Consider the following 70897-nt stretch of genomic DNA (forward strand, 5'->3'; position numbering starts at 1 on the left):
CAATGCTGTGGTTGCTAAGTTAGCAGCATGCTCACTTTTACCTCAACCTTCCTTCTGTGGTCTTCTAACTTGCAGCGTAGATATAGATTTCTATTAGCGCAAAACCATTCTGAAATTGGCACCTTTCTTTCTTTTCCTATCATGTATCATTGTGCTTGAGGCCAGAAATTTGGGGTTTTTTTATTTAAGAAACAAGGGCTGGAAGATACTTAACTCGTAGATAATGCAACTGTGGAGTGATCTAGTTCAGTGCCACAGCATCCCAGTTGTCCTCTGGTGGTTGATCGGGATGAGAACTCGGGATTTACCTCCTCAAGAAGGTCTCTGGCCTGCCCAAAGGTCTGTTGTGTCCATCCAGCACATAACCTACTCTTGCCGCTCCAGGAAGAAGCTGTCGTGAAAATGTGGCAAGGTGATGCCACGGGGAACAAGCAGCCACACCGACCTGAAAGCAAAGCAACTTTGGAGACAAATAATGATGGTTGTGTATCTTCTGGCCTTCAGCGTTCCTTGACCTGTTGACTTAGAGGTCAGTGGCCACCACACAGCTCTAGGAAAGTCTCTCCTAAAAGGCCACTTCTGGAATTAGGCTTGTTTGCCACCCATTGAAACAGATTCAAACTTTCCACTTCAGAGGGTGGACTTGTCTGGGATACATATTTCTCAGTTCCTGGACACAGAGGCTCTTTGCACCAGAGTGACTGAACACCAGGAAAAACTGAATTGCAATAGAGGAAAAATAGGGAAAATTGTTGTAGGTTAGGAAGTTCTCTGTGTGGCTGTAAGGGACTCTTCAAAGATGCTGCAGCAGAACTGCTCTACTTGCTGAGAAAAAGTTGCAGGACAGGAGGCAAAGCCCACACGTGTCCTTGTGTTCGTGCTTTAGCCTTGGTGTGACCAGGAGCCTCACGCCTCCTTCACCCTGGGTATGGATGGTGATACACAGCTACCTCAACCCCTTTAGAACAAAACATGGTGTCGGTGCCGTAAAAGTTGAGGCAGCTTTGAAAAGCATGAAAGATGTCAGCTTCAAAATCCTGACCTGATATGTTTATGGCAGTCTTGCCTGCTATCAGGCGTCATGCAGCCCCTTGTGGTGCGTAGTATTCCGGTATTCTTTGCATTTCTGAAAGAGGAAATGCACGACCATGTAGCAAAACAGAAGGGTGAGACTTCTGACTGCGGTTAGTTGCGACAAGTTGGTGACAGAGAGATCAAGGAAAATTCCACTTGCAGACAGACTTCTCACTTGTAGGTGCTAATAGGGCTTTTTTAATCTTCTTTTTAATCCTATCCGTTGTCGTGGAAAATCGTCATTCATGAGAATCTTTTCTACAAATTCCTAAAAGCTTTTAAGGGTAGAGCAGCCAGATGTGCTTTCTTGAGACGTAGTTCCTAATACCCGGTGACTGCAAAGCCAAAGTCTCATCATCCTCCTGTAATTATCTGTATCGCTCAAGTGAGGCTGCTGATGAATGACAACGATGGATAAAACCACAGGAACCAAGAGAACTGCAAAGGTATGTCTGTTTTATTGAGTACAGCACATGAACAGTTAAGAAAATGGGTCCTAGAGAAGGGTTTGATGTTTGAATTCAGCATGGCACTTGGCCATGTTGGAGATGTTTGGTGTTCTATCCAAGGTGGGTGGAAGGTTCTTTATGATGCTTATGTACCTCATGTCTCCCTGCCCTTTTCGTTGTGTCAGAATTACGAACTGCAAGAATGTCGTGTTGGGAAAGACTGTGAATAAAGCAGCATTCCCAAATAGCAAATAGTTGTCAATATATAACTTCAAGGTTTTCACTGCTGTCCTGTAGTAACACCAGAGGCACAGTTATATTGTCAGCGACTTTCAGTGACAGTCCAGGTGAGCTCTTGCATGACAGATAATTTCCTTATGTAACACACAAAACAGAAGAAATTTTGAAGTACTATATTTATTTCTTTTGAAAGACTGGAACTTGTTTATAAGGGGGGGTTTTACATTTATTTGTGTATTCATATTGCATCTAGTATTATTTTACATATATAGATAGATAAAATACCCTGGTGCAGCTGTAAGAGTTAGAAAATGTCTCAATTCAAAGTCAGTACCTTGATTGTCTTACTGTCTGCAAGTCTAACAAGCAGTGTAATGGAATTATTATTGTCATCCTGGATTATGATCTCAGTGTTTACTGTAAATAAACTGCCTCCTGGAAATTTGATACAAGATATAGTAGAGGGGAAAAAAGCTTAGTACTAGTTCAATAAGTCATCTTTTTGCGCTCAAAATTTTCCATCGAGGCATGTAAAGATAAGAGGACTATTTTTCATATTCAGTCATCAGAAATTGGTGCAGAACATTTTCCATTTCTATACAGAGAAGAGAGTTGCTATTTCTAGGTGTGATATTTTCAGTTTTCTTAAATGGATTGCTAATGGTCAAATAAATGTAATGGTAGGAGGCTGATTTCCTGCTCTGCTGTGAGATCTTTAGACGCAGCCATAACACACGCAGTCAAATTCAACTGAGTAACAACTGGAGAAGTCAAATTTATTTCTGCTATATAATTCATGAACTAAGGTTCCTGGTACCTTAGTAGTAGTGTTTATTATAATATTTGAATGGTATGTTTAATACAAAAATACTAAGGACGTGCTTTTTCTACTCTCTGGACTTCTTGAAGCACCACGTGCCAACCATCAGTAGCTTTAATTGTGGTGGGTAACGCTTGCAGTTCCCCCTGTGCCCCAACTATTCCACCTTCGCAAGGAGAACAGTTTCTGAAAATGAACTCGGTTGATGAGCACAGCCAGAGAAATGCTGTCACTTCTTTCTAGTTGCGTAGGCACCTGCTCCACAGCCCGCACGGGAAACGCTGCAGCTCTTGCTGCAACACCCAGCGCAGCTCCCTGTGCTCGGGCAATCCTCATGCTGTCCCACAACACCGTGCTGCTGCCCAGGGGAAAATAAGAGCACTTTTTAAATGTGCACCGTTGATCTGAAGTTCGTCTCTCCTTCCAAAACACCCAGTTGACATGTTCCCATCTTGTCCACAAGCAAGTGCATGAAGAACAACGCAAGGTTGTTTCTGGGAGCTTGAGGGTTCCTGCTGTCACCCGTCTGCAGCTCAGACACCCGGGAGCCCTCAGAACAGGAGGGGAGACCTTATCGCTGTCTGCAACTCCCTGAAAGGAGGTTGGAGCATGGAAGGTGTTGGTCTCTTCTCCCAAGCGGCAAGTGATAGGACAAGAGGAAATGGCCTTAAGTTGTGCCAAAGAGATTTAGATTGGATATCAGGAAAAAAATTCTTCCTGGAGAGGATTGTCAGGCACTGGAACAGGCTGCTCAGGGCAGTGGAGTCACCATCCCTGGAGGGGTTTAAAAGGCATATAGACCAGGTTCTTAGAGACATGGTTATGAGGTTATGGTTGGACTCGATCCTGAGGGTCTCTTCCAACTGAAGTGATTCTATGATTCTAAATATGTGTTTCAAAATAGGATTTGCGGAAGGGAAGGGAAGGGAAGGGAAGAGAAGGGAAGGGAAGGGAAGGGAAGGGAAGGGAAGGGAAGGGAAGGGAAGGGAAGGGAAGGGAAGGGAAGGGAAGGGAAGGGAAGGGAAGGGAAGGGAAGGGAAGGGAAGGGAAGGGAAGGGAAGGGAAGGGAAGGGAAGGGAAGGGAAGTCCAAAGGCATTCAAATGAGCTGCTTTGTGCCATGAATTCTTTGCCATTTGCACAACTGCCTTAGCTGCTTGTCTGCTCCTACTCCCAACCCCGAGGAGCAGATTTTGTTGAGAAAGCATTTTCAATTCAGCATTTTCTCTCCAAGATCCACGGCTTTTCTTGTTACGTGATTGTGGGTTTGGGAGTGAGCGTCTAATTTCATGTTGAAGCTACCGTGGAAAGAGGAAGGAAAAGACTTTTGCCAGAGAAAAGGCAGCTTGTACCAACACAAAACCAGTCAGAGTTTGCAAACCCCAAGATATTCACAAGTACAAAGCAGTAAAACCTGTGCATTTGCATGAGCATAACCTGAGCAGAGCTGTTGCTGAGCACACAGCAACTATGAATAATTATAAATAATGCTATTCTTTAATAATATTAAATTATTTTTTTTAATAATCAGATAAACAAAAACCCTTCAACTGCAGTTAATATCAAGCTTTCCACCTCAGGTTTTCTGCCTCTGAAGGGTGAGATTATTTTGCAGGGATTTCTGTAACTACAAGGAAGATTTGTTCAGTTTTCTGAGAGCTAAACATGAAAATTTCATCTGTTCAGTTTTCTGAGAGCTAAATATGAACATTTCAAAGCACATCAAACCACTTCTAAGAGAAAAAAAAAAAAGAGAGAGAGACAGTAAAAGGTGCAAAACCACTTCACAAATCCAACCCTCAGTGTCTGGTCCATCCCCACTGGGATGTGGTTGCCCAGAACAGGCGTTTCCCGGGGGCTCTGCAGAGGGACATCTGGACATCTGTCAGTCCCGTCCTAGGTCCTCATTAGCATCAGCAGCTGTGGCCAATTGCACTCTGCAGATAATTTTGCTACGTAATTAGCTCCCTTCATTCCCAATAGCTGCTGTGGGGCTCCCAGCAAAAGCAGCAGGAGGTGGAGCTGGGGGACGTGGGGCATTTGTTCTCAGGCTTCCAGGCAGAGCCCCCAGAGCTCCTGCCTGATCCATGGGAGAGAAAGGGCCAGGGAGACCCCGTCCTGCTCCCTGTGTGATGGAGTAACGGGGAAACACAAGACAACAAAATGAAGGTCAATGTAAGTACCAGGTTATTTTACTTCTGTTGCAATTCATTTTATGGCTTTGCTCATTTCATTAGTGCTGGCAGTGTGTACAGTGTAAAATCCGCATCTGTCAGGGCTGCATTTAAAACATGCTGTTGATCTTATTTCCACATTACTAACAGAGCGCGTGGTCTTATTTCTTAAAATACAATCCAAGTTAAGCTGAAAACACACTTTATCAAGAACAGCAGTGTGGTTAAGAAGGGTAAGGTTTTGTACCATGAATAGTAGGCAATAACATTCTTTATTAAAATCTTACCCGGCTGACCATAAGGATACTCCCTGTTTTCCATATTTTCATGGAAGCAATGAGCTTAAATGACTAACACTTGAGTTATACATTTTTTAAATTATTTTTTAATGATTACTAGAAATCGGGTAGTGGAAATGTTTTAATAACTTGAATCATTCAATTTTCGCTATGAGTTCTGTGAGCCTGGGCAGCTCTGTGCACTCCAGGATAATGATTGACCAAGTCCTGCAGCGCTCTCTGCAAAGAGAACTGAAGCTCAAAAGAGGAAAGGAGCAGCGATCAGGTTCATTTTTAGGAAATTCCGCTCTGGGAGGAGGGGGGAAGAAGTGGAGGGATCGAATCCATTTTACAATCCTGTGGTCTTGTTTTTGCCCGCACTTCCAGCACGGCACACGCACACACACCCAGCATTACCTTGCTTTGTGCTAATATATTTATCTGTGAAATGAACTGAATCCTTCAGCCCGACGTTGCAGCTGTGACTCAGGGCAGGGTCACCGTGTCCCCCGTGTTAGTGACAGGGGATGGAAAACGGGCGGCTGCCCCGGGGGAGCGGTGACACACGCCAGCGGTGGGCGCGGGTGAGAAACCATCCGCTGCTCTTCCCAGAGAAATGTTAACGTTGCAGATAAATGCAACTTTGTCCAAAATTGGTTTGGGGCAGATAAGTGCAGCGGGGGAGCTGCAGGAAGCGGCAGCTTGTGGGAGTTGTGGGGTTGCTGCTGATTCATGATGAATCAGAGAACACTCAGCGCTGAGCCTCTGTCTCTTGGGTGGCTGTCCCTGCCATCCCCGCTGTCCCCACTGTCCCCGCTGCCATGTCCAGCATCAGCAGAAACCCCACCGCAGGTCAGATGGATGCAGGAACAGAGAGAGGAATGAGAGTGAGGACCCTGCTCTAACTGGCCACCGTGGAGCATCTATTGCCCAGGAGGCAGGAGAAATCTCCTGCTCATCAGAGCTCTCTGTATCTTTAAATCCGTGTTTGGAGAGGCACGTTGTAGTAAAACGGAATATGCTAAAAGGTTTAGAAAAGTCAAAGAAGTAACGTGGTGCGTATGGGCAAAAACCTTTGAATAGTAGGAGGAACCAAACCCAGAAACACCTATATATTCATTTTTTAAATACCAGGAAATAGCGGCATATTTTTGCTTGAATTTGGGCATAAGAGCACAAATGCAAAAATAATATGAATGGGAATGAAATACTGATTGAACTGAAAATGGGGAGGTTTCTGTTGGTTTTAATACAGCTGGAGTTTGATTAACTACATCTGTGGAGAAAAGAGTGTTTGGGGAACATCATCAGAACTGGCTTGTAATTCCCCCCGCTGACTAATGTGAAGCTGAACAATTTCCGTCTAAGTGGTTCTACCTGAAGTTTAAAAATTTGACCATTCAGAATTTAAAACCTAATGATTAGCACCCAGCTCCACCCTTCAAAAATCAATCAATTGATCAGCCCTTTGAATAGGCAACAAAAGCAAGACCTGCCATTAATTCCTTGCTGAAGCTCACAGAAAAAAGATCTGAAACTTTGTATAACAAGAACACATTTTCCGAAACACACAAACGAAACAAAAAATAAAGTAGAAGCACCTTCTGCGAGTCACAGCAAATGTTGCACAGTGAGTGGGACATGCAGAGCCCACGGCCAGAAGGGACATGGGGGTAGAGAAAGATCTGAGCACTTAAGGTAAATTCTTTTGCCTTATGTTGCCCATGTGAACTCTCTCTGTAATTAACTGCATTGGGCAAAATATAAATTGACTCAACTTGGTCCACCATTTAAAATAACTTCTCTGGGAAGCGTGTTCCCAGCCAACGGGGCAATGGAGGATGTTTATTTCTTCACCTTTGTTCAGAGGCGAAGAGATTAACTGGAAATGGTTCTGTAAACATGTCAGGGGATGTCACTGATGCATGAACCAAACTGTTTAGCAAACAGCTCGCTGCTTTTAGTTGTATCTTTTCCTTCTCATCAAATATTTTAAGTTCCATTTTCCTGCAGTAAAAGTGCTTACAGATTTTATTTTTTAATGTGCAAAATGCAGCCAAAAAATATTTATCCTTATCTGTGAAAGAAACTCCTGTAATTAAAGCTATTTTTTTTTTAGGTTATTTCAACAGTTTTTTTAAAAAGGCAATTTTAAGACAATAGAAGAAAACCATTTATTTTAAATTTGAAATGCTGTGCAGTACTACAGTACCTATGTATCATGTGCAGCAGTACATAGTAGTGAATTGGAGTTCCAGTGGGAAGGGGGGTACAGAAATTATTTTGGCAGAGTTGCAGGTAAGATGCTCAAATTATCGTTTGATATTCATGAAGGATTTTTCTAGCAACATTTGAATGTATTTTATGAGGGTGGGGTTTTCCTGTTGCTGTACTGTCGGCTGTGGGTAGGGATTGGGATAGGAGAGGGATCAGGAGATCTTGGTAATAGTGGGGTCTTTTTGCCTTAGCACAGGTATTTATTGTGTATATAGAGCATAGATGTCAGTATATATACTTCCATACAGTCTATATACTTCCGTTTTGAGATTATAGAATTTTCTCTCATAGAATTATACAATTTTGTACAACTATCAGCTTGACTGACTCTCCATTAAAAATTTTCCCTCTCTTCATTAATAAACATGAGTGAACAGCTTTCATTCTGAGGACTCCCAAGGGCCATCAGGTTTTGTAGTGAGAGCATTGCTGGATAAAGATATACAACAAAGATGTAAAAATTCCCCTCTGTAGGGAGACTTATTATATCTTAACATCTAATCTACAATCTAGTAAAAGGAGACAGACTTCCAGCTACACAAGAACTTTTCTTCGCACCTAAGTTGACTGAACCTGTGTTACCGGAGCTCTTACACTGTAAATCCATTCAGTGTGGTTGGCTTGATACGTGTGAGTAATTTGCATTACTCTAACGAGGTCGTGGACTCTTTGTGGGGAGAACAAAGTCTCAGGAAGAGGTCGCAGAGGATGTTTTCTAGGTCTGTGCTCTGTCATCGTCTCATTAAAATCCACTCGGTGAGAGAAGAGTAACAGCGCTGTGTGCCGAGGTGCTTTCTCATGGGCGATGAACCGGCGTTTAAGATGTTCTTTGTCTTGGGAGGTTTTTTTCAGGGCTGCTGACAGGGAAGAAGCAACAAACGTCAAAGGAGGAAAAACACTTTGATCTCATCTGTGTTGCTTTAGTACTTAGTACATGCTGGTTATTGTAAGGACACATTAACGAGATCACATAAAATAACGAAGAAGTCCACACAGCTGGCCCTGGGTGGCACTGGGTGGATGATAGCGTTAGACAGCCGGTTTCCGCTCCTCTGGTAATAAAGAAAAAATGCAGATCCCAGTGGCCCCAAAGCGCAGCTTTTTCCTAACGAAGCATCCCGTAAGGTCTCTGCGATCCTGGGAATGTGGTACTTGTTTATAGTCAATGGCAGGTCAGAGATGCTTCTGCTTACATGATAGAGAGGAGCTGCCAGAATGATCCTTTACATACGTCCCAGACAGACGAAAGTGTAGATGGGGTCAGATTTCTGACAAATAACCCCACATTAGATGAGCTGGAGCCTGTATGATAGGTAATCTCACTCCATGCAACTGGAGATAGACTTGGTGGACCTCAGCTATTGGTGCTGTTGGATCAAGCTCTCACCTGCCATAAACCTCCTGTAACTTTTGTCTGTAAAATTGCACCCGCTGTTACTGGGAGCCTGGCTGTAGATCTGTAATTGGAAGAACTTTTGCTTTTCTTTCTCCCCTTTCCAACTTCCCCCTCTGATTTGAGAGCTCTGGCCTGTAAAGCTCTGACAATCTTCCAATTAATCCATGTTCTATATTCTGGAGGTTGGGGCCTGTCTCCGTCACTTCTCTATTTAACATCTTAAGTTTTTAATTTCCAGCCCTATGGATGGAATGTGTGATGATCTATGGACAGATTTCTTGTTCTAGCTGGGTCAGGTTTCCCCAAAGTGTCCTATGATTTCCTTGAACCCTCTGCTTGGCTTGCAATTGAGATGATTTCGAAGGTTCCTGGGTATGCATGTTGCCTGCTGATGTGAGCCCGTGTGCCTTAATTTGAGCTCCATGAATCTGAGACCACCTTGAAAAATCTGAATCGCTGCGTTCTGCTTTGAACTGGGGTCTCGCTGCACGCTGCTCGCCCTTGGATGTTCGGAAAGCTTTATCAGCAAACCCAAAAGAACGTCTGCTGCAAGTGAGGAGATTCCCCTGTTGAGGAACTTTGTGACTTTCATGGTGCCAATTCAAAACTTAAGTTTTCAGTGTGGGTGCCCCTGAATATATTCATCTCACTTTGCCAAATGAAAAGTTGCCTGACTGAGTTTTGACAAGGTTTCTGTAGAACAGCTCGGCTGTTGAATGGAGCTTGGACCTCCCTGGTGTTTCCACTGACCTGGCTGTTTTCTGCTTCACTTGTTTTGCAGCAAAGCAGATCCAGCAGTTTCTAGGAAAAGAGATGAGAGAATAGCTGGAATAATTTATCCTTCTGATTCCTGCTGCAGTCACGTTTGAATGTTGCTGAATGGGAAGAATATCTCCTCACCCTGTCTAACTTGGGTTGTTGTCTGCATTTACTGTTTGCAGAAATTCTCACTGATGTGTACAGGCCAAATTCTGAACTAGTGAAAACCAGCGTATTTATGCTAAAGCAAATGAGGCTTGAAAATGGACTTGTGCAATTTCATACATTGTTGGACTTAATCAACCCACGTGTTTAGCAAGCTATTTCCACAAGAAAGACTTAGCAGGGGAAATGTCGACACTTAGATGCCTTTTAAAGCCACAATGTGAACCCAACTTTCCCCTTGTTTGTGCTGGTGCAACTAGGAAGGACCGTCTTGTTCTCTGATGCACTAGACAGGGCTCAGCTCCCGAGTTCAGGCTTCCTGGCTCCGCCACCCGTTTCCTACTTGTGCCCGGATAAGGCTCCTCCAGTTCAACTGCATGTTTGCAAAAAGGGGAGAGTTCCTCTGCCCATCCTCATCCTCTTTGGGTCTGAAGAAGAGGGTCTCTAGGGTGTCTGTACAGCATCCAACAAGGGATCAAATTTTAAGCCTGATCTAGAAGTGTTGCTGATGAATAACAGGATAAGTTGGCTAGTGGGTTTGTTTGGTTGGTTTGTTTGGGTTTGTGGTTTTTTGGGTTTTTTTAATGATTGTAGCAATGCGTGAAGCCCAAGCGCCCCCGGCTACACTCTGTGGTGGGATTCCTGGAGGCTCAACTTCAACACAGGTGGTTCAGAGCATTTGGCATTGTCCAAACAGAAAACGTGCTCCCATGCTCAAGGCAAGATGACTGTTTTAACCAGGCTGGGACAGAAGGTAAATGGGACTGTTGTCCATCTCTGGCAGCTGCTGATGGATCATAAAAAGGCCATTGTTCATGGCCACCCTGATGAAGGAACGCGTGATGCTAGCAACAGGCTACTTCCATCAGCTGAGTGGACAAATTGGTTTTCTTCTGCTGCAGCTTCAAGCCAGCTGTTGCTTTACAGCAAATGCTCTGGACAAAAATACAAGGCATCATGTTTCCTGTTTGTGTACTATCTCTTTGGACATTACTTGCACTTTCTGATTAGAAACTAATGCTGAAACACAGGCAGTGTCCCACTGGCTGGGAAGCGGTCAGTCTCATTTTAAAGCTGAAAGCAAATGGTCTGTTGTACTGAAAAACACGACATCCACAGCTCTACCCTTTGCACAAATGCCTCAGGTGAATAAAGCTGGCTGCTGCTACTACTTTTCGTTCTTTTAACTGTCATCTTGTAATGAGTAAGCAAAATGCTAAAAATAAAACGTGGTGATCTACACACTCACGATTGCCAGAAATTTATGGGCTTCAGCGGAGACAGAAGAGCTGCCCTGTGATCAAGAAGCTGGGAAATAAGAATATTTACTATCTCACAGATTTGCTGTAATCTTAGAAAGGTCGCTTACTCTATTCTTCCTTGTTTTCCTGTTCAAAAAAATAATACAGCAAGAGCATTATGAAGATGCTACAAGATATACTGTGTGATGGAGACAAACACTGACCTGCTGTGAAGACTTAGCAGCCAGCAGAGCTTTGTTGGGTGTCACTGTGAGCATAATTAGATTTTTCCCTGAGCTAATGTGTCATGTAAATCATTAGCCTGGGATGCTCTGAACTGTGGGACCCAACTGTCCAGTTTGGGGTGGGCATGGACACAACAAGCTGGAATCTGGGTCTTCCCAAGTACCGAGACCCTTCAGCAGGATTTTTGGGACTGGTGTTATCGGTGGTAGCGTTGACATTGAGAGGTCTGTCTTCAGAAGGCTCTGAGAAAATAAAAGGTTTAAATGAAAATAAGTAAGGTTGGGCATGGTTGTGGTTTGGGGTTTTTCATTTGCGGTTTTGTTTGGTTGGTTTTAGGTAAAAAATAATTAACCTTTTTCATGTGCAGTTGCAGTCCTTGGATAAACTGGGTAACAGTCAGAGCGACATGAGTTTTATTTTTGGATGGTTGATGTATTTTCTCTGTAGCTTCTTACAAAGAATTCACAGAATGCCAATGTGAAAAAAGCCTGGTTTTTTTATGTAGGGATGTTCATAAGTAATAAGTTGAAATCCTGAATGTTAGCAGTGCTCTTGAAGAGCCTCGGAGGACAAGGTGATGAAGAAGTATATTGACGTATTATTATCTATTTCTTCACTGAACGTAGCAGACACAGGCTGCAAACCTTTAACTCTCTGAAACCAATGTTCTGAGAAATGTTATTTAGTGTGAAAACAGGTGGGCTTGAATAATTAAGGCAGAGATAAACACCAAGCCAGAAACCAATGAAGGCTTTAGTTGGTGTAACGGTGCAAAGCCGGTGTTTCTTCTCTCTCCAGAACGCCTTGGCGAAGGCGCTATACGACAACAAGGCCGAGTGCTCGGACGAGCTGGCCTTCCGCAAAGGCGACATCCTGACGGTTCTGGACCAAAACGTCATCGGCAGCGAGGGCTGGTGGAAATGCTCCCTGCACGGCCGGCAGGGCCTGGCCCCCGCCAACCGCCTCCAGCTCCTCGCCGCCTCCCCGGCCCTCCCGCCGCCTCCTTCCACCCGCAGCAGCTCTGCAGAGTCGCCATCAGGCCAACAAAACATCTACCAGGTTCCCTCCGTCCCCAAACCCACCACATTGTCGTCTACCTACGAGAAGATGGAGGGGTGGGTTAAATCTCCGGCGAGGGTCCCCGCCCAAGGAATGTATCGGGTACCAGCCCTGGCTGCGCAGCTGCTCAGTGAAAGGACCCAAAGCTCAACAAGCCAGGTAAGAATATAAACAAATGTTGTTATTAAAACTGCCATTGGGAGAGGGAAAATAATAAAGGCCTGAGTGTTTCAGTGGAATGTGCAGCAAAGCCACTCAAATAGATGGTGTTTAGGAAACTCCCATCAATTTTACTAAAGTTTATAGCATCATGTGAGAAACACTGCTCTGGGCAACATAAGAAAGTCTCTATATTCTGTAGCCTCTTGCTTTTTTGACAGTTTAAAGCAGCTGCATAATAGAGCAGGAAGTAAAGAATACCATAACTGCCACCTCAACCTGAGTCAAAGCTACAAAAAACCCTTTTGCACTTGCTGTGATCTGATTTCTCCACATTCTTAACCCTAAAGAAGGTATGTGCAAATTGAATGTGAGATTGATATAAATTTTCCATTTCCAAATCAAGCTGCAAACATCATCTAGTATTCTTTATCTGGATGGGTGGGCTGACTGAACTGCTCTGTGGCCATTCCTGTCTCCGTCATTTTGTGAGTTTATGCACCTAAGCGTTGTTTGCTCTAACAGAGAAAGAAAAAAGGGTGGAAAAATGTTTTCCTATCCTGCTTTTATGATTTAGAAGTCGATATTTGCTGCCTCCCGCACACGAGGCGGCAGCTGTCGCTGCACCAGCTGCCCCGCGGTGGCACTGACCCCGCACAGACGCTGGGGCTGAGCAGCCTCTGCCAGCGCAGGAGGAGCCGCAGCGCTCGGGCCGCCCCGAGTCCATCCCCTGGACAACTGGCAAAGTTCCTGGCGTGCTCAGCTGCCCCCCAAGCAGCTGGTAAAGCCGCTGCGAGTTTCAGAGGGAGCTGATGGAAGGCAATAAGCCACACCAAAATCCGTCAAAACCTGTGTGCTTTCACCCTGCAGGAAAGCATTGTCGCTTCTTGATCAGTTGTCTGATACACACGCACCTTCTTGCTTTACAGTGACTGAAAGTACTTTAAAATACTTTTTTCTTAAAGTCATAGTAAATTATGATACTCAGTGAGCTTCCTTTTTTGCTGTATACTAAGATCTGTCCATCTGAAAACAGACCTGGCTAAGGGTGGCTTTCTTGATACCATTTATCTTTTACCCTTTCTGCTCAGGAAAGTCTTTTTTCTACTTCCATTTGCAAGGAAGATGGGTCGTATCACACAGGACTGAGGGGATTTGTGTCCACTCATCATTCGCTTTCTTCAGATGAGAGCTAAGAGCCTTCACAAAGACAAAGCAAGCAGTTGCAAAGCTGCAGTCTTGTTCCTCTTCCATATTTCTCCTAAATTTAGTAGCTACAACACTCACTCACATGATGGAGGACACTACCTCCAATTTTAAATCATTTCTTCTATCACAGTGGTGTTTCTGTGGGTCAGTAGTTTTCAATGTTCCATCTATAAACCAGCTGCAGAGAGCCAGACTAAACCCATGATGAATGAACAGAACTCCATGTTTTTGGGGTTGATTTAAATAAATAAATAAAGTCCTTTCCCAGCTTTCATATTTTGGCATCGTGACTTATTGTCCCACAGATCTAGTCATAGCTCTTAAAATGATGTTTTAAACAAACAGGAGAATTAGTTTGTAATTGACCTAAATAACGTCATTCCCATATTGGTCTTCTCTGCTCATGGAGCTGGACAGGACATCAAGGCCACTGTGTTGGCTCTTTCCAAACGAGTCAGACTTTCTTAACTGCGGAATAACGCACTTCAGTTGTCCCTTTTTGCTGCTCCTACTCCCGCTAAACATGGCTTGACCTGATGGCTCTGGGAGACTGGAGAAGTAGAAATTCCCCCGCTTTCTTTTTTTAGTGGTTCTGCTTTTGGGTAGTCTACAGATTTAAGTGATAACCAAAGCTGGGTTTTCTCCAAGTCTTTTCCCTCACTTGGTTAGTAAGTCAGATTGTCTTTCATTTGTACGTGTCAGTTCTAATCTTCTCCGAAATAAAGCAGAAATGCTAGAAAAGGAGAATTATGGGGAAAAATTACCCTGCCTGCTTGTAAGTTGAGTTCCTGTCTATCACCATTGATGGAAAGCTGAAAGGCTATTAATCACTTAAGAGTGATTCTCTAAGGGTGGCCTGTTAAACTAATTGAGTTGTCAAAGATGTCCTGAGCTTACTGTTCACTGCAGCTTGCTTTATTTTTATTTTTATGTGTTTTTTCTCCCATCCAAGCACCTGTTTACTCTCCCAAGAGCATGCCGGGCTTCAGTGCCAAATATCAGGAGTGAGGTGTACGATGTTCCATCCGCACAGCGCCAGGAGCCCTCGCTCACACAGGTCAGTCCTGCCATCGTTCCCCCCAGCAAACCTGAGAATATCAATAGCTTTTAAAGTAAATTATAGTGGTTTTCTGATTGCTTTTTATAAAATCTGGCAGAAAATAATTTGTTTTTAGGGATGTTCAAAACATAAAGCAGTTCTCCTTTGAATCTGTCAGACATTTAGAGAAATGTGTCTTAAATCTGGTATGTTTCTAATAAACACTTTTGGTTTCACCGAGTTCCAGGACACAGATGAATTCTCAGTATCAGTGTCAGCCTCTGCTTTGGTTTATCCTTTAGGAAATGTGCTTTGTCTCTGTGTCATTTGATCAGGAAGATTTCAAGGTGTTTACAGGAGAATCACTAGTGCACGTACAAAAAGAACCCAAATGTCACCCACACCACCGCCTTCTGGGCAACAAAATGCAAGGGATTAGGTCATGTAACCGTGACATGTTAAGGGTAAGGGCAACACATCAGTTGCATCTACAGCTGAAATGTCCTGTTACATGATCTTGCTCCCCTGGGGAGAGCGAATGTCACCATGTTTCCTCTACATCTCACTGTAGCCCAAACTTGGAGCTACGCAGTGTATGGCCTGGGAGCCTTTGATTCCACCCAAGTCTTCACTGAGGATTATAAAAGAATTGAAGCCAAGATGTTTTTTTTCCCCTTTGCGCAGAGCGGTGCCACTCCGCCCAGCACACGAAAGCGCTCGGTGCTGGTCAGACCCACCGAGTGTTTCCAGGAGGAGCAGAAGCAGCTTTACAACGTCCCACCCAGCCCAGAAAAGGCAGGAGCTGTTATCCAGAAAGACTCAACAGCAGGCAATGTAAGTAAGACTCGTTGGACACAAGAGAATAATCTCTCCTTGCTGTGATGTTGGGCACAGGTGCTCAACCTCCCTCAGGCTGTGTTCGCAGGTGGGGATTGCGAGGACAAGACCAGCATATCCTCGGTGCAAAACTTTGTCCTTCATGTAGAATCACAGAATTGTTTCGGTTGGAAGAGACCCTCAGGGTCATCAAGTCCAACCATAACCTCAGTCTAGCACTAAACCATGTCCCTAAGAACCTCGCCTAAATGCCTTTTAAACCCTTCCAGGGATGGTGACTCCACCACTGCCCTGGGCAGCCTCTTCCAATGCCCGACAACCCTTTCCATGAAGATTTTTTTCCGAATATCCAATGTAAACCTCCCCTGGCACAACCTGAGGCCATTTCCTCTTGTCCTATCACTTGCTACCCGTGAGAAGAAAGGGACAAGTGATACCTGGCCCCTGGAGAGGCAGGGCATCTATCAGGACAAGGACTGGCACTCCATTTGTGTTTGCTTATTAGACTGCAGGCAACAAGATCTCTTGCAGTTTCTCTTTATGACAGTGTGGAAAGCAAATTAAATACCCTACACTTTTGACTGCCTGATCATTTGTAATATTTAAGCAGATAGAACATTTAAGCAGATAAAAACTGTTCCCATTCCATGCAGCACTCTCCTGTCACCTTTTTGGGACTAGAGCACACCTGGCTTTGGGGGCAGCCTTGAGGGGGATCAGGCTTCCCTTCTCCTCCCTACTGTGTGTCACATACCATCCTTGAAGAAAGGGCTGATTTGAAATGTCACAACTTAAAAAAACACCTCAATGGAAACTCTTCATGAGTTGAGTGCCAAATATTTCAGGTTTCTTACCCAAGAACAGAGCATTTTCCAGCTTTGTGATTTCAGCTGTGCACACACATTTTTAAGGCATTGGGTGAGATCTGTATCCCGCTTAGCAAGTTTATATCAAATAAATATTTAAAGTTGCTGCAGTTGTTTGGGAATGATCAGTTGTATCTGTTGGTGATTTATTGTTCTGTCAGGGTATACATATGACTGTGGGTGAGGATACTGGACAATCAAGTGTTTTCTTACACAGAGGCTGATAGAATCTTACCTCCTTCATTCTGTACAACTCAGTGTTTGATGTTACCTATAAATAAATTGACATTTCAGTTTTCTTGTAGCCATTCCAGAAAACTATGAAAGTTTCCCACCCCAAAAGAGACAGGGAAGACCCCACAGATTTCACTGGCTGGGGACACTGCTGTACAATTTCATCACCTGTGCTCAAAGTATTTTAACCTTCAGATGTGCAGCTTGTGCATTTTTTGGAAAGAAAATAAAAATTATGGGCTAGTCTTTCCATAGTGCAGTTCCACTGACGTTAGTGGCATTGCATACATTTACATGCTCTGAGAATTTGGTTTTGTTTCTTAGTCCTTGTTTAAAAACACTGTTTATAAATCCTGTGTGCTCTGTTGCAGTTGTATGATGTCCCTCCCAAGAGAGAAACTGATGTTTCGGAAAATGAATCTCAGAAAAAGCTCTGGGGCCATTACAATACTCTGCCAAATCCTCGGAAGTCAGAATGGATTTATGATATTCCAGTATCACCTGAAAAAACAGGGTTGAAACAAAACCATTCTAGCCATTCCTCAGAGAAGCAGGTGCTGTACGATGTACCACCAGCCAGGTACAAGGCGCTAACAGCAAACACTGAAGCCAAAGTAGTAAATCCACAACTATACGATATTCCACCAACACAACGGAAACTAACACTTCCAGATATCCGTCTCTATGATGTTCCACCCTCACGGGACATCCTCCTTTTGCCACAAAATAGCAGCTGTGAAATACCGTCGGGTCTCCTGGCTCCAAAGGCTGAGAATCTGATTTCTGAAGAGAACGTTTATGATATTCCAAAAGGTTTGCCCACCACTGTGCAGTCCAAAAAAGAGATGGAAAAAACCAGCGATAGTTCTGGAGACCCAGCGTACAGTGCTCCTTCACAGCTCTCAAGAGATGCCAAATTGGAACAAGACAGATTATCCGTGTCTAGTGTGGACAGCAGGAGCAGCACGCTCTCTACATCATCAGACTCTTCTGCTGAGTCTTTTTCTACATCATTATCAGAAGAGCCTGTCAAAGAGATTAAACTGGACCTTGGGGTAGCCATAGAGACGCTGACTAGATTACAGCACAGTGTATCCAGCTCAGTCGCGAGTTTAATGATCTTTGTGAGTAGTAAATGGAGATTACAAGAGCACCTAGAGAAAAGCATTGAAGAAATTCATAGAGCAGTCGATCACGTAAAAGTTTCCCTGGGAGAATTCTTGGCCTTTGCTCAAGTCGTAAAGGTAAATACCTATTACCTCACTGATAACAAACTTCAGACCAGAATTAAAAAACAGCTGGAAATCCTTATTAACTCATTCAAAATCTTAACAGAAACGAGAGAAGCTCTAAACAGCTGCAACTGGTCACTAGAGGCTTTGGTCCTCAGGAAACCTCAGAGCAACCCAGATGATCTCGATCGTTTTGTTATGGTGGCCCGCACGGTTCCAGATGACATCAAGAGGTTTGTATCCATCATCATCGCCAACGGAAGGCTCCTCTTCAGAAAGAATGAGAAGGAACAAGAAGTGAAGCAATCCAAAGTGAACCCGGAATACAAAATGGCAAAACAAATCACGGTGCCGAGAAGAATAGAAATAGATTCACTTCAAAGAAATACCGCCGATAAACCCAACCTAAGTCAGGTCTCTTCTGAGAAACCGAAAGAAAACGCCCCTGAGGACTGTGACTATGTTCAGTTACAGGTTTGTATCACTGGATTTTACTGTGTATTCCTGATTGTTTGCAGGTACTGAGCTATTAGAACTATTTTTATCTCTGCATTGGTGCCAAATTCAGTTTGCGCTACTTCTTATTTTCCAGACTTCATGTGAATTCAGAGTGCAAGATGACACATATAATAATCCATAATTATAAGTAACAAAGGGAACTGGCTTTTGATAATTTACCCAGTCAGCACTGAGAAAAAAAATTTAGCTTTCCTGTTTAAATCCATTTGAGAAACAGGTTTTACCTGGGGGTTAGCCATTGGTTTCTTCTCCTTTGACTAAAGTTCTTCTCTTGCAAGTGCACTTTCCTTGACTCTGAGTCCACTATTAAAGAATTGTTTATTTTCTAACTTCAGGTATATTGGAAAGCATGCTTTTGTAAAAATTTTTGGTTTATCAAATTAAACCCTTGCTGTGAATTATCCAATTTGCTTGTGAGAATAATTCTTCTTAGATCTACTCAAATGTCTACTACTCTCAGTTTCACAGAGAAATGCTGGCTTGTCCCTAGAATTTAGGAAATGTTATGCTTTGTGGATGTTGGTTTCAGTCTTAGATCTTGCAGGATAAGACACTAAATTGTTAGTAGGAAAAAAACCTACAGTGGCTTCTAATAAATGTACCGTTGTTGTCCATAACAGGAAGGCTGTATGGCAAGTAGCTGTTTCCACCCAAATAAGAGAAATACACATTTATATTTAAATATTTTTGTGTAAACCATTTCAACTTTGCTTTAATTTTGATTTGTAATAGACACAGAAAATCATTTCAGGTACAGAAGTAGCAAAGAAGAGTAAACATTCAAAACCAAAGGTATTTCTGTTTTTAAAAACTTTTACTTATGAGGACTTTCAGTCCCTGATTTCTGTGCTTGCTAAAATTCAAAATAATTTGCATTTGGACACACATATCTATACATAGAGATCTACTTGTTTTCTCATAGTTCATCCTCTTGATATCGTACAGTTTTAATAACTCATAACCCCCATGAAGTCGGCACCTTTAAAGATCAAGCCTAAATGTTTTGTACTATGTGAAAGCTCGAAGTGCAGCCCGTAGGAAGGATGGATGTTCAGCTATAGCACTTTGTCTGCTATCCATTCTTAAAATTGTGTTCACTGACATTTGTTTATGGAAACAAGGCAATCATGAGAAAACACCACTTTGAAGTCCAGTACTTTATGAAAAAATAAATTATTGTAAAAGACCTCTGAGCTGGGGGAATTTGGAGACCATTAACTAACAAAACTCCCTGTAAGTGAAGAAACGTGAAGAATACTGGGTAGAGCAAATAAAGAAACATTCAAGCTGAGTCTCTTTTTTTTCTTTAACTCTTTTCCAGGTTTTGCCATCTGCAAAAAAGACTGTAATCCAAAGCAAGCAGGAGTCTGCAAAGAAAATTGCTCTCCCAGAGCAGTGTAAGCTGTGTTTCGGTGCCCTGCACAAGGCGATTGCCGTATTTACTAATAGTCTGAGCAACAACCAGCCACCCGAAGTCTTCATATCCCACAGCAAACTGATCATTATGGTGGGGCAGAAGTTAGTGGATTCTCTCTGCCAGGAAACTCAAGAAAGAGACACTCGGAATGACATTCTCCACGGCAGCAGCCGGTTTTGCGGCCTCTTGAAGAACCTGGCTCTCGCCACCAAAAACGCTGCGATACAATATCCAAACGCAGGCGCCATGAGGGAACTGCAGGATCAAACTGAGGAGCTGTCGAAGTACACACAGCAGTTCAGAGCGATGATGGAGTGAAAGATGCTTGGCTGTTTTCACACGTTCTCCATCTTTGCTCCTTTGGCATATGGCAGCCAGTTGGGGCAGATGCAGCTTGGTGACACCAACTCTGTCACCTCTAAGAGCTGCTGTGGGGCAGTTCCCGGGGTGCTGGTGCCCTTTTAGCAGGTGAAGATCCACACAGCAGCAGGTGCAGAAGAGAGCTGTAGAATTACATCTGTACGGTCTTTTCCATTGTTCAGATCCTGCCTGGAAATATCATCTTGGTGGCTGGGAAGGAAAGTTCACTGTGTATCAGAGCAAAATTATTTTATTGTCTGGCTGATTTCTTATTTTTAAATATCTTTGTAGGTCAGATAAATATATATTTTTTTTATTTTCTTTTTTTTCTATGCAGGTATATTTAGTCTCTCTTTAAATTTTGCTGCACAATGTTCTGTAACTTATGATATTCCCACCATCAATTTTATCTTGAGGACATTACTAAAAATGTATAGTATTTTTTTTTTTTTAAACAGCTGCAAAGCTAATGTTTGTTTTTAATGTAGAAGCGCAATTAATGTATTACAGGACAAAATCTGGCAGGCACTGCCCATAGCCTAGAAGTTAATGGGAAATGTTCCAGAAGGAAAACTGACTTGGAGGAGTCCTGGCTCCCGATAAATCTCTGGGGAGGGCACCTCGCTGTCCTCTGTCGCAGCTCAGAGCTGTTTGGAGCACTGAAATGGAATTTACTTTAGCCACTAAACACACACGGGACTGGGACAAGCTCTTCCTACAGACTGGACAGGTGACATTGTTCCTTGTTGGGATCCTAGTGCACCGCCCGAGCTGCCCTGGGCTTCCCATCCTGGCCCCTCATCGACTTTATCCCCAGATGTGCCGGATCCAGAATCCAGCAACGATCAAGCCCTTATAACCACCCAGAGAGTTTGTCTGCACGCCTGTGTTGTTTGTATTTCTCCTAATTAATTGATTTTAATGTTTTTATCTAGAATTTCAAAGCTTGACCTTTCTGGGTGACGTTGTACCTGTGTCTTTGCCCTCAAAAAATGCACAGTGAGGTGTGTGAGCACTGAGATTAATTCGTGCTGTGCCAGCGCACGGGCCAGGTGTCTGTAGAAAAACCCCCCTTATCTTCCTCAGATTTATTTGTACTTGCAGCCACCATGCTTTATACTGTTTTTTAAACATTGTCATTAGTAAATATTACTGTTTGCACAGTGAAACGCAGTAACGTTGGCTTTGTACATTTTGTATTAAACTCTCTCCTGGAGTGCCCGAGTCTTTGTCACCGATCACAGCGCCGGGATCTGGGGGGCTCAGGACACGAAGGGCAAGAGGCGCCTCCTCAGCGGGGGGCAGCCCGGAAACAGGTGGTTTGGCCTAAATCCCCCAAAGTCGGTGTCCTGGGGGTGGTTTCCTCACAACAAAAAGCGTGAATCCTGCTCTGGATCTGAGCAAGGGGAGGGGGGGACACACGGGCAAGTGTAGAGTCCTGCATCTGGGGAGGAACAACTCCAGGTTCCAGTATAAGTTGGGGAATGACCTATTAGAGAGCAGTGTAGGGGAAAGGGACCTGGGAGTCCTGGTGGACAGCAGGGTGACCATGAGCCAGCACTGTGCCCTTGTGGCCAGGAAGGCCAATGGCATCCTGGGGTGGATTAGAAAGGGTGTGGTTAGTAGGTCAGAGGGAACTGCTGGAGAGAGTCCAGCGCAGCCACCAAGATGCTGGAGGGAGTGGAGCATCTCCCGTGTGAGGAAAGGCTGAGGGAGCTGGGGCTCTGGAGCTGGACAAGAGGACACTTAGGGGGGACTCATTCCTGGGGATCAATATGGAAAGGGGGAGTGTCAGGAGGATGGAGCCAGGCTCTTCTCGGTGACAACCAGTGACAGGACAAGGGGCAGTGGGTGCAAACTGGAACACAGGAGGTTCCACTTAAATTTGAGAAGAAACTTCTTCCCGGTGAGGGTGTCAGAGCCTGGCCCAGGCTGCCCAGGGGGTTGTGGAGTCTCCTTCTGTGCAGACATTCAAACCCGCCTGGACACCTTCCTGTGTAACCTCATCTGGGTGTTCCTGCTCCATGGGGGGATTGCACTGGATGAGCTTTCCAGGTCCCTTCCAACCCCTGTCATTCTGTCATTCTATGACTGTGCGGGTGGGGGCGCTGCGGCTCTCCCTCCCGCGGGTGCAGTTGTAGCCCCGCCTCCAGGGTTGCTATGGAAACGGCGATGACGCTTTCAAATAACGCCGGAAGTTCCCTCTCCCGGAAGTGTGGGGGGGGGGGGAGGAAGCGGACCGGAAGTGCAGGGCTGCGGGGACAAGATGGGGTGCGATGGCGGCACGATCCCCAAGCGGCACGAGCTGGTCAAGGGGCCCCGCAAAGTCGAGAAGGTCGGACGGGGCGGCTTGAGGGGGCGGAGAGCGCGGCCGTGGCTGTGGGCGCGGCTCGGTGGGCCTGGGCCCTGCCCGGCGGGGAGGCCCCGCGGAGGCCTGGCCCGGCCTGCCCGTCCCGCAGCGCTGCCAGCCGGGCCTGGCGCTCCGGGCACCGCTGTGGCTGTGGCGTTGGCAGCTACAGTGTCTTCTGGAGAGCTTTTTGGACACTGGTCATTCTATTGAATGTCTGGGGTTTAGGGGCCTCCTTCTCTTAGGGCAACAGTGGCTGCTGGTAACGCTTTTGATATGTTGTTTAATAGTGTGGCCGGACTGTTGGTGATGTCAAATGCGGCCATTCTATCTTCTTGCGTTCTGATTGTCGCTTGGGCTCACCTGTTAGGATGTTTTAGGTGAATCAATATACAGTGGCATCACCTGTGTGGATAAAGACAAGGAAAAATCTCCCAGAGAGTGGCAGGAAGCTGAGGCAAATTATACTTGTTGATGAAAAAAAAGTAAATGAAATCCATCTTCTACCCACACCCAACTGTCAGAGTAGCTGTGAACATCAGCCTTTCTTTTATGGCCTAATGTGTCATCAAATTCATGTTTTTGTGCTGTAACTTCACCTAGCGTCCCAACATCCCCAGTTTGTTTGTCTTGTTATCTTGTTCTTTTCAGGAAATGGAACTGCTGGTTGAGCAAAACAGGAATGAGATGCATAACTAGAGAGAAGAGGGTAGTGGAGATCACGTGAAGGGCAAAGAACAGTAAAGAGGGAGGGGGACAGGTGGAAGTGACAAAAAAATAAGAAAACTGAATTAGAGTTAGGAAGATAGATCCCAAGTCCTAGGATGCAGAAACATGTTCAACAGATAGAGGTAGACCCTCAAAGCTGGCCATGAATTTTGCTAAAAGGTTTTGCTGAAGTTACTTTACAGAATAACTTTGAATGCAGAAAGCAGATTTGGTAAGATAACTGGGGATGCAGTTAGTGCTTCAAGTACTACTTGATTTTATCTTTAAATAGTTTGGAAGTATAAAAGCTGTTTTAAAATTACGAGTATTTTTTTTTTCTTCAGGTTGACAAAAATGCTGAGTTGGTGGCACGATGGTACTACTGCGCTCTGAGCCAAGAGAAGTTGTGCCGGCCAATTGTAGCCTGTGAGCTGGGCAGGTATAGATGTTTCCATATAGATTGCTATATTAAAGAGTACTAGTTTAAGTTATGACAAATATGACTACTAAAAATTTTATGTTACAGGTTGTATAATAAAGATGCCGTCATTGAATTTTTGTTGGACAAGTCACCTGATAAAACTCCTATGGAAGCTGCGTCACACATCAAGAGCATTAAGGTAAACAGGTTGTATCTGGTGTTAAAGGATGCCAGAAAAGTTAAAACATGCTACAAAACCTCAATTTGCTCGTGTTCTCACTATATACAAAAAGGGCTAAAATTAATAAACCACAATGAAAAAAATCTTAAGAAATATTATCATAGCTCAAAAATCATTAGTAAATAGCTTATGGTTTGCATTTTTGTTTTGCAGAATGTAACAGAATTAAACCTTGCAGATAATCCAGCTTGGAGTGGTGATAAAGAGAGTATAAAAGGTGACAAATACGATGATATCCAGTCTGCACGCTTCATATGCCCTGTGGTGGGATTGGAAATGAATGGAAGACACAGGTCAGTAAGTTTCTGGATTCAGTTTTTAGAAGTGCGTACTGTGCTAACCTCAATATAGAGCAGGTAAAAGGGTTTGAATCGATAATGTTTCAACTTATGTACTCCCTGCAAGAATCTTCCATGTGAAGAGGAGGGAGGTGGGAGCAGCTTGTGACAGTTTTGGATCAGAGTCAGTGGAACAAAGAAACTTGGTGGAAGGTGGAACCATTCAAATAATTTAACTTCTTAGTAAAACAGCCTGTGGTGATAATTCCGAAGAAACATGTCAACCTATAGCAGATATACAAAAACAGCTCAAGAGCATCTGTTTTGCTACGATCGCCTTGAGAGATTGTCATAAACGTTTGCTGAATTATACCGAGAATGAAATAACAAAACATGTTGTGGTTTAATATACCAAATATATTTCATTTTATTCATTTCATTGTCTAAATGAATACGTAGCTACTTACAGGTGCTGATACTAAGATTAGCTGCGAGGGTTTGTAAAGAGAAGGTTGGCTGTGTCCTGCTCACCCACTGCAGTGTTGTTTCAGTGTTAAATCAGCACTGCACATATATCTTTTAGACACAGGGTTTCTTAAAAACAATTGTACACCTTGTCTTCTTTTCTTTGAAGGTTTTGCTTCTTGAGAAACTGTGGCTGTGTGTTCTCTGAACGTGCTCTCAAGGAAATTAAATCGGAAGTTTGTCACAAGGTGAGTTTTTCTTCAGTTTTAGTAGCAGTGGGGTCACATATGACCTCCACAAATATATATATATATACATATGTGGGTATATATATATATACAATTGCATTCATATCCACTGCTGTAAAATCTATTTTTTAATCTGAATATGCAAATTGAAATAGAACTTGTAAAAGTTCTGTAATGTTCTGAATGGCCTTTTTAATTGAAATGTGTTGTTAAGTGGTGATAAAAATGAATATTTTTGTTCTCAGTTTGATTTTGCAATAACTACTTCAGAAGCTTAATTTTTTCAAATGTTTGGTTATATTTTCAGCTTAACAAAGGGCAGTTGTTTTTGGTTAGGGGTATTGGTTATTTTGGTTTTTATTTGTTTTCCCTGAATGCACGTGGTTTGTGTTTGTCAGTGTCCACTTTATGTATTTAAACTGATTACATTTTCAGGTTATGTTTTGATCCCTGTGTTTTTGAAGGACATTTACTGTTGTCTTTGTGAGGGGGGGAGGGCAACTCTTTGTAGAATTTTCAGTAATTACATTAATTACTCTAGAAAATACTGACTGCACTTTATTTTACAGCGCTGGGTTGATCTCATGATGTAGGTTCTTTTGTAGCTAGGAGCAATGATAAAAGTTGCAGACACTCTCTTTTTTTCCTGTCACTATTTTTATTATCAGTGAGATTTGTGGTAATAGTTGCTGTATTTAGGCAGAGTTATTTTTCAGCAAATGCTCTCATATTGGATAAATCATTCAGTATATTTGTATTAAACAAGACCTGTAAAGGGAAACCTTTCTTGGTAAATTGTTGCCGGTGATGTGGAATATCATTAGGTTTAGCCTCATATTGCTGCATTCTGTGCTAGTTTTGTTCTGTGGAATGCCAGTTTAGTCCTGATGGGTTTGCTTTGCTGTTGGCAGATACTAATTTATTTTTAATGAGGTTTTTTTTTGTCTGTGTCTTTTTGTTGATAGATGGATGTAACTTGATCAGTAAATGCAAGAATTAGATGTTTTGCCCATGGTTTGGCCAGTTTGATAATCTTATAAAAACTAAATTAATCCCATGTTTTCAGAAATTTTTAATAATCAGTATTTAGTGTAGCCTCATATTTGCATGGGACTGTTCTCACATGCACATGAATTCTTCACAATATTCAGAAGGCTGCTTCTAGAGCTAATGAAGTGGGTATAATATAATCCAGTCTGTCATCTTTTCCTTATTTGCTTTTGATGCACAAAGACAACGGTAACGAGCTGGAAGAATGTTTTAGTTCACATTTCCTTTGATTAGTGTCAAAGAGTGATTTGGTGGATTTTTGGATATGTACTAATGATGTTCTCGTTCTGAATCAAGAAGGTGACCAGAACTTCTCTAAATTGGATCACGGGGACCTGGTCGCCCTGGGTTCTGGTAGCTAACAGCTTGTTTGTAACCAAAGCACTAATTAGCAGCATTCCCCCAGCACTTTCTATCTTTGTGCACCAATGGAGCCTATAGTAAAATGAACTAGAACTAATGAAGAAGAAAAATAAATGAAGTGTTGTTGTGTATAGTGCATGTGCTAGGATTACAAATTCTTTATTGATAAATAGAATCCTCTTCTGATACGTGCTCTTTCAAAACAAAAAAACTTTTTGAAGTACAGAATGTTTGAATGTTGTGGGTTGCGATATGAGTGTTTCTACTGGTGCTAATTGGTGTATTTTAAGAATTACAATACATTTTTTGAACCGAAATCCAACCTATGGAATCCATGTGGGTCACAGCATATTTGTTTTTATTATTGCCCCCCCTTCTGTCTGCCAGTATGTGCCCAGGTGCTGATCCCTGTGTGTCCCTGACACATCTGTGTGTGTGCAGGGATTGTTATGTGGCTTCAGAGAGTGACATTATGAGAGTAGTTCAAGAATAATCCTGTACTTGCTTGTTTACGCTGTGTCTTGGGTGCCTCAGCCAGCAGAATCTGTGTTTTCGCTTCATCTCGGGGTGAGATTTTTGGATACGTGGATGTAAACTAGAGACACATCAATCTAGGAGCTGTGTGGCAGTCCTTTACCTCGCTACTGTGAAATTCAAGAAAGCTCTTTCAAAACAAGCTATTCTTGTGTATTAATGTTGCCTGTGAGCCTACAGAGCAGTCTTGACAGTCTGCTAAATTGTAAACAGCAACAGTTTCCCGAAGGACTTTATCAAACAGATGCTGTAATGACATAGTGAAAATATTCACCAGAGAATACAGATATCCAGCAGCCCAAACAACAGTTCTGCAATCCTCCTCTTTATGCTCATATACTTTAAACTAGATCATCTGAACTAGAGACTGAATGTGTATTTATGGGCTATATGATGCATATCACAAAACGTTGTGCTTCACGAAACTGTAGGAAGTGACTTTCCTGTCTTTTCCAGACCTTCTGCCTTGGCTCCTGGGAGTGCGTACCACTTGGTGGGAAGTCCCACAGACTCTTGTCTCATTGCTCAGTTTTCTTCTCAGTTTTCTTTGAGGCAGCTCATACAAAACACAGAGCAATCTGTTTACCCAGTGATATGCAGCTCACGAAATAATTATTAGAAAAACATTGAATGCAGATGCAGATTTTGTCTTAAGTCAAGGAAATTGAAAACCCCAAGATGAAGAATTTGTCTTTCCTTGGTTTATCTTGACAGTGTTTGCTGTAGCACTAGATTTGAAAGGCTTTATGAAGTCTACAGGGGAGGATCAAGTGATCTTTCTATCAGAATTCCCTTTCCAAAAAACATATTTTGCCTCAATATAAACTTTACATGAAGAGCTGACACATATTTATGTGCTTTTACTAGAATTGTTAAAAGACTGGATTGGTGCTAGCGAAAGGCACAAGAGTGTGAGAGGAAACTCATGGATGGAGGACTTTTAGTAAGGCAAAAGTACTTAATGTGTGAGGACTTCTTCTGAGTGACTTACATCTCTTGGAAGTAAACTGTTCTCGTTTCACATCTGAAGTAGCAGTATACTGGATTCAAGTTAAAAAATAACGTTAACATGTGAAAACTCTGAGGCAAACAGACACTGTAGCAGCGTTGGGAGAGATTGTCTCTTATTGCCTGAGTAGTAAATGTGTTGAACTGTGTTGCTAAAAGATAAAACTCATCGGCCAAAGATTTTTTGGAAGAGCAATGAGAACTTTTTAGGGGTGGTTTATGTTGGAGAACAAGCTTGTTAGATGAAGTGCTAGGGACAGATTTTGAAGCTTCTAACTATTTAGACTGAAAAGGGCTGAAAAGGGTTCTGACTAGGATGTTCTCACCTATTGTGTTAATTCTCCGACGGACTACTAAAATGAAAAGAACAAGCAAAACTGTTTCAACTCACTCTTCTTGTATTCAATGGGATCTTGAAGACTGTAAGTCAGTGCTAATCTAGTCTGTAGATTGTGGAGGGGCCCAAAGTGATCAAATGATTTGGAACTTCTGTTCCAACTGGTTTCCTGATCCTTGCATGGGCAATCTTCCGTGCCTGCTTGTTTGGAAGTCTGCTATTTGAGAAAAAATATGCTTTTAGCAATAATTGGATAAAGAAATTACCTAGCATTGTATAGCATCTATTTAACCTCGCTTTTGGGGTTGAAAAAGGCACCGTTACCAATTTTTTATGTTGACTCTCCTGTCTAAGAAGTTACTGTTGGTGTAATAGAATACTAGCTTGGGGACTGGATAGAGGTTAGTGGATCTGTGGTGGAAATCCTTCTCAGAGTTCTTGTAGTCACTCTGGAAGTTAAAGACAAGATTACATTTTAAAGTGTAATTTCTTATATCACTTTGAAATTTATTTTGGACTCGTTTTCAGAGTTAACAACTCTAATACACACTTGAAATAGTACCCTAACTATTAAAGTCTGTGCCATATAAAACACTTCATCAAATGTTTAACTTGGGTATGGAGCTATTGAACATGTGCCTCAGGCTTTGGAAACAGAAATTTCAGACACGGTTAATGCGTGTGCAGTGCGCTATAGGGCATAGTGTTTCCTCCAACAAGGTCACGTTGACACGATATGCTCTTAGGTCAACAGTAACCAAATTTAGTAAACGCTGATTGCTGAGACCTAAGAGTAGTGATCTTATAACATGATAACGCCTACAGAACTTAATGAACGCTTTTTATATATGTTTAAATGCTCAGCTTTCGCTGTTGCGTTACTTAAATTTTTCACTGTTGTTAGAAGTAAAACATCTTTCAAGAGCGTAATGTGGTTATGATCGCTCAGAATATTGAGTAGAATATTGTTTCTTAACGACTGAGAATGTGGTGGTTTAATTATGATTTTCCTGGGGGTTTATGTATGTAAAACTTTGTTTAAAATACAAAATCATTTACAGATGGAGGATCACGCTCCATTGCTTTTCCTGGACTGACATGGGTAAAGTTATACCTAAATTATATTTTAAGAGGGGGGTTTTGTGCAGATTTTTTTTTCCTCGGTTTAACGTGTTCAGTTTCTCCAAAACAAGCCCATGTTACGTGGTGCCTTGCTATTGAATTTATCCTTTTAATTCAATTCAGAAGTGAGACACAAGCATTGTTCTGGGTAATGGTGACAAAAGGTACAAGCCAGAAACTAGATTTGCTGCAATAATGGTAACAAGGAACATTCCATTCACGTTTTAAAAGACAACATGGAGTGGATAAATGCTAGCAATGCCCTGCAATGGATTTGGTTTGGTTTGGAGATAAATTAATTATTAATATTGCTATGATTAATACATGCTAGACACCCATTAGCTTCAGTAATGGTTTTCAAAGGAACTCTCAACAAGCTCAGAGTGAACCCGCTGCACTGCTTGTTTTTTCCTTTATTTCTCTCCATAAGAAAAGCATCTCCAGCAATATTTAGCCACAAGTCTTGGATTATAAATGCAACTAAGTACAGGCCTTTGGGTTGAGTTTGTAAGTTTCTGTAAATAAATAGGGACCAGATGGTCTGTCTTTAGGTTAAAGTTCATTTGAAAGAAAATTATGTTTCCAAGAAACTGGTGTGGGAAAATGAGCAGCACAGTTCCAGGAACCTGGGAATAAGTTTGTAACAAGAAACTTTCACGTTCTATTGTTGGGTCATTTGTTGATTCATGTAATTTTGTGGGAAAAAACACTTAATGTACAAGCCTGTTTTCCTGTAAAAACTGAGTGATATTCTGGCTGCATAGTGAAGCTTATATCTAAATTGGTCCTAGACATTTATTTATAATTTGTAGTTTCTGATTGAGTACTTTATGTACTTTATTCGTTCTCATCAGAGTTAAAGCACAATAGTTGGGACTTTATTTGGATTTACTGGAACGAAACTTTAATCTGCATTCTTGCCAAAATACTTGTAAAAGGAGATGAACAGTCTGGAATGACTTGTCACAATTCAGGTTTCTCCTGGTCTCTTCCCAGCAGTAGCACCCAACTAAAGACTTTTGGAGATGGGGTGCAGAGGTTTAATTTCATGGGAGAGTTGTCATATCGTGCAAAAGACCACAACCTACATCCTCCTGCTTCCTCATGTTCCCTCATCTTTTAGGTTGCAAAAGTGATTAATTTAAGACTCCTGAAGAGGAAAGAGCAACTCTTGCTTGGAAAAGGCTGGATCCTTGTGCTTTTGTTTTATCGCTGTTCCCTGGTTTTGCCTGCGGTGTGTGTTGAAAGTCCCTTCCTTACTGCAGAGCAGCGAGTGCTGCGTGTGCTCAGCAGAGCCTTTGGGAGCAGGATGCTCATCCTGCTTGCTGTCTGCTGTTCTTTCCAGTTGCTGCAGACTGTTGTCAGGTTCAGGGAAGTTTTGTTTCCCTCACCCAGCTACACCAGGATTGAAAGATGGCTTTTCAGGCAGTTTCCTTTGTCCCCTGGCCTCAAATTTCCTGTGTCTCCTTGCCGTAAACTGCGGAGACTCAAAAAACAAGGTCTTAAAGGTAAACGTGCATTGCAGGACCCCGCTACTGTTACTGGCACACGTGTCCTTTTCATTAAGAGCAAAGCCTGAGTAGCAGAAGCGGTGTTGCCATGCTACACAATGAAATTAGAGATGCAGCTGGACATGGGGAGAAAAGAAGTGAAATGGACGTGTCTGAAATTGGTTGTCACTTGCTCATCTACAAGCTCTGAAATTTTAGCATGAACTTCGTTGATCAAAATAATCTCTTTCATAAGACACACAGTAAACATGACTTTAAGTTGTGCTCTTCATATTTTCTTTGTTCAGTCATTGCTTCCATTTTATTTATTATTTTCATACCAGTTAGTCCTTTTTTTTTTGAGGAATATATATTTTTCCAGTTAAATAAGTTGCTTGAAGGATTGTGAACCTCCCCCTTCAGTTAGTTATAGATATAGACACATTATTTTCTTTGAGAATCAACTCATTCGCGTTTGTCGCTCTTTATCTTACTGTAATAAATAAAACCTGTTCATTTCACTGGCAGTACAGTGTCGTGCTTACCCTCCTAATGCACAGAGTGAAGTCTGGCTAAAAACGTTAATGGTTTCTGTCAGTATTTTTGAATCCTTGTTTTGATGTTAGTTAAGCTCAAATATTCAGTTTCATGTTGAAGTAGTTTTCTTCCTGAAGACGCCAGTGATCTTCAATGGGGACTTGTGCCTGGTGCAGCACTTTCAGCCGGTAGCGTCTCTCCAGACAGTCCATGACAAGGGGATATGTTGCAGGCTCAAATTTGTTGGCAAACAAATGAGGTGACTCGATAATCCACTGCAAATCCCCTAGTCCGTAGACACAAATGTCTCTGATGTAATGACCTGCAAAGGCAAATTGGAGGTATCTGAGAGCTGAACAGAATGATTTTAAACAATAGTTTCACTCCATAGTGTTGCTAACAAAAAATACTTTTCACATAAAGCATCACTGAAATATATCTAGAGGGTAATGCTATATTTGAAACATAAAGGCAAGGGTATGGTTTTGCATTTTACACACATGGATATGTGTTACCTCCAGCAGCTTCGTGTTTTGTAGTTGGACGTGGTGAAGTTCTGATCTCCTGCTGCTATTTGGGTATGTGTTTAATTGTGCAGTGTTTTCTCTGTGCTGAATTTATACAGTTACGTATTTTAATTTCTTTTTGCATGCCTTCCATGTGGTCAGCACTATTCTCCTTTTCTTATTATTGTTCAAATTGAAGAGATTTAACCCAATGTTCGTGTAAGTATCTGACAAACATACTTGTCAGGTAAGCCCCAGAGTCTTCACCGAAAACTGATCGTCACATTAATGCATTGGTAATTGGAGGTTCAAAGAGTGGTTGTCAGTATATGGATACTGTGACCATCTTTGCAATAATATATCAGAAGCTATTTAGATTGGGTTCAGTGGAGTAATTTAGTAGGACAGCTGTTTTATTTTATACTTTAAAATATGATGATAAAATATGATGATCACTGTGGCACACTTAATAGCTAGTTGAAAGCATAACATGTAACTCACAATGAATGTTAGTCAGTGAATCAAATTTGAGTTCGTGATCAAAATCCACGTTACCTTTGCAGCCTTTGTGTACAGTTCCTTCTTGGTCTTTCCATTTAATGGCTCGGATGTTTCCTTCCCAGTCTGCATTGGGTGTAGCTCCTGGAGCATCTTTAAAAACAGAAGGTTCTGATGAAATTTGGTTTTACTTATTACAGGGAATTTTTTGACTGCTGAAGATATTTTTAAATGTAGCCACGTTAAGTATGGATTTACGGATATTTACATCATAAGAATCAACATCTTTCTCGGTTTAATTGCTTTATTTTTGAATCCTTGAGAGCATGAGCTTCTACATAGCAAAAAACCCTTACTTTTTAATCAACATTTTTCTAGCCTTGTAGCTAATGGTGTGCACCATAAGTGGTACTTTTCTGGAATCCAGCTTTGCTTCTCAGCCATCAGGGGATGTGACTTTTTGCAAGGGCAGCATCAAGGCTGAAGACGTGACCATATTTATGCACTGCAACTCAGTGAAGTGGTGGCGTTAAACTCTGAACTGGAGCTCACTGGCTCTCTGTGCCAGAGGCTTTACGGTGCTGGTGGTCCAGGGGTTATTCATAGGAGAAATAACGTATGTCTTACCAGTTAAACGGTTCAGCGTGACCCAGTAGTGTTCATCCGGACTGTACGTGTCTCTTGACCATTCAAGCAAGTCTTTTGCACGCGCATCAGTCAATGTAAACTCTACAAATTCTTTAGTGAGTATGTAATAGGCAGTACCAAAATATAACGTCAAATTATAAGGAGGTTTAGCTTTTATATTCTTGGTTGGATACACGTATGACATTCCAGAATGTACATATTCTCTGTAACTAACCTGTGTCCTGTGTTTCATATGAAGTGGTTGGACCACCCCAGGAGTCATATTTTTACCATTCCATTTACTTTTGATGTATTGTATAATGTCTTTGTTTGTTTTAATGGGATAATCTTGACCACATAGATTAATAACATAGTTCCACTGAATTTTGGAACGAACGAGATCTCTCATGCAGTTAATATCAGCTTGTAATCTTGAAAATCCTGCGTAAACAACACTTTCTCTTTTTGAGGAAATAAAAATATTTTCGAAACAATTCACAATATTTTGTACAGCAGCTTTATAATCTTTTGGTGACTTTTCATCAATATGTATGCAGTAAATATTCTGAGGCATATAAATAGCTCTTAGTAGCTTTACAAACATTTCCAGCTCCTTGTGAATTGTGATAATGTATGCCAATGAGAAATTCCCTTCTTCATCTGACAGCGGTCTTGTGATAAAATGCAGAGTCTTCAATACCATGGAGCAGTTGCACGAATTCCGAATGCAGCTGAGTGGTTGAGGTTGGTGGGTATTCTGACAAAAGCTTCCAATTTTAAAAGCAGCGGTTTTGCCCACAAAAAGAGCTGAACAAAGTTCATCCGGGTAAAAGCCACACTCTGCTATATTCACATTAAATTTTTGTTGATTCGGCTCTTCAGAAAGCGTATCCTTTAGGTAGATAAAAGTGTAGATGAACACGCAGACAGCGATGCACATTAAAAATCCTGATTTTGTTGCATCGAGTGGGTTCATTTTTTATTTTCCAGGTGTCGTCTTCTCATCATAGTTTAAGTGTTCAGATTATCTGAAAGGAAAAGTGAGAGAGAGAGAGAGAGAACCTTTTTTTTTAATAGATGACATGTTACTGATACATTTATGAATGCTGAGATGACTCTTTTTCCAGGTAGGAGGAGGAGCTGTGTGTGATGCTGGTGCTGCAGGGCTGGGGTTGCTCAGGATGTGCCTTTGGTGCAGGGCAGGTTTGTGAGCTCTGCCTGCTCAGAGCTGCTGCTGCTGTTTCCTCAAGGCCTGCGGAGCCTTAAGTTCTGCTGGAGGACCAGAATTCCGTCAATTAAATCAGCAGAAAATGTATTAAATAAACAGAAGGAAGAGGCAAAAACATAATCCACAAAATACGCTTCTTTATCCTTATAAAGTCAGCAAATGTTTGTAACTCTTTGAGAGGTTTTGTGGGGTTTTTTCCCTCTGACATCTTTGCATTAGTGCTTTGGAAAACAGCATGCGACAACACTCAATTCTTATTTTGAGCCTATGTGCATATCCTGAGATAAGTACACTACTACCAGTATTAGCATTCAGAGCTAACAGTCTAATTTACATGAGCATTGGCATACAAGTTTTTCCATTGTTATTTTTTTTAAGTATGTCGTGTTGAAAAGTCAGAAGAATGAGAGTGGAGCAGTCCTGAATCCCAGATCAATTACATGGAGTCTTTATCCTTGAAGCATTTGGTATAGAGCTTCCTAGAGAAAATTCCAGGATTCGGGGAAGGCTCCATCTGCTGCCATTAATTTAACTATTAAGAAATATTTTTATTTTTTTAAAGAGACTTAACTTTCTCTTATTTAATTAATATTTTATGAAAATATGTGTTTAACCTGTAAATATTTTGTAGTTTACACCTGTCAACATGATAATGTGTTTGTTATTACATAGGAACAGATAACAAGCGTATTTGTATAAAGGTAATTTCTTCATGGGACTTATGGTGAGAAGGGTTTATGTTTTCATTCGAAAGAAGTGAAAAATACTTTCAAACTGAAAAGTCAGTATACATCGGTCCTAGAGGCTTGGAAATAAAGACAGCATTGTAGTTAAAGTAGAAATGAGGCATAGAATTTAAAAAGCATTAAAAATGTAGAATTTGAACCAAAGGAGCGGACACTCTACAATACCACAATTTAAAAATCTTATTAGGCCGTTGGGAAAGAATGTATTTATCTTACTGTCCTTACTGGTATGCACTGGATTCCATGCTGGAAGAATGCCTCTTTTCCACTGAGCATTCCAGAAAGAGGAGTTGGATGGTAGGTGGAGGGGTCATGCATTTTGCTTCCACGTCCCATCAGCAGCGCTCTCCGGTCTGCACAGGATGCACAGGCCAAAGAAAAACATCACAAAATCAGGTCCCAGAAGACTGTTTTTTTCTTCAGAGCTCCTAAGGGACACATTGACTGCATAAACAAGCGTGATGTGAGGCTCTCATCCCTTTGAATGAAAAGCTTGAGCGAATCAAATCCACATCAGCCTTTCAATATTGGGTGGAAAGGAGGAGAAAAGGAAAAGCAGTGCCAGGTGGGTGCCAGGATTTTACAGTAAACATGAAATTCTGCTGCCAGCTGACTCAGATTTGCAGAAGGGCCATTATGTACCAACCAGCAGAAGTTAGACAGGGAGTGTCAGGTAGGGAAGCACTAATTATTTTTCTGGACCTGAAGTCAGAAAAACTGTTTTATTCTGAGCGAATAATTATGGGAGCACCACTAAGGATGCTCTGAATTAGTCAATGTGATGTGGTCTCTGTGGTACATCACAGGGAAGGTTCATTCTGGGCATAAGAATGACACTGGGAAGTTATAGAAATATTTGGGACTTTATACCTGCTTAGAATCTAGAACATCTGTAACAGAACGAGCATGCTTTTCATTTTTTTTCATTAAATACATCTTGTTCCATAGGGAACCAAGCTATAAACTGTTTGTTTCATATACTTAAATGTTTATTACCCTTCAAATAATAGCTTCTAGGAATCTTTCGGGTTATTAAGTGTTTACTATGGATTTTTCCTATTGAACTGCATAGGATCTAGAAGCTATATATTTTATGGCAGCATGAAAGTACAGAAACACCCAAACAATTGCTTCTCTAGTGATAACGTGTTTCCGGGGAGTGACTAAATGCCTACGAGAACAGAATTTGACAGCTTTCAGCCGCAGGGTGTGTTATAGAATGTCAGCATTGGCTTTCGGATAGTTTTACCAGATTTAGAGCTAGAATTGCAGCTGTTAGTCCCACTGTGTATGAAGTTTGTCACTTAGAGGAATCCTCCAGTCCCTATGCTGTTGTCTGCTGTCAAGGGCTGTGCGACCATGTTTCCTTCTCCCCTCAAAGAGCAAGATATCGTAGTGTTGAGAAAATCCATTGTCCAGGCACAACCCAGGCTTTGCCTATCTGGAGTTCTAGGTTTATTATGCAAGAGTGCTATTATAGGTATTTATTGTTATCAGAATGTGCCTCTGAAACTCACCCTTTTCTGCAGTATGGATGGGTTGTCTAAATCTGGAGGATGAAGTTGGCATAATTTTCAGAAGTGCCGAGAACAGTGTTTGACATTCTTTTCAACCTGTTTGTAGGGGCGTTCAAGCACCTTTGTGGCTGCTTTTACGGGTATTACTTAACAGAAGATTGTTGTAAGCCTAAGATCCTCCATCTCAATTAAAAAGGTGAACTCTCAGGAAAAGCGGAATTATGTTTATGCTTGAAAATAAGCCTGTGAGATACCTCAGTTCATCAAGACCCCGTTAGTTATAAATACTTTGCTGTTCATTTCATTTCATGGTAACAAATCATTATACAATTCGCTGTTTCTTCCTACCAGAGGTTTTAGGACTGTACATCTAAATGTTCTGTTTTGTCTGCACTCTATTTGCCTAATGTTAATGTTTAAATAAAATTCGGTTCATATGACTTCATAATTCAGCAAAGCAAATGACAGGAACACTTAATCTTCTAATGAAACAGTTAAAAGAACCTTATTCACAATTTTTTTTTGTCTGAAAGGTATTTGTGCAGCCATTACCATAGAGATTTTTATAAGTGAATACTCAGTCCTCTAAAAACTTAATGTTAAAATCAGTGCTTTTGACTGCTTTTGACTGTGCTTTGCTTTTTCCTTAAACCTGGGCAGTATGCTGAGTCTGCTGCTGTGAGCTGATAGGCATCAAGTAAAGGAAAAAAATCCTTCCTCAAACCCAATTAATACTGCCTTAGAAATTTTAGGTCATTCTTACTTAAAAACATTGCATTGATATTTGCTGATAAAGGTTGTACAGATTTGTAGATGTTTACGTGTTCCTATTTGCTATTTTTTTCTGTTCTCCTGTTTCTTTCTATTTTTTTTTCTTCAGCAGTGTATTTGACCTCATAAGATGTTAAAACAAATACTATGAAAGCTCTTAAAACCATTAACTTGTAGGGCTGCAAAACATTAAGTTGCTTGCAACAGAGCAGGATAAGTATTTGTAAGTGTTGTGATTTTAATGATAGAAACACCACCAGTAGTAGTGACCTCCACCCTCTTGTACATCTATGACAAAGTCAAGAAAAAATAAGATTACCCTTATTTCAGATTCGAGTATTTTTAAGTGAAATGGTCTTTCTGAAGTGAAGATATTTCTCACTTTACAAAAATTAAAACAAGTTCTATTTTGATAAAGGAAAAGCAAAAACCTGAAGTCCTACAATCTAATGGATTCAGTCTTACCTTGTACAAAATTAGCCAGGAGACGGCAGCATAATTAAAACAAATCGCGAGTCCCATTGTCCTTCAGCAGAATTCAGCTGGCGTTCTCCATCCTGCCGCTTGTGTAGGGACCTTGCGTAAGTGAAAGGGGTTAAACATTAACGTGACTGTTTTCATTTATGGCTTCATCTGGCTTCCCGCAATGCTTCGCATATTTATTCTGCAGTAACGCTGTTGAGCTTCAGAAATGCCCTCTGCTTCGCAATAATGAGAGAAAACTTGAGCTTCTCCAAATTTCTGTTGCCGCTCTTCCGAGGCGACCTTTAGAGGACTGAAATCCAACTTTCACATGCGTAGAGAGCGTTGCTGATAATTATAAATAGTGTCGCTTTACCTCGGAGACTTTAACCTCTGCGCTGCTAAGGGAGTGTGCTGGATGATGAGAACTGGAAAGGAAACAGCCCTCTCCTCCTCCTCCCCCTGTTCTTAACTGTTTGCCTGCTGAAACTTTCCAATTTGAAGCAATTAAGTATAGCAAAGAATTCCTTCTAGTCATTTCTGGTAGCTGGAAGCTTAAAAGGTAAATGAAATATCTCCTTCTAAAACTCCGTGTTTACTGTGTTATTACTTTTTATAAAGGTTCTTGGGGGAGGTTTAGTAAGTGAAAAGTGAACAGCTTATATTTGCTGGAATTAGGAAGCTCTAGGGTTCTAGAAATGAGTAAGAAAGCTGGTGTGTTTGGGACACATTCAGGTAAAAATAGCGTGTTGGTCAGAAATAAACAGAGAAAACCTCAAAGTAAATGAAGGCATGGCTGCAGGTATGCAGATACAAAATTATCATTGACTCAAGGGGAAGCTCTGTAAATAGAGGCTTCTGCTTGGATGGTGTTTTTCTAGCAGGGGGTGCACCTTCTGAGTGACAGTTCACGTTCTGTGAATTATTACAGTATGTAGGAGACTTTCCACTCTTCCCAAGTTACCATTTATTCTTTGCCTCATCATATATCTGAGTAAAGTGGTAATGTCAAAAATTGCATTCATTACATCTTAAACTACTGGACTTCAAATGACTACATCACTGGAAGAATATCTCTCTTAAAACATGTTTTTAGCTAACTGTTCCAAGAGACGGTAATCATTAATACGTGAGCCTGTGTGGCTGGGAAATGAACAGCGATGTTGTTCCTTGTTCCAACAGGATGTTTGTTCCATCCTCTTTGGAAACAGCCCTGTGCAGAGGGGCAGTCGGACCGTGGTCGGACAGGTTCTGTAATCCAGTGGGAACTCTTTGGAAGAGTGTTCACGTCTTTATGCACTTCCTAGCAATAGTCATATTCAGGACTGCAGGAGTGAATTTACTGTTTATAATTTGGGAAAGAGGTTTCAGACTCATAAGACAGTAAATTGTAACGTTGTTGTAAACATGTAGATATGAAAACGTATTTGCTTGTTTATTTGTGTTGTAATAAGGCTGGAGTAGTCATGGATGGAACTATACCTTAAATGCTGTACAAAAACTAAAAATCACTGTCCAAAATAGTTTACAGCAAGAAATAAGGTACAACATTGTCTTATGTAGCTGAAACTTAAAAAGCTGTAAACTTTAGAGTTCAGGAAATCATCTTAAACTAAGATTTCATTATTACTAAAATAACCTATTGTATTTTATTCTGTAAGAAAGATAAGAAACTATGTTACCATATTAAAATGACTTGAAATTTAGAAGACCTTCATTATTTGAAAGAGTAATTTTGCTATTTTAAGTTTAAAAGATTAAATTTATGCCTAAGCTGATATGTCTTTTACACCTCATAATACTTTTGTTCTTATAATTTTAAGTCTTTGGGTCGGGGAGGGGTTGTTTTTTAGTAAGTTGATTTTTGTATGCGTGCATATGTATGTATATACACATAGAATATGTAGGATGAGACTTTGACTTGTTGATCATACCCTTGATGAAAGCCTGTTAAGCCATTCAGATATATCTAAATATATCTATCAGTTTTAAACGTGCTTTTAGATACAATTGGTGCTGCTTGTCCGGCATGTCCTCCCGTGAACATCCCACTTGCTGCAGTCCCAGACCGGCTCTCACGTTCAGACCTACAAGCCACCGTCCTAGCGCTTGTGTCCCTTTCCGAACAGTTTTCAGGTTCAGTGTGATTTGGGAGTGTCTTCTGTTCAAAGTGCTGCAAAACCATCAAGCAACTACAGTACCTTTGTATGTATTTAAAGTCCCAATATAAAAAAGGTATGGCAAAGGAGACCTTGTCATATTGTAAAACAAACATCTGCCCTGGGAGACCTTTAGTCTGAAGGAAGTATCTTTCTGAATTTACAAAACGGAACTTTCTATCCGCCTTTCATCTCAGCATTTCAAAATGTTGACATAAAAATCGTTCCTTTTTTCCATGAATAACACTTTTTTTCATCAAAATAACTCTTTGGCATCAAACCGTACTGACAATTAAAAAATGTTTGCACGGGTACGATGCAACAAGACATTGTACCTACAGGAGGTAGTAGAACCTGGGAAGGCGAAGTTGGTTCTGTGCCTGTAACTTGCTGTACTTAAAGGATATTTGGAAGGGCATGGTCTCTAATGTAATCTGGCTGTTGTCATGGCAAAAAATGACCTGTTTCAGTGAATGGAAAGTGGACACCGTCTTTATTTCCCTGTTTCTTGTAAATACTTTTCATTTTAGAACGGTTCCACCTGTGTCTTCCAGATGGGAACCTGGATTTGCTTGCTTTTTCCAAGTGCAACATTTATTGAAATTCAAGTCCTCTGATATAAACTGTTACTCGGAGGAAATGTCCACTTCTTTTTGTATGCTTAACGAAGAAAAAAAAATATTGCAGAAATGACTTTTTAAATCACTAAATCACAGAAGGTGCTGGTCCCTCACACTGTATTCAGAAAACACCCCACTAGAAATGAATGTGGTGGGCTTCTCAGAATCAACATAGCTGCCCATCCCTTCTGCCCCCCTAGGACACTGATTGTCTTGATCTTCTAGACTTCTCACTGGTATTTCCAACACTAACTCATTGAGTAGCAATGGAAAAATTTGGGCCACTCACCCATTTGTGTGTGACTTATTATTCTGCCTGCCTTACTTAATATGTGTCTTTATAACCATTGCTCCTCCTTCATCATCTCTCTGCCCACTTGTGTCCACATTCATTTTTAAACTGTTCATCTATTGAGCAGACCAGTCAAAGTCCTGTCCATATGTCCTTTCATTTGTTTAATTCCTACTGCAAATACACACATAACCTCTCACAACCTTTGCTTAGTAAACAGAAGAGTAATGACAGAGGCAGGATTATAAACTAATCTTGCATATTAACAGAAAGCTTCTGGATTTAACAAAATAAATACAAAATTAATAAGGATTGGGATCTTTGAAAAGAAAACATAGTCAATGTGCTTAGCCTCACCGAATTATTGGAAATGTGTGCGGTGCAACATCTGTGTCTTCAACCAGAACCCAAGTGTGGAATTACATGAAGCACATTACATGTATTATCCAGTTTAATTTATAAATGTAATTTGAAACTTGGTAGCGTTTAATAAATCAGATGAAGGACAGTGAGATGGCAAGGCTGGGTTAATGAATAATGCCGCTTTTATGATTCCGTTTAATCCTCGTAGTGATTTAAAAATAAATGGCGGAATGGCATAATGCTTAGACCTTAATCAAATGTATTCATAACCAAAAAAATAGCAGAAAGTACTTCAGTGTTTTCATTTTTAGCTATGGGATTCAGAAAATGGAGTAGATTCTAGTTAGGACTTCCTTGTTTAATCTGGTCACTGTGCATTTGATGTTAGTGAAACAAGGAACCCATGAGCAGAAAACACACAATGGGACCTTTTCTTTAAAGAAAAAAAATAGCTAAAAGTGTTGTTTATAAAGGACTGATAGTGAAATCAAGATGTAATTTTCTTAGGCCTATTGCCTGGAATAGGGCTTTGAAGAAAAACAAGGTATTTTCGTGTTTCTGAAATTCTTTTTGAATTTGCTGTGCAAATTGATACGTGAGCTGCTTTTAAATGTGGTTACCAAAAGTCCTCCACTCACTAATAAGATGAGTATTTATTCTCCTTTTTGTGAAGAGTGATGCTGTCAATCGCTATTATTTTGTTCTGTGGTAAAATCAACTTTGACACTTTAAGTGAAAAGATCTATTAGACTGTATTAAAAGAGCAAGAACTATTGGAAAAGATGCAGTGGCAAGGGGAAGGATTGGAGAGCTTAAACACAGACTTAATTCCAACAAAGGTTTACCAGCATAAAGGTCTTGAAATAAATGCTAGTTTTGTCTTTTTGTTTTCTTGAAGTGTGGCGTTCCCTTTCAAGAGGAGGATGTGATTGTCCTTAATGGTAATAAAGAAGATGTGGAAGTATTGAAGAAAAGGATGGAGGATAGAAGGCTTAAAAGTAAATTAGAAAAGGTAATATTTTTAAAACAAAATCGAAAGAAGTCTTGTCTGTACTGCAAAGTGCTCTTAGATTGGGTAGCTTTGTCTGCTGATCTTCACGCAGCTGCATTTACTCAATAAGCTGTGTTGTACTTTGCTGCTACTTCTACAAGTAATGAGCTTGTGTGCATGTTTTGCTAACAGCATATTGAAGGTGGATGTACTGAAGCTGTCCTTTGACCGGCAGGCAATGCTTGCTGCTCTGAAAATCACAGAATTCAGTGCTGTGGGGAAAAAGGACAATGTGGCAGCTGTCCCTCAGGTTAGAGGGTTTTTTTGCATTGACACTGGAGGGTTTGGGACCAGTGACCCTCTGCCTCCACCTCCTGGCTGAGCTTTGCAGCAGCATCTGCTATGGCAGCTTTATTCCTGAAGCATTAATTGTGTGCTCAGCAGCATGGATTCTCCTAATTTTTATAACGCGTTTCAATATATTTATTTTCTTTGAGTTTGTGTAGCTTTCTGGAAATATCTACAGCATTCTGAGTGTATACAGAGTCAGCTTTTGTGATAATAATGCCGACGACTGTTTTAATACATCTTTCTTTTTCAGCTTGGAATTTATATAATCAAAGCCTGTAATGGGATTCTTGTTGCTGTTGTTTGGGTTTTTTGGTGTTTTTTTAATCTGGACAAACATAAATTAACTTGGAAAATCTGTTCCACAGATGCTGTTAAGAAATTTAGATTGACTCTTTGTATCTTTTCTTCCCAAGCAATCCTGCAACAAAGGGCCTGGTTATTGAAAGTTACCCAGGGGGCACTAAATGGATATGAGATGCAGGATTATGCTGAAGTTTTTATTGAAAAATATCTATATTGATTACAGTTAACTGTGTCCTCTGTAATGTTGTGTAATTTACTGTCCTGCTGTGTGCATTCGGAGTTATCAGATTATTTTAATGATAACACGCACTACCCCCCACAAAGTACACAAACCAACATACCATATCCTGACAGTTTAGTTTTGGCCTGGCACAATTTTCTTTAAGGTAGCTTCAAGATTCCCAAGGTTATTATTTTTCCGTATAGAAATAATACCAAAAATGTGGAGCAATATTGTGGAAAGAAGAGTTCCATTGCGTAAGACATAAAAATGTACTAAAAGGGATTGTGTGTGTCTATCAAATACAAGTTGGGAATTGTGTGTCCTTTAAGTACATGACCAGGTTTCTGCTTGTGTTATTTCAGAAGTCGAAGAAATGTAAGGCAGCCGAATCAGCTTCTCAGCAGGACAGCGCTGCAGGTAACGTCACAGCTACGAGACGTGGGACCTTCTGAGGCCTGAAGCAGAGTCATGATTTCATTTTTTCTTTCACGGATTGTCCAGGTCCATCAAAGGCGAAGAGTGGAAAGGATTGTATCAAATCCAGTTCTGGGGAGAAGAGGCAGATTATCTTCACCAAAAGTTCAGGTTGGTGAATCTGGGAATAGTTAAATGATGAACTGTTGATAAACTGTGTGAGAAGCGGGGAGAATTTCCATCAGAGGTGCCTTGCCTCCTCCCTACTGCCTGCATTTATAAAGAACAGACTTTTAAAGATATTTCAGTCCACATGATTATAATTGCTTGTGGATGTTTAGAAACCTAGTAATTCTAATATAATGTTTGCTATATTTTTCTTTTCCAAGTGTGTAAAGGAAAAAAAAAATGCCTTTTGAAATGTCAGGTCCTTGATTTATGTTTCTAGCAGCTTTTATATCAACCAGCAACAGAATAAGAGGAGAGAGGGAAAATAAAGAAAAGAAATCCATGGACTGAGGAATGCCAGTAGCACAGGAGTTAATTTGTGAACACAGCGCCCTGAGGTTTCTGGACTTGCAGCATACATACTCATTCTGTCAAATCCAGCCTTTGGTAATTCTTTCCAGGCAACTATTAGTGGCATTAAAAGCAGCATTCTCCAAATATAAAAAGGATCTGATCTATGCTGATTTAGGATTGCATATACAATTCTTATAACTCCATGAAGAAATCAATTAAGTACTTTTGCAGACGTGCTCCCTACAAGCTCTTTACATGCCATTTTGCCCAAGTTAAACTAAATATATAGAGTTTCTGCAGACTTCTGTGCATTCATTTCTTTGCACAAGAGACTTGGCACATGCTTCATCTTTGGAGAATATTAAATAGTTGTTCAGAAAGAGAAGCGAGGGTTGGAAACAGAGGGATGGGCACTTTCCTACCCAAATAGAAAATGATGCAGACTATTGTTATTGGTCATAAATGACTTTGCAAAGAATAAAGGGAGGAGATAGATTCCCTAGGGACAGTATGTCACAAGTTTAGCTTTTGTCATTTGATAGCTAATTTCCAAACAATACTTCGGGGTGGTGGAATACTTTCATGTTTCTTTCTTGAGACTGGAGTTCAGAGCCAGTTTTCACTCAGAGAAATAAATGTTGTCAATGCTGAATTACAGTGCAAGGCTTTACACAAATAGGAAAGAATTCCTCTCTCTCCAAGATTTCTAAATTCATTTTGAGCATAAATTCTAACAGCTAAGGACGTGTTTGCTGTTAGGAACATGTTTGCTATTCAGTGCAATTATGGGATATATTTGTGATCGCCCTGAAAAAATACACTTAATTGCTGTACATGTTATTTTTAAATGCTTTTATCCATCCTTATTTAAATATTTTTATCAATTTTAAGCTGTTATTGCACGCTTCACTCTATTCCTCTTTCTCTAGCAGATAATGGAAATTCGTCCGTACCAGGAAAAGTCAATAAGGCTTCTTCTACCACCAAGAGATCTATTGCGGACAGCGAGGAGAAATCTGAAGCATACAAATCTATTTTTACATCACACAGCTCCGCAAAACGTTCGAAGGAAGAGTGTTCCAATTGGGTTACTCACACCGCGTACTGCTTCTGAAACAATGATGAGCCCGATCCTAATATTACTGCTTTCCTTCCCCGAGGCTTTCTCTGTACAACTCTGATACACAACTTTTCTTTTAATCTGGTATTATCTGTTATTATTCCGTTTGCAAGTTGTTTATAAACTTGTGGATAGCTAATGAACTTGTTAGTTGCAACTTCTGTTAAATAAGAAATAGAGTGTTAGAAGCCATGTTGTATCAACAAACCTCTTTCTAAAATGATGGATTATTTGCACAAAAATGTTTCTTTTCTCCTCCTGGTTGGATGCTGTCATTCTTCATCACACGAGTTTGTGTCCTCAGTAGTACGAGTGAGGGCAGCAGGATTTGCCTCCTGTTCTCTTCTGCTGAGCTGAGCCACAGCTGTAATTATAGCATTCAACATATTAGTAGAGAAATTTAAACCTTTTGAAACTTTCTGACAGTCAAAAGAGCAATAACGCTTGTTATTTGGACCCTCAACTGGGCCCTCAGTAGAACTAGTTTGTTTCTTAAAGGTTCTGTAGGTGTTTTCAAGTAATCTGCCTTTTGATGGAATATATGAAAGCATAATCTTGAAAGCATCTGTACAACATTCTTATTGTACTTATTGTTGTAGCCTGTTTTTAATAACAGAGTATTCACTTGTAAAGCATTATCTATAAAGACGAGCCTGTAATAGGCTATTTTTTTTCCCCCAGAAGGTTTTGAGGGGTTTCTTTGTGGGTGTGGGTCTTAAAGTTAGAAGTATCAGGTCTGAGCTTGCTTTCTTTTGTCAGAGGATCAGAATACAGTGGGAGCAAAGTATGAGTTTCCTTTTCTGCTGAAACAATAAGATTCTGTGTACATCTCTGAGGAGCAATTTGCCATTTTGAATTCAGCAGCTTACCACGAACATAGAAGCGTTTACATAGGGTGAGAGAAACCCGGGTGGTGACAGAAGAGGAGGAGGCGGATCCGCACTGGCTTTTTGGGGAGAAACGACGGGGCAGCAGCGTCAGGCAAGTCAAAGCCCTGGTGGCCGATGGAGGGAACCCCCAGGGCTGGAATGAGCTGCCGAGGACGTTTCTCTTTCGCTTCTCAGGCTGCTGAAATGTGCTGCTTTCACAACATCTCTAGTACACATTGTTTTATTTTCTGACATAAAATTCTTAACAGCAAACAACTATTTGACTGTTAATTGCTTGTTACAGAAAGATGCTAAGCATAGTATGTCGCTCAGTTTTATCCCCACGATGTTGATTTAGATAGAACTTGCTTTTGTCTTATGGCCATAACACTTCAATTGAATAGTTACACATGTGCTTAATTTGTCAGCATTAGAACAGAATAACCTTTTATGGGCTTTCCTTTGGCCCTTTTATTATTAGCTTTTTTCCAAGCGCAGGAATCCTTTTAAAATGTTAATGTTCCATAGCAAGGATTTAGTGGCTGAATATTTGAATCCAATAATACCTACATGAAATAACTAGAGGGAGAGATGGAAGCTTTTCACCTTCCTTTCTTCATCTTTTAAAATTAAAATATGCTTTTATAATCCTGGCACAAACTAACCAGAATAGAAATGCAGAAAGTAGGAGGCTTTTAAAACCACTGCATGATGTTACATTGTTACTTTTGTGTGTGAAAATGATTAATTATCCTCATAATTTATTTTTAAAAGTGTCCCCGTTTATAATTGCCAATAGTTAACTGGAGATTCAAATGCTGTGTTTATATTTGCGTAGGTGGTCTCCGTGTTTCAAACATGTTGAATGAAACTACTAGGATTTTATTGCTATTTTGATAGGTATAATTAAAAATTGGCTTGTTGTGGAATTTATATAGTGGTAAGCATTTTTGTTTTCCACAGATGCGAATGCGTATACACAGCACATCAAACAGTTTGAGGTTTACTTGAGCTTCCAAGAAGCGCTCAGCCACATTTTGTATGCACGTCTAGTAATCACCTTTGTTCTCCCTGTTCTGTGTTCTTTTCATTATTAACCTTTATTATTTGTTAGTTACAGATAATGAAATTACTGCACTAAAAGATAGACTATAGTAGGCCCTTTATTTGCGGTCTAATTCTCTTTTGACAATAGATGTTAAAGCCCTATTAGTGTTTTATAGGAGTGCGCTCTTCTCTTTAAATCAGTTATAAATCCTAAGGGGAATTAATGCTTTTGATTTAGCTATTACTTTGCTAAAGAATATAAGAAAACATAATACGCAGTTTTTCTTCGCTTTTCTTGATAATATGTTGGGCCAAGTCCAGCCTGCTGACTTGGTAACAAGTGTTCTTGCTCATTAGGGCATAATAGTGACTTATTTTTTCAGTTTAACCTGCTCATTTATTAAAATAGGTTCATGATTACCGTGATTTGGTTAATGTACTGTTTCTTCGTACACACTTGGGTTTATTTTCTGGAATTGATAGTTTGCGCTATGGCACTTTGTTAGGATTTTGTTTGGTAGTTTACCATCCTCCCTCTGTGGAGAGAATTCTTGAAATGTTTATGGTTTATAGAAATGTTGTCAGTGACTGATGAGGTCTTTTCCTTCCCTTTACAAAAAACAGCTGTGAAGGAATGTGATATATTGTTGGCATGTGATGCAATTCATCGCCACAATTGACTTTTGTTAATGTAAAATAGATGAGCAAAAAAGCGGCCACTTGTGTTGTTGGCAGGCTGGGTTAGGCAGTTGGGACTGGAACGTTGACTTGGCAAGTTTTAATACATTCAAGCGAATAGTTTGCTGGAGGATGTTTGCTTTGTTGTGGTTTGCTTTTTGTGGGGGAGGGCAATTTAATTTTCTTTTAACATAGGTGAATTTGAATGTTGGTGAAAGTTGAAGACTGCGAGAGTCTTAGAATCTGAAAGCTGCGTTTTTTTTGAGATGCTGCATTAGTCTTGTATCCATGTGTCTCTGTTCTGGGGAGTTCACGCAGCAGTTAGTTCTGTTTCCATGATGTTCAAGCTCTGGCCTCTCTTCTGAAGAGCCTAAAAAGGACCCAGTTAGTGTCAGTTGGATAATAGCGGCATCTTTTTGTGCGTATCTGGCCCGCAGGTTCCACATCACAAGTGGAAAGGGACTGGAAAGTTCTCTATCCTGATTTCCAGCCGAGCTGTGCACCTGCCTGCACACTTGCGGAGCATTCTGCCCTTTCTGTGTCGATGCCTCTAACACTGAAAACCTGAGGCTGTTCGCACATTCAGACTTGGCAGAGATGAGCCTGGTGTCAGTGTTTAGCTAAATTCCCTGGTCCCCCAAATTCAGATGTTGAATTTCATGCTGTGTCACAGGCCGTCCTGTGAACTGCCTTGTCCCCCGTGATCCGTGATGCTGTGGAGCAGCTGCCGACCCAACGTGTGCCGGCCTGTGCCACCTGCTCGTCCACAAAGAGAACTGGGGCTGCGGAAACCGGGGTTTTGTCTTCCCAGTGAACCTTCCGCACCTTGAACCTTGCACCGAGCATCCTGGAGCTCACAAAGGTGGTTTTGGGGTGGATTGCACTTTCCTGGTTCCTGCACGCCCATCCCTCTGCAAGGACATCTCTCTCGGAGCTCTTGTCTCTCCAGCCATCTTCTTCCACAAAACCTCTAAGAACAGTATGTCTTCAAGGCTTTTGTATCTCTGTGAGTCTTAGTTGAAATTAAACATTCAATTATAATGTTGCTGATAAAAGTTAAGAGTATAGCAGCCCTGAATCTCCAGAAAGACTAAAAATCCTTCAGAGATGCAGCAGCACCCCCAAGAGCCATTGGGGAAGCAGAGTTGAAGTGGAGGAACGGGTGGGATCTGTTCTGGAAAGACTGGAATTTAGTGACATCCCTGTTGGTGTTTAGTGTCTAGTAAAGCTTGAAGGGACACGGTTCATCCTGTCGGGGTATTTTAAATATTATTTCCCTCAACTATTTTTTTTTTTAAGTAATCGTAGAACTATCTTCTCTCTAATGGGAATACACTTTGAGAGGCGTGCGGTGGGAAAATACACGCGGTTTGCTAAGATGATTGGAAGGTTTTACTGGAATTTCGATACCTCTCTGCTTCAGTCTCCAACCTCCTTGCCATGAGATCACCACATGCCTATCAAATTGACCAAAAAAAAGTGTAGAGTTCTCTTTAAAACATGATGCTTGTTAGATGAAAATATTTCTTATTAATGTCCTATTCTTAGCTAAACTGAACGAACACAATTGTCTTTAAGTGCCCTGTCTTGCTCACTTTGCAGCCCAGACGCCAGTTGCATTGGTGTATTCTGCTTAAGATTCAGAACTACGGTGACTCTGCCAAATAGTTTCTTAGTTGCATTTAAAAATAAAAGGGCTGTTTATACATTACAATCCACAGAGGGGCTGGAATCAGTCCGTCCTAAGATGAGTACAAATCATAGACAAAAAGTGTATTGTTGGAAGGCTTCACAAATATGGAACCGATTACTGCTAGACAGCGCAGATTTCCTTCTGTAAAATAGAACTGAAATAATTCCTTCCTGACAGCTAGAAATTATAATTGAGTTGGGTTTTTTCTGTGTTTTAAGTTTTACCAACCTTCAAAATGAGCAAGAGGGATGGAATCTCGATCCATCTGCAATTGATGGGAGTTCTGCCTGCAAGCCAGGGTTTTAATCTAAATATCCATCCAACTGCCCGGTTGCTGTGGAGGTGCTGCTAACAATTTCATAGCTGTGGTTTTGTCAAGCGTTTAACTTCATGTGGATTAAAATTTTTCCTACAGGTCAGTGGCAGCAGTTTGCAAATTGTCCACAGATCTTTTTTGGGGGAAGAACCAATTTCACTGTGCCATGGAATAAAATGGAATTCTGAATTGTCGCCCTACCAGCAGAACTCAACCTTTGTGTGGTATTCATGACATGTCTAAGAGGTTGTCTCAAAAGTTAAGGGTGTGAGTTGGTGGGCAAACAACCCTTTCCCCTCATAGAACTTTCTCCATCTTCCAGGCCACCTCCTGAATTCCACAGCATTTTGAGTCAGGATGAGCTCATCACTGTACAGATTACTTGTTTTGCTCCCTACATGGCAATTTTTTAAAAGCGGAGTTGTATCTTCAGTGGAGAACATCAAAATGATCCATCACTTGCCATGTTACCGGTAAGAAGGTGTTGCCATGTTCATTCTCTGATCTTGGATGGATGTTTAGTCTTTCACTCCCTCCTAAGTTATTTCCCCACTGTATGAGGATGTCTTAAGACTTAATTATGTTTGGAGGACAGAAGATGGTCCTTATCAGGGTATAATTGTAAACAGAAGATAAGGGATGCTTTTCTGTGGGCTGCCAAAGGCTGGCTTAGCTCTGGAAAGAAATATGTTGTTACACTGTCAAATTGTTTCTCTTTCAGGCCACGTTTTCCTAACAGTCATGAATGTCACATTTTTATGCTATGAGTTTCCTCTTTTTTTAATTAAAAGTCATTCTGAGGAACCACTTAATATCCAGTTGCAGTGATAAGTGGGGCTTGCCGAATTAGCATGGAAAGGGCTGCATTGACCGGGCTGGGTGGAGCTTTCCTTCAACTTGCCTACAAAGCTAAAGAAATGCAAAGCAGCTTATTGCTCAATTGTGCTGACTTTAGCAACTGGGTAGGACAAATTAAAAAAAGAAAAAGCGAATATCTAGTCTCAACCTGGGTATTTAATGGGTCCCAAAATGTGCTGAACTCTCTAGTCTAAATGGGCTCTTTAGTGTGGCATCAAATAAGTAGAAAAGCAAGGGCACTTTACAAAGCTTCCTTCATTGTTTAAACTTGTTTAACTCATGTTAAGGCTAATGTACATTTATTCAGACTGACAAAGTGCTGAATTTACACAAAAGGGATAGTAATAATTAGGTCAGATACTTTTCAAATGGCAATGGGGGGTGGGAACACTTGACTCTTTTATGCTTCTGGATGGAATGATGCTGAGCGTTGGCAGGAACCGCAAACCTGCGTGTGCTCCTCTCATCCCACGACTGATCCCCGTCCACCTCCGTGCTGGGGCTGCCGGGACCAGCTCCCACCACTCGGCCTTTGCACCACGTGTGACTTGTGAGAACACGGTATTGCTAATGTGATTACTCGTGTTTTTCGTAAGCCCATATGCATCCTTTGAGGCTGGCTCTCCTCTTCCCTGCTGGGGTCTGGCCGAGACCGAAAAAATGACACCAACAAGATGAAAACTCAGTCATTGAAACCGCATTGTCTGATCAAGTTTGTGAAGTTGAACTCAAATCTTTCATGGTGGCCACCCAGTTCTTATGTATTTATTGCCAACGCTTCCCTTAACTACTGACATCCCCACAGTTTGGAGATGAGGTGTCTGTAACTTGTGCCTTGTCCTCGGAGATATTTGGTGCTGGTGACTCCTAGGACAGAATCCCAGATTAGTTAGTCTGTGGAGCTGATCCAGCACAGCAGGATTTGTTTCTCCAAGAAGGTTTTTTTCCTTGGCTTTCCTAATATTTGAACAAGCACTCTTGTTTAATTCAGTGAAACAGAATCTGCTTGCATTTGAATTGTGGTCAGCAGCGGGCATGCTGGGCTGGTTGGATCTCTTAAGCTGTAGCCATTTATTTCCCCATTGAGATTTAAGCTACTCATAGCTCATTTGGTTTGCATGTTTCCATTCTTTAAGGAATCATTAAACAGTCCCAAACGTTCCCGTCGGACTGGCTGCAGCGGCTGCCGCCAGCTGCCGGGTCAAGGGCGATGGGCAGAACCACCCCAGCACTCCCGGGCTTAAAAACACCAGGAAAGGGCCTGAATTTGACTGAATGGGTGAAGATTTACCCCTACACCCCCTAAGAACCTGTAAATGTGTGTGAGGGTGCGCTCCTGGTGAACGCAGCCTCCAAAGCAGCGAGCAGGCATAGGTGCATCTGGAGCATCTCCGGGTGGGATATCTGGTGCTGTCAAATGCATCTTCTTCGGATAGAAGGACGAGTTGCTGAGCTGACACCGCGCTAAGCTGGGTCACTGACCTCTATCTACTCCTTTTTCCCTTTTCCCGATCCCCCTCTTTGGCTTTGCGCCAAAATGGGGCAGCGACTAAACACAAGCTGCACTTGGTCCTGTTCTCCATGCGGTGGCACCAGAAGAACAGCCCAGAGAAAAACTGGGGTCGAATCCGGCAATAGCCAAGTTGCAGCGGGGGAGAGAAGCCTGTGAGCACAGAGCAGCCCAGCCGAGCCCAGCCCAGCTGAGCCCAGCCCAGCCCCAGGGTGGCATCTTCACAAACCCAGAGCTGAACTTCTCCCCTCCCAAACGTTCTTGTTCGCTTGCTCTGCTGCCCAAAGTTTCTGAAACTCCCTCACTGTGCTGTAAGTCATCTCCGTTTTTCAGGCTTTATAAACGGCTGCAGATAACAACGGTATTGCTAAAGCTTTCCCTTCTGTCACCTACAGATTTCCTCTAACCCCGTGTAACAATAAGTAGATGTTATAGCTTTGCATAGGGGTCCGGAGTGCAGGGAGAGCTGCTGGGGATGGTCTGGATCACGCAGAAATTTGCTGTGGTGTCTGCCCTGAAAAATCTGTGATCGCAGGATAAATCTGTTTCTGTTGTCCTTTCCTTCCTTCTCAGTTCTTTTCAGATGTATGCAGTTTGTATGTACTTAATATCAGAGAATGTATGGTAATTATGAGTGGAGAAATACTAATGCTAATGAAGAGAGGGACTGCAAAATGGGGGAAAGCATCTCTAGAGGGAAAAGACAGCGGAGAGACAGTGCCCGTCTTTTAATACGATGACTCTTAAGTGTAAAGAGCAGGATCTATTTGACTGTTTAATATATTGATTTCTCAAAGAGACTTGGTTAGAAAATAGAGGTTTTGTTCCACAGAAAATTCCAGTGCTTCAGAGCTTGTTTCCATTGCAGATCGGAGTGAGAAGTGCAAACTACTCCCCTAAGTAATGTTCTGTAAAATGTTGATTTGAGATAGTCGAGCTGGGCCCATTGCTTGAGTTGTTCCAGCTATGTTCAAGTATTTTCTCTCTTAAAAACAAGCTACCCACAGAATGAACGTTTAGTGTCTCTTAAATTTGAAATAAAATATTTGGTTCTGTCACTCCCTCAAAACACTGCAAATAGCTGCATGTTTGGGATTTAAATCCTATTTTCTGATATCTGGATCACACTGAAACATTTTTAGCTGCTTTCGTTGCAATATTTAGTACTCCACATTTGAGTTGGAGACATCCCCAAGTTGAATTGCCCGTAGTTGGAATTTTAAAAAACAAAAAAAGGAAAAGAAAAACTTGTCTTCTATTTTAGGGTCTTGTAGTACTGGAAATGCAAACACTGCAGAGTGAATATTTAACTAGTGCATGAGAATCTAAAAAAGTGGAAAGCAAATGCAATGCAGCAGTCTATTTGCCTTGTTCAACTAGAGCAGCATTAAGACATTAAAAATAGATTTACAGATTTCATAATGTGATTGCAACATTCACACAGGTTGGGATTTTTAATTTAACTTTGAACTGGATAATGCAGATTGCATGGAGACCAGAATGGACTATATTCTAATGGGAGAATTTGCCTTACGCAGGATTAACATATCAAAGGCAGAGGAGGGTTTTTTTTGAGAAGATGGCACAATGATGGGGCTTGCTTGCCAGGCTGATATCCTACTCAAGCTGTTGGCATCAGCGTGTGGTTTCGGGCCGTTTCAGGCGGCAGCGTGTTAGGGAGGTACTTGCTCTGCTTTTATCGTGTTCCTTTGTGTTGACCACAGGTGATACAACCGCTCATGGTACAGTCTGGTTAATTTTGCCTCTGTCTTCCCTTGGCCTTAGAGCTCTGAGCAAACAGCCTCTGCCAAGGTGCAGCACAGGGCAGTCCTGGAAGGGCAGGAGCTCCAGCAGTCCATAGAATTGGCGGGAGTTGAGTTTTCACCCAACGCAGGTGGCATTTTCGCTGGAACTGCCCATACCTCCCCCAGCCAGTGGTGATTGGCATCAGTTCCCAGTGTTGCAGGTTGTTTTGTGTTCACCCACACGATTGCATCTGGAAGCAACGCCTGATGTGAACCCACTTGTATGTGAGTGCGTCTTATCGGTATTTGGAAATGGGCTTTGGCTGCATGGATTTAGCAGGGGTGTGTGTATCTCTTGGAGATGCAGAGCATTTGCAGTTCTCATAGAGACGCTGCACAATCAGAGCACTTCCAGCTCAAACTTTGGGAAGTTGGCAGAATTTGCTGTTACCAGGAGAAGCCAGATGGTGTCTGTGAGAGATTCCAGCACCCAGCACTGAGTTACTTTAAAAAATATTTTAAAACTAAGAAAAGACAGTGTTTTAGCTCTGTTTCCTGGGTGAGTAGATGTCAAGATGTCATCCTCTCATGTTTCTTTCCTAAGAGTTTCCATTGTGCTCTGACTCAGGTGTAGCTGGCAATGTTGGCTTCAATGCCAGTCTAAATAATGTTGCTAGAGAAGGAGCCCAAGGCAGGCAGGTATTCAAAGAACTTGTGTCACTAACACGGGCAGAGAGTTGCAGTGCAGATTTTGGAAGTACAGTGGAAAAGAACAGCACAAAGGACGTAGGCAGGTCCTTGGGACCAACTGCCTGTGGTGATGGAGGAACAGCCCGTGTTGCTGGATCCTTCTCTTGGGGATGCACTTGTCAGTGCAGCTGTGCCAGATGTTGACTCCTTCTCCATTGCCAAACAATCAGAACAATGACATCCTTTGCTGTTTCACTCCAGAAGGGTCAGACAGCATACCAACACCTGCATTTGCAAAGGCAGAACACAACTCTGAGCCCCCTGCGTGTGCAAATGTGAGATTTTGAAGGTGCTGTGTCTGTCACACTGTTTTGCACCCCAACACAAGGACATCAGATGGGATCATACCACCTGCTACCTTCTAAGAAAGTATATTTACTGGCCAGGCCCTGCTACATAGTAGCCGTATGTCTTACTGTGAAAATCCCCCTCTGAGAGCGATCTCTTTGATTAAAGGTCCTTCTTGACAGCTGAACTCCCAGTATCGCACTAGTTGGCTTTTTTTTTTCCAGTATAAATGGAAGCAGGGTATTTGCAACTCTCAGTAGCCCTATATCCATCTGCACAAAGCCACTGTGACCCTCCGCTGCTGTGGTAAACTTCATGTGCTTTTCTAGGAAGGTGGCATTTCATGATCACAAGGATTACCCTTGTTCTTCAGGAATGTCAGAAAATGGTCCATATGAAAGCTAATAAGTGATGGGATGAACAAAATGAATTATGAAAACTATACAATTTCATCTGAGAACTCTGATGCCTTCTGGGAAGTATCATATAATACCCAGCATGAAATATCCCATCAAACACGAACAGCACAGCCATGGAGCAATGTTGAGCAAGAAGTTTGACCAGAGCACCGATTATTGATTTCAAAACATCCCAGTGCTATGTGACCACAACAATCGGAGGCCAAATTGGAGTAGTCAGAGAGAATCAAAGTGGTGCAGACACGCTGCTCGCACAACGACTGTTGAAGATCAATTAGTGCAGATATGCAACAGCTGCAACAAGTTTCATGCGGAGACTTGCCTTTATATTTAATTTAGGTATAGGCATCGGCACTGGCAGGGGAAAGAATGCTGTCTGAAAGCAATAGTGAGCCTTCTGCACCTGGAACGAGAATTTGTATTGAATCCTATCAAAAGTGAAGCAATGAGCAGGTTCATTGCAGCGACTTGGGCAGCAGCAGCAGAAGCTGAGGATGGACTATGAATTAGTTTAGCTCCTTACATCTTCAGAAATGAAAAATGAGGTTATTTGTGAGCTTGCGTTGCTGCTGGTGGTACGGTAGTTGTCCTGAGGATAAGGACGCTGCGATTTGCTGCAGCTCAAATCAAGTCATTCCTTTCACGCTTGGCCTTTTTTTGATCTACGCTGCTGCTTTCCAGCCAGCCACTGCAGCCTCTGTGGTTCATGGGCTTTTTCCAAGTGATCTGTGCATGATAACAAAGAAAAACACTTTTATTCACTGTATGGTGACACCGAGCATCTGCTGGAGAGTGTCTGGAGACCACCAAAATTAACTATGCTGAGAACTGGCCTCCATGAGAAGCTAGTCACATGCACCAAAACAAGCAAAAATCTGTTTGTATATTTTAGATGGAGCTTGAACAGTTGTTGCCTGACGGGCACAGACAATTCTCTAGTGTGGTCACTTTTAACACCAAAATGTTGGATTTTGATGGCACAGGAAAAGGGTCAAGAAACAGACTGTGTCACAGCATACATCTGAAATGCCTCTTTGAAAGTTACTGTGTTTTTATGTGATCTCTTTGCCTTCTCCCTTCTAGACCAGGACGCACCTGGCTCAGGTGTCTGGTCTGTCTCCCCATTATATTGAGCAGGGCTGAGCTCCACCGCTGTGCTGCGTAAGATTCAGGATAGTATTTACAACTAAAACTTGCTGATTTTATCTACTCTGCTTTTAAAGTTACAGTGTATTGAATGACAGGTCTTATTTTCTGAAATCAATTTTCAAATTTATCTGAAACAAAGCAGCAAGTGCTTGAGAAAGAGGTTCATTCCTCTCTATTATCCCTGGTTTCAAGATGTGGAGATTATTGAAACTATCTTCACTAATTCAGCTTGGAGCTGAAATCCTGTAGGTTTCTTTAACCTTTCCTTTCATCAGTAGGTATTGCAATAGTCTGCAACGACTTTTTCTCCTTTTGGGCAAAAGTTAAATATGAATTTATGACATGATTGCATTAAGATTTCAGAAGGGTGCTGCGAAAGCTAACCGATGGTGCTGTGATCATACTTGCCTTGAGATTACAGGCAAATAATACCCCATTGATATAGTTAAATTTCACATAGCAGGCTTGGATGATACACTGATCTCCAGTGTATTTTTATTAAGCTTCTCTGAAATGATTTTCAAAGGATGAAAACCTAAGCTTAGCTAGCTCCAGAATTTAATGGAGCCAAACTGTTACCCATAGTCTTTAAAGAACATGCTGTAACCTTTTTGCTAAACCATCTGCCCTACTGTTACCAAGTTTTACCCAATATTCAAATGAAACTTATTCCTTTTCAACCTTTGCCAAGCTGAGGTTATTAAGAAACAGATACAAATTAAAAGGATTAAAAATGCAGCTCTAATTAAACACATATGAGTAGTTAAGAGTCGGCTCTGCCCTGGTTATCTGTGCACATAGAAATATCACACACAACTTAAACCAGCCATAGTCTCCATTAAGCGCTTGCTAAAGGCACCACCGAAAACTGTAATAACATGTTGTGCTTTTGTCTAGAGCCTTTCCTATGTAGGTCCTGAAACGTTTTAAAAAATGAGGTGAGCCATTGCTGTCCCACTTGCAAAGGAGAAGCAGCTGAGCCGAGAGCAAGGAGAGGAGTTTCTCTGCTCTCCCCTTGAAGTCCGTGGAGAAGAGCTCCTGGTTGTCCCCAAAAGCTGTGGCCCTGGCGTCAGACAGGATGGGGATGGCTGAGGTTTCCTTTCAGAAGAATGTACAGTGCAACCAAAACCTATCAAGGAATTTTGGCTTTCTGTGACAAAAGTGAGTTGGCATCTCTCAATAAGTATCCAAACAAGCCCTGGAAGACACATAATCACGAAACAGCCTGTGTGATCACAGCTCAGCATTTTAAAAGATTAGAGGGGGATTAGGACGTTTGTAAATTCCTCACCAACCTTTTGTAGAGACAGGATGGAATATTTTTGTAAAGAATTCACAAGCAGCAATTGTCTGTTAAAAGCCTTTATTACCCAGATTTGTGCTGGGTGTGGATCACTTTGTGTTTTGGGTTTTTTTGTGTGTGTTTGGGTTTGTTTTTTGGTTGGTTTTTTTTTTTTTAAGATAACATAATACAGCTCATCAATCTAGGCTGCATATAAATCCTGCTTTGTATGATTCCTAATAAGTTTCAAGGCCTTTATGCTCCTCATGAAGAATGGGAAAACCTCCTTCCACCACAGTATAACAGGTCCTTTCATTCTCCTGCTGGTGTTGCTGGTTTAACACACCCACTCCAGGGAATAATATCACCCAGGGAAAAAAAGTGGGTGAATTTTGATCCCCAAGAGGTGTTCCAGAAAAGCCACTCGTATTATAGTGCTTCTGAGGCCAACGTATCATGAGTGGCTTGAAAAATCCCAGTGAATAATCAGGGTTTACCAGACAGGATAACAGGACTTACCTGCTTTTTCTGGGAATGGGAGATGAAGCTGGACAGGAACGGGGAGGAACACCCTGACTCGTGCCTGCATCCAGGTGAGATGATCTGACAGATCATTTGGATAGGGTGCTTATTAAACAGGGCTGTTCAGAGAATACCTCAGGCGAAAAAGAATAGGAAATACTATGTTATAAAAAAGATCTGTTTGCTTGAATGGGTTCATTTTTCAACATTATTTTTAGCTACTGGTTGACCGGAAACATTCTAGGAAGAGTTGTCCACAGGTAGGGAGCTGTGGTACTCAGTGCTAACCTGCTTGTCTTGTGATGGGAGCAAGACTTTCTCTGTGTTCACATCTCTCTGTCCAAGATTGTAGCTTGGTTTGTGAGCATGGGTAAAGCTCAGGAAACATTCTAGTTAAGGCTGCAAGCCAAAGATGACAACGCTACAGGATTCATGGCGGTCATCTTCTCACCAAGGCAGCTCCCAATGGAGTTCCTGTGCTGCCCCACTCTACCTGCTTCTACCAGGGTGCAGAAATCCTTGCCTGTTTGCAGATCTGCCAAGGATAGGTCAACAAAAAAAGACTACAAGTTTTGGGCCAAGCTTTTAGGTAGTTTTATTTTTTCCCAGAAGTCCAAACATTCAAAGCTTTGAATGTGACAATTTCCTCTGTATCATTATCTTGCCACTGTTTCCTTAGCCAAAAGATAATATTGACCATGAAAGCCACTTTGAGTTAAGTGTGTGGATTTAAAACATCCTATCTAGTCCTGTGTAACATCACTTACTACTCCTAGTCTGAAGAGGTCTCACCCATGGAGGTCCACAGGACTGGCAAATCTGTCTAGACAACTCCATTCATGAACAAACAGCTGCAGCAGCTCTGCCTTCAACAATTGCACTCGTGTGTATAAGCTTTTCTTATTTATTTTATTTTTTTATTGCCTGTGTTTACCAAGCTACAGTCATAAGGAGTTTTGCCTATAAAAGTTTGAAGAAATAAATGCAGGGTTTGGAGGAGTCCCCCAGCCATGGTGTCCGGCTGCTGGCCCTCTGCTGGTGTACCAGCTGGTGACTCAGGTGTCAACCTGAGCCTGGGCCACCACCCTGGAGCCACCAGCATCCTCCCTGCAAGGACAAGCAGGGGGCTGTCCCCACACACATCACTTTGACCAGTTCTTTGCTCCCTTCTAGCTTTCCATTCTCTTTTAAATGTATTATTTGGAGCGGTGTTCATTTGCCAAATCTTATGCGGATAAGTAGGGCATGGAGATCTTAATTTTCGTTGCTACTTGTCCTTCAGACCTGGCCCACGAGTTCTGGCCCAGGGCCAGGCTGGGCAGGCTGATGCGTCGCTGGCAGCCCTCTCACCACTGGTAGTTTGCACTTGGTGCTTCTCTCTGTAGAAACACAAACACAGTATTTCATATGGTCACCCCTTAGGAAATACAGTAATTCACATTAGTTTAATTAACCTGGAGAAGCCATTGTAGTGAAATACAGCCACCTGTAAGGGAGAGCAGAGCCAGCACCAGGCTTAAATGGGAGAAAGGTCCCAATTTTAAACCAGAAGAGTAGGTGTAAATCTCTTTAGAAGTGGGGAGGGATTAGTACACACAGGCCCAGCAGGAGCCCAGTTTATTGCTAATTGTGTCTTCACATTTTAGCCATATTAAAAAATATATATATATAATCCTTGAATATTTAATGTCTCGTTTCTTCAGGACCACAGAGATTAATTGGGAAATGAAAGTAACTGGAAGAAAGGGGCAGAGACCAGAACAGCCCAGGGAGCTGCAGCCTGAGCCCTAGTGCAGGTAAGACACAGGTACCTGCCCCTTCCCTGCTGGGTTGTGCAATGGAGAAGCGCCGGCCGCCTTAAAAAGGTGAGGGGTTTGCTCTTCTTGGCCTTTTTTCCTCCTCCTCCACCACCTTTTAATAATTCCTGGGTGACTGATGTTGACCTCCAGGTCAGAAGTCTCCAGTTAACAGCCAGGAAATGCCCTTCCCATTGGTCATTATTGCCTAATTAACAATTTGAAATATGCCACGATCGATGCCAATGACACGAGATGGCCATTTGGAGGGGTGGGGGCTGCAGAGCACTTGGCAGCATCTGCATGTGAAAGCCCCGCACTGGGATGCATTGGGTGCTGCTCTGTGCCTCTGGGCTCCAGGCTCAGGACTGGTGCCTCCAGTCTCACTTACACCCAGAATAAAGTTGTTGGGTTTTTTTTTCACAAATACAATGGCCAGAAATGGCTGGTTTTAACGACAGGTATTTCCAAGCAATGCTACAGTGCCAGAAAGAGCTTATAAAAGGCCCATTCCTTCCCTGTTACCTGTTCTGGCCCCAGACAATGAGTCTTTGGCTCGAATCAACACCAGGCTGGGCTGAGCCGAGGTGTCTTCTTGACCTGGCAGAGGCTGCGAGAGAGCAGGAAAGGTTCCTAGTCCTTCACCCATCCTCATCTGCCAGTCAGGACAGCCTAGCACCAATGATTTGCCATATTTATATAAAAATATATAAATATATGTCAAGAGGAACACTCTCTACCCAAGGGGTTTTGCAGTGTTTGTGGCACATTGAAAGGTTTGTTAAAGAAGCTGAGTTTCAGCCTCCCTCTTTACCTGGCAAGGAAGGCAAAGGGAGAGGGAAGTATATTTTAATAACCTGGGTGGCTGGCATGGAAAAGCAATGCAGAAGCTGCTGTGGAGCAAGAGGGCATGAAGGCTGGAGCTGGGTGTCTGGTCTCCAGGGGAGTCCTCCATGAGCCACTTTAAGTCACTAATCTGCCAGGAAATTAAAAAAAAAACAAAACAGAAGCAAAGCATGGAAGGGTCCAACAAGTGCCAGGAGCTGGATCCTGCTGCTAGGAGCCCAAAAGAAGGAGAAAGATGAGAGGAAAGAGAGAGCACTCCCCCCACCTCCCCAGTTTTTGGCACTGGTGAGCAGTGTTGCTGCAACTGCCCACAGAAGAGCAGCCATCATCATTCATTACAAGTGAGTCCGGACACATCCGTGGTGTCCAGCGTCACACATCTGAGGGGCATCAGGAGGGCAAGGACACATTTATCTCTGCTGAGCTGGAGCACATGGCGCAGCATATACACCAGCACGATGCTTTGTCCCGCTCTAGTAGGCACTTCACCACCGCAGCCAATTCACCCCTTAAAAATATAATAAAATCAAACCAACAGAGGGAATTTTCTTCGATGTGGGCATGGAATTGCTCATCTGGCACCCAGATGCCTTCAGACTGGATTTGGCATCTTCTGGCAGCACAGCCTTACACAGAGAATTAACATGGAGCAGCTAAGTTCATACCATTGTAATTTAATGTTTACTTCCATCTGTGGGCACTGAGAGTGTTGTGGTGACGTATCAATAGCTATATAAACATATCTCACGTGCCTATATAATGAATACAGCTTATACAGCTGCTCCTGGTGAAGCTGTTGTGGAGGGACCAGGGCAGGTGAGCCTGGTCTGAGAGCTCAGTAACTGAACTGTTCCCATCCGGACAGGATCATGAGATGTGTAAATGTTCTCACATGCTACCCCACCAACTTAAAAGCATCAAGCTGAACGTGGATACACTGAAAAGGTATTTACTGCTATAAATGATGCAGAAAAATAATATTGATGAAATACACTTTTTTAATGCACTTTGCCTTTTTATTTGTTTTTAAGGATCCTTGGGCTGCAATCAATGTCATTGTTTCCTTTGGAGAGCCAGAGTCCTTTTATTTGTGTTAATTATGCACCTGCAAGAACAGAAAAAATAATAGAAATAAAAGTATCTTGCCACTGTATTGTGGCTAAGGAAAGGAAGAACAATACAAAGTAACTGAAGTTTTTCTGCTGAGAATGTGCTTTTAAAGGGTCACAGAGCTGATCAGCAAGGAGCATAATTTGGGCATCCTGACTCCCCAATTCCTGCTCCATGTGTTATGGTGATACCTAAACCCTGAATAAGTCCCTGGGTATTCTTGGGCTGTGTTTGCTTTTTCTCAGACTAGTTTCCCAGCTAATGCTTTCAGGAACAGGTTTGAAATTAAGATTTACATATTTATGTTCCTATTAACATAGATACATTAAAAAAACTTAATGAGCTTATGTAACAAATTGCTACATGACATTGTTAATGATTCAAGAGAGGATCCGTACTTAGGTAGATAAGAATGGCATTTGCAATGGCACCAGCTCTGCTAAAATTACAAGGAGCATCAATTGCATGGTTCAAGTAGACAGTCCTGAGACTGGAGCCTGAAGGTCTCCAGCATGGTCCAGTCTCACCGGCGAGATACGCGTGTGGGGAATCGTGTGCCATAACCCACTTGCAGAGCGTAAACAGGGTGACACAGCCAGCAGCCTCCACACGGGGACATTCCATGTCCCAGGGACATGATGAGGTTGTGATTGCAGCTCGGGTCTCAGCAGAGCCGGCATCACCTCTCTGCCATCACAACTCTCCTGTGTTGAGCAAGACCCTTTGGGCACGTCTGCAGAGAGTGGAGCTTTCTCTGTGCCTGCTCTGAGCTGGCTCTGTGTCCCAGCAGGTTTGGAATGTCACCAGCTGCTGCTCTGCTGGAACCAGTGTCCCTGCTCTGGTGGGGAACTGGTGCCTCAAGTGCTGTGAGCTCTTCTGGAGCTCCCAGATCACATTTGGCCAGCTTGGGGCTGGGTGAGCTGGAAGTGTTTGCAGCTTGTAGATATGCTTTACATTTCCGTGTTTCCTGCTTGCCCACTATAAACAAGGAAATACCGAGTCCCCAGACTTCTGGGAGAGGAAGCCAGCATGCTGCATGCCAGTGTAGGTGGTGTGGAGCCGGCGAAGACCTGCAGAGCATGGCAGACATTCAGCCAGACTGCTGGGGGTGTAAATTCGCCCCTGCTTGTGTGCAGGCACGGTCCTCACTACTGACTGGGCTTGTGGGTACAACACACTCTCCAGGGAAGCTGAGGCACAGCTTTTAGGAAGGAAGAGCTCAGGATTTAAAAAAGCAAGTACTCAGAGCCTTCCCCTCCACATTTGCGCTAACAGTTTTATATGGACAAGTCAGTGGACTGTGCTCTTTTACCCAGTCTCCTGGGAAGTCACCACTGCCCAACAGCCATGGCAGCAGAAGCATGAATTCATCTCTGCCTCCCGCTCATTGCAAAGCTCCCTGTGACTATTTACATGCCACTATGACTAAGCAGGGCCAAGTTTGGGCTCCAGAAGGCACTGCAGGCTTGGTGAGCTTTGGCTGTCTTTGCTGGAACAAGCCAGAGGCTTAAGTGGCAACTGGTGTCCTGGGCATGGACAAGGAGCCTGGACATTCCCATGGCACTGGGGGCTCTGGAGGACCCTGACCACATGGCCATATTTCGCTGGCTGCTGCGGTGGTTTCATGTCCCAGCTGGAAGAGAGAACAACACTGTGACTTGGAAACCTGGGAACAAACTTGAACTGGTGAAGAAATTTGTGCTGTTTGTGGTGATGTTGCTCTGAGCAGCTCCTAACCCCGCTACAACGGATTTACAGTCTTGCTGAAACGCAGGCAAGGATTCCTTTGCCAACACTATGCTGGGATAAGCTATGCTGACAGAAGAGCACTTTAGCTGGTGTATTCCGTGTTTACACAAGAGGAGTGCTTTATCGGTCTAGCTGTACTGGCAAATCTCCCCTCGGGCTAGCCAGTCTTCTCTCCGCAGCTTAGCTCTGCAGCTGGATGGGCATAGTCCCCAAGGAGAGATGCATTCGGCACTTGGTGAGGAGATGTAGAGACCCTCACCGTGCATTCGGCACTTGGTGAGGAGATGTAGAGACCCTCACCGTGCCTGTGTGGGGCAGTTTGTCGGCTTCTCTCCCAGGGCAAGCGATGCCCAACAGCCCAGACCTGTGCTGGGGTTCAGGTCACGCTGGCAGTGCCCCAGCACACACCCTCGGCATGGACACGGCGCGCTCTGGGATAACCCGTGATTTGCATGGGTGCAGCTTGACCTGGTTTGAGCCTGTGTCTGCCGCTGGATTTGCATCTGTTCAGCTGAGCTGGTTTTGTTTCGCTGCTGTGATTGTTTTCAATTCTAATGCAGCCCAGCACAAGGAAGAGGTGGCCTCGTTCCTCTCCTCTCAGCACTGGCTTTCAAAGGCAACCATCCCCCTTGCACGGATACCAAACTGCCTTGCCTGTCCTCTAAGTACCTTTTTGTTCCCCAGCAGATCCTTGCCCCGTGGCTCCCCAAAGCAAAACTTCCCTGTGTCCCAGAGGGTGTGAGCAGCTCTTCTCACACCCCTTCCTAGACTGCCCTCAGCTGCTCTCTAAGGCCACCCCCTCAGTCAGTCATCTCAGCTCTCTGGACCACCAAGTCGTCTAACAGTATAAATTTGACCTGGATCAGGTGTGGACCTACAGCTCCCCTTCTGCAGAGTCAGTCAAAGTGTGTGCTTAGGGTCAGCTCTGGAGTTTTTGTAGATTTGTTTTGGTGGTAGCATGATGGACCACGCCTGCCTGCAGTGGTATGGGGAAAAGACATCTTAAGCAGCATAAAACTGCTGGTAACAAGTTAACAGTGGCCTCTTTATTTTTTTTTTTTTAAATATATTTGTATTGGTAGAGTGAATTTATACTGACTTAGTTCTTTCCAGTGACAGATTTTTGTACTAGCAGCAGGAGTTTTAAAGCTGGTTAAACTGTATTGCCCGGTGGGGTTTGGACTGTGGCTCCTAAATCCCATGGGACAGGAACTCTTGACTCCTTCCAACTATACCAGAGGTTGGAAATCCAACAAATACCTTTGTTATGACACTTAGTTTTTGCTGGACTGGTATGTTCTGGGCACTTTTCACTACTCCAATGTGGAGAAATGTAGCATAGGCAAAAAAACCCCAATATTTGAGATAAGGCATGTAGCCATAGCTGCCTGATCAGAGGTGTTCCTATGCAAAGCTCTGTTGACAACAGCAGTGATGGGAAATCTTGGAGCAGGGGTGCATGAGAGCAAGTAGAGGGGAAAAAGGATGACAGAGGAAAGGCTGGAAGCCCAAAAATGAAGGTGCCTGAAAGGCTGTTTGAATTCAGATTCAAACCGAAGCACCCTGAATCACGTTACCTCTGTTTTGTTATTAAATAGCAAAGAGTGCAGGTTTTTAGTACAGGAAAAATCATCTGGACACCCCAAGTCTGCAGTCGTCTGCAATCATACCCTCATGCAATTAGCTGAACAGAGATAAGAGGTTTCCAAGTAGTGTGAATTATTACACCTCAGAGTATCTCTTCTGTGCTTTTTCAGTAGCGCTGCATGAGATTTTGCAAATAATTTTGCATGGAAAAAAACAGAGGTATTAAAAAGAAAATCTGACCCTGCGTTTATTTGTTACAGTAACTGTGCAACATCATCCTGGACTCCTGTCTCTGCAAATAACACCTGCAAAATCAAGTCCTTGAGAATGCAGCTTGGAACAGGTTTGGAAGAATTTGCAGATATTTGCTGGCACCTGATGTTTTCTAATGCTGACAGCCCTTCACTGGTGCCTTATTAGTGTGATTATAAATGACAGAGTGCATTAGATGTAGAGTTTTGACTGATGTAATTTTTGCCAGCAGTTCAATTACTTCCCTCCCCTCAGTTCTGCTTCATCGTGCCATGTAGTTGTGCTGCAGCTCACCAGCATGTCACCCATGGAGAAACACCACACAGGAGGAAAAGGGGAAAATGTGCTGTCACCAAACCCTCTGTATTTTCCAGTGCATCACAATTAAGCAAACACCTGTGGTAATGTATTAACGGGGACATGGAGGGGAAGAGAGTGTCCTTGTGCTCTTCTTTGCGGCCAAGTGATAAGAAAGCCAAAGAGTTTGGGAGTTTTGTATTTGTCTTTAATTATTTTGTCCCTCTAAGCTTTTCCCCAATACATGATACATTTCGGATTTTGTCCAACTGAGCTTCGATGGAAGCCGCCGGGGAACAGGAGTTTTCAAGAAATTGGACTATGGGAGTAAAAGAGTAACTGAATTTGTTTTCTTATTTAAATTGCCTACAGGGTAAATCCTCAGCTTCAACTCACATGACCCATTTCCCTGACATTGAGGTCAGTTTACTGATTTCATCACCCTTTTAAGACCACTGAAGAGTGAAAGGTAAGTAGAAATAAAGCATCTGACTGTTCTGTAAATTCCCTTCCTAGCTCACAGGTACTGCCTACATCTCTTCTGAACTCCTTTATATTTGAAAGTGTTTGGATAATTTAACTTTTAGGATTCTAAACTTATGTGTGTGTGTGTGTGCATGTATGCAGAGAAGCGGATATTTTGAGAATCACTCTTAACACACCCTTAAAGGTGCACAAGCTGCAGGACCCAAGGTTGGGGGTGCAAAAGACTTTTTGTACCTGATGCTCATTTTTGTCAGTGGAGAAACCTTCCCCAAACTATCACCGTTGTACCCCAGCAATTGTTTCCTTAAAACATGGTGCATCGTTTAAAGTATCATATAGGTTGCATATACCCTGAAAATAGAGGGAAGGATAAAAAGAGAATCTATTGACAGATGTTTTTACTGTGCAAGTACAGCAAAGTGACAATTCCCACTTCTTTTTCTAATAGGGCAAAAGGAATGTGAGGCTTATATGGAAAGATTTGTGTTAGCTACAGCCTGAATTGGGCTGAACAATGTTTTTCCAGCTCATTTCTGTGGCTGTATTTGAAATATTTGTTTTTCTGCTGTTTTAGCCTATGGGATTTTTTTTCTTTTTGTGGTACTGGGTCTTTGTCTTTTTCTTATTTTAGTATAGGTAATTAGCTGTAGGAATGTATGATCCACCAAGGCTTTTTTTTTTGAAGTATGAATTATGTATATTGTACCAAGAGCCTGTCTATGGTTTTGCTTTCAGAAAAGAGCCTGGCTAAATATATTAACCCTGATTTCACATTTAGCATTGTGGTGTTTTGATTGGTGTTTATTTGTTTGCCTGCAGTAACCAACTTGTGTTCACTTACACACAGCCCATGCTTTGGAGGCAGCACTCTGGTGAACAATAATGAAGTTCATGGCACTGCTGCTTCTAATGGACATAAAATGGAGGGAATAAAAAAAAAAATAATAATAATTAAAAAAAATCAGAGCATCTCTGCAGGGTAGAATGATCACACCCCTACAGGCAAAATGTGACAGCCCTGGGGAGGTGCCTCAGGATCACTGAGCAGGGACCCAAATGTCTCAGGGATTCCACTTCTCCCTTGGTCCTACTTGATAAGAATCCAGCTCTCACCAGCACTGGGATTATTACCCTTGTTTTTTGAACAAGGAGACCGAGGTAAATGCAGCTGTAGTCACATTTGTGGTCATCCCCTCCCTCAAGAACAGAGACAGGCTGGGAATTTGTGTCTTCCTCACTCCTGTCCCATGCTGTGGCTGCAAGCAGGCTTGTCTGAACTCCCTGCCTCCCAGGTATCCCTCTCCTGCCGCGAACCATCCAGCTCCACAAAACTTCTTGTGCATAAAAGCCAGAGAAACTCCTTGCAAGAGCCCGAGGCAGCTGCTCATCGCGGCTGAATCTCTGCCACATGCCACGCAGCATCTAACCCAGGGCCCGAAAGTGCCTGGTGTCAGTGTCTGTCACTTCTGCCCGTGAATTGCTAAACACATGCTCTCCGCTGCAGGCTCAGGGCACGCTATGGCCAGGGGACTCTGCTCCTCCAGCTCCATCGGGAAGGAGCAGGAAGAAAACATAGCTGGAATCGTGTTTATTAAGCAAATTAATAGGTTGGGGAAACGCCAGCTGCGCTGTGGGCACGCTTTCTTCTCGCCTCCTGCAGAAGCAGGGGCTGGAACGGAGGCAGGAGCTGGGCAGGTGCTGAGCGTTCGATGGCGCATCCCCAACCCACTCCCCAGCATCTTGGTTGTGGGGGGCCTGAGGGCTGAGACTGACACACTCGAAGCCCCCGACAGGTGTCGACTCCGCCGCCGACCTCAAATAGTGCTGTAATACTGATGTGGATGCCCAGAGCCCTGCTGGAGTCCGACGTTTCCAACCCCCGGGGATGCGGGAGCCTCGGAGGAGGTGGAGGCAGCTCGGACCCCGCCGGGGCGGTGAGATGGAGCCAGCGCCTACCGGGCGGCCGCTGCCCCCACCGTAGGGTGCACAGGGCGACGAAGAGGCTCCCGTCGGTCAGGGATGCTCCCGGTGCAAGCAGCCACCGGAAAACATAGACATACACACATCCCCATCCCCCGGGGAGCCGTAAAGGAAGGAGAAACGACGGATCAGAGGCAAAAACCTTAAAATGTCCCTGCTCTGCCGCGGTTCGGTGGGATCCGTCCAGCGGCGGCGAACGACCGTGCGAGGAAACCACTGAGAATGAATCCTGGCGGGGGCAGCCCCGAGGCAGCAGGATTGTCTCTTCGTTCCTCTCCCGGGGCTGGGAAGCCCGCGGGGCAGGGGGGCTGCAGGGGCCGGGGTTTGGAAAGGGGGAAGACAAGCCGGGGGGCGGAGGGGGCGCGGATGCGGTGCGCAGGCGCGCTGCTCCGCGCCCAGGTGTCCGCGGCTCCGCCACGGACGCAGCTGCCGGCACCGCACGCCCCATGGCTCTGCTGGGGAGGATCGACTGGCAAGTACGTACCTCTGTACTTGTCCCGGCCCCCCCGGTCCGGGACCCCCACACACCCCCGGGAGCCACCCCGCCTGAGTAGGAACCCTCCGCAGCGGGGGGCGGTTCTGCCCCTCCCGGCCGTGGGTTGGGGGTGTCCTGCCCCTCCGGGCTGCGCAGCTGCGTGGGGTGAGGGGGTGGCGGACACCCCACTTTCCGCCCCTCCCCGCGGACTCGCTGTGGAAGTTACACGGAAAGTCTCCCGGGGCCGCGGGGCAGCAGCTCCCTTTGTAAAGCTTTGCAGGAGCCGAGGCGACAATCCGGACAGGTTGCTGCAGCCTCATTAATGATACAGATATTTGCGTGTTTAAATAATTTTTAGAGGAAGAGGAATGTAACTAATTAGCATCCCCACGCTCTCTTTTAATTGCTGCCAAATAGGAAAACCACTGAATGTGACAGAGGCTCTGGCTGCCCTCCCGAGTGTGTTCACACCTGGGGGTGCTTTATGGTCCCCCATGGGAAACTGCATCCTCGTAAAAAGAGATGTGTGCGGGGGAACTAAACTCCCAGGAAGCAAGAAACCACTTCTCCTCGGAAACAGGGGATGTCCCCGAAGTAAGGGAACAAATTTCTGGTTTTTTAATAAGTAAATAAAGGTGCCACCTGTCAAGAGCCACCTCCCTGGCGGCTCTTCGGGTCATGCACAGCTCTGACCGGTGTCTCAAAGGCAGTGTGCAGGGAGGTACCGTATCCCGGCTGCCCGCGCCTGTCCTGTGTCCGGGAGTCCCCTGGAAAGAGACAGTTCCGCCGGGCGGGGGAGGCAACGGCCACCGGTGTGCTCCGCAGGTGGCTGCAGCCCACTTCTCCGTCGGTTCGCGTGTAAACGGAGAGGATTGCGGAAAGCCCCGCTGCAGGGCGGGGGGGAACGTCTCAAAAAGTGTTATCCCCCTCACACCTCTCAGAAAAGGTCTGAGTCCGGATGCCGGGCTGTTCGCCTTGGCGTTTATTCAATACATCCCTCGACAGAAGCACCCAGGCAGGAGCCTCCCTCAGCCCCGGGGGTGGCATCACCTGCGCGGCGGCGGGCGGGACGCGGAGGAGCCGCTGCGGTGCGGACACTCCGCAGATGCGGCGGGCAGAGCCCGGCCCGGCCTCGGCTCGCCCGGCTGTTCGATCCCCGCGGAGCCCAGACCCCTCTGCCGGTCCCTGGCAGCCGGCGCGGCTGCGAGCACAGACCGAGGAGCAAGTGGATGTACGGGAAAGTTTGTCTGAAACTTCCCCCTATTAAGCCTCTTCTCCGCCTTCTCCGTTTGTTTTCTAGGAAGCAAAGTGCTTATTTTAGTGGATTGTTTAGGTAATTTCTTCTAAAAACCTCATCCTCTTCCACTCCTCTGTTTATAAACATACATATACACAACAAGAAACTGAATTAATTATCGTGATTTTGGCCACCAAAGGAAACAAAATGAAGGTGTTCAGAACCTTGCCAGTTCTAAAGAATGAGAAAACCATGGTCGTCTCTCAGTGTGACATTTCTGAGCAGAAAGACAAATTTGCTTCTAAGTTTATGATAAAAATGACCAACGTGGCTGCAATACAGGGACTTTTCGAAAGGAAGAAGAGCTGATCCCAAACCTGGGAAGCTCGACGGTTCTCTTCCTCGTTTCTTTTTAAATCCGTCTTGTCCCTTTAATACAAATGAACTTTAAGCTCCCCCTGTCTTTTATTATTTAGATTCCTAGTCTTAATGACGCCAGGAGCAGCGCAAGCACACTCGCTAATAATCGTCGCGAACTGCATTTCAAAGAAACATCCCTGGAAGAAAAACACTGTCGTTTAAAAAAAAAAAATAAATAGAGACTCCACCAAAAATGATAATGCGGAGTCTCTGCTGATGATGGGCTTAATGCAACTGCTGCAAATCAGCACCTGCGTGCTAGATAAGGCAGATAACACCTCCAACAGTTACTTCCAGCACCCCCGTCCTCCTCAGTTTTATTTTTAGATCATTCATTTAGTCGGATGGAGTGTTTTTAATTTTTGTGCGTGAGGGTTTGTTGTTGTTGTTGTTGAAACTAGTATTCTCGTTATTTTCCTTCTCTGATCCTTAGGAAAAAAGCGAGGAAAGTGTGAACTGGTTTAAATTTCGAGACGTGAGTCTATCTCGGGCCTTTAATAGCAGGTCTCAGGGCACTGATAGCCCAGATCTCCGCAGCCAGCACTGTCCAGGGTCATCTTTTGTCCCTGCCACAATAAACAAACACTTGCTCCTCTCATGTAAATGAGCAGTGACACGGATGCACC

General features: G+C 42.8%; 3 protein-coding genes across 4 annotated transcripts; 2 read left to right on the plus strand and 1 right to left on the minus strand.

The window, feature by feature from the left end:
* The first annotated feature begins 4663 nt into the window (after positions 1 to 4663).
* CASS4 (Cas scaffold protein family member 4) lies at positions 4664 to 21150 on the plus strand. The gene is made up of 7 exons (XM_080354514.1): positions 4664 to 4756; positions 11916 to 12335; positions 14497 to 14601; positions 15268 to 15417; positions 16892 to 18226; positions 19004 to 19063; positions 19593 to 21150. The coding sequence occupies exons 1-7, from the start codon at positions 4745 to 4747 to the stop codon at positions 20004 to 20006; spliced, it is 2496 nt and encodes an 831-aa protein (XP_080210640.1). The 5' UTR covers positions 4664 to 4744; the 3' UTR covers positions 20007 to 21150.
* Positions 21151 to 22274: 1124 nt separating this feature from the next.
* Positions 22275 to 46712, plus strand: RTF2 (replication termination factor 2). 2 transcript variants are annotated; one of them, XM_080354821.1, is made up of 9 exons: positions 22275 to 22383; positions 23448 to 23542; positions 23630 to 23723; positions 23919 to 24058; positions 24678 to 24756; positions 41885 to 41998; positions 43217 to 43271; positions 43356 to 43439; positions 44720 to 46712. In XM_080354821.1, the coding sequence occupies exons 1-9, from the start codon at positions 22315 to 22317 to the stop codon at positions 44902 to 44904; spliced, it is 915 nt and encodes a 304-aa protein (XP_080210947.1). In that variant the 5' UTR covers positions 22275 to 22314; the 3' UTR covers positions 44905 to 46712. The 2 variants fall into 2 exon arrangements, with proteins under 2 accessions (XP_080210947.1, XP_080210948.1); XM_080354822.1 differs by having other exon boundaries at positions 44723 to 46712.
* On the minus strand, positions 31293 to 34254 carry LOC308046790 (beta-1,3-galactosyl-O-glycosyl-glycoprotein beta-1,6-N-acetylglucosaminyltransferase 7-like; the record flags this gene model as incomplete). Its single annotated transcript, XM_080354820.1, has 3 exons — positions 32829 to 34254; positions 32259 to 32354; positions 31293 to 31519 (listed from the first exon to the last, which is right to left on the minus strand). Exons 1-3 carry the CDS (start codon positions 33802 to 33804, stop codon positions 31293 to 31295), a joined length of 1299 nt encoding a protein of 432 aa, XP_080210946.1. The 5' UTR covers positions 33805 to 34254.
* Positions 46713 to 70897: the final 24185 nt, after the last annotated feature.

Source organism: Nesoenas mayeri (assembly GCF_963082525.1).
Source record: "Nesoenas mayeri genome assembly, chromosome: 16".
NCBI classification, from domain to species: domain Eukaryota; kingdom Metazoa; phylum Chordata; class Aves; order Columbiformes; family Columbidae; genus Nesoenas; species Nesoenas mayeri.

Coding starts and splice junctions, on each gene's coding strand:
- CASS4 (XM_080354514.1), top strand. Junction 14,602..15,267: donor AGGAGCCCTCGCTCACACAG/GTCAGTCCTGCC, acceptor CCCTTTGCGCAG/AGCGGTGCCACTCCGCCCAG. Junction 15,418..16,891: donor AAGACTCAACAGCAGGCAAT/GTAAGTAAGACT, acceptor GCTCTGTTGCAG/TTGTATGATGTCCCTCCCAA.
- RTF2 (XM_080354821.1), top strand. CDS start 22,315: ATGGGGTGCGATGGCGGCACGATCCCCAAGCGGCACGAGCTGGTCAAG. Junction 23,543..23,629: donor GTAGCCTGTGAGCTGGGCAG/GTATAGATGTTT, acceptor TTTATGTTACAG/GTTGTATAATAAAGATGCCG. Junction 23,724..23,918: donor CACACATCAAGAGCATTAAG/GTAAACAGGTTG, acceptor TTTGTTTTGCAG/AATGTAACAGAATTAAACCT.